We start from the raw sequence: 72,089 nt of genomic DNA on the forward strand, positions 1-72,089 counted from the left end.
AGTTGAGTAAATAATAATAGAATTTGTGTCAGTTAATCAACCAAAAAGTGAACATCATGCCTTAAATAAACTTGATTGTGAAAGTGTGTATAGACACAATTGACAATGTGATGCCCTGAAATTTCTTCCCGAATGACAACCCCTTAGTGACCCAAGTTCTTCAACCCATTAACTAACTCTCGGTCAAAACTGTAATTATCAATATGTGAGTTCAATAATAATTAACCATAAGATTAAGACTAAGTAAATTAACAATTCTTAATACAAATAATAATATCCATCAAGAGTAACATAAATAAAAATAATTATACTTAACGTACATTCTAAATTTTGACGAAATTTCAAACAATCACATAGAAATAGGAATGGATCAATGAGATGATCATAGTGTCATCAAATTGTTAAGAAACTACTATATACATTTCATAACAAACATCGAATGTATTTGAATTCAATATGGAGAAGATGAAGTGAGGGAAATAAAGTGGAATTAAAGGCCTTCCTCTATTTTTTTATTTTCTTTTTCTTTTTTCTCTTATGTAGGAATTAGGTGATGTGGAGGGAAATGGATCCTTTCCATTTCCTCTCACAATCTCTTTAAATAATAATTTCTCCTTTCACCCTCATTTTCCTTTATCTTTATACATAAATTTAGAACCGTTAGATGTTATCCAAATGCGATCCGAACCATTGATAGGAACTTGCCTCTCCATTTATTTTTAGGAAATGGAGAGAAATGGGATCGATGTGAAGGGGGTTTGATTTGTTGATGTGACATTAAAATAGATAGGTAGTTTGCTTTTTTTATTATTATATGTAGATGATAGAGTCAAATAGTGTCCGTCTAATTAGGTAATTTAAAGTGAATAAACTTGTCACAAAGCCGGTTTTGAGTGTTAATCGTTCTATTTACCGGCAAATCCACTTTAGTTGTAACTTGGGTCAATTGAACTTGTTTTTGGCATTTGCATCTCAAGGGTAGTTGAAGTGTTTCATGATGATAAGTTGAGGTGAAGAAATTATTTTTGTACAAGCCGAATTAATGGTCAAACCCGAGTCACGGTCAACCAAAGTGAAGAAGGGAGGGCCAAGAGTAAGCCAAGAGAATAAGTGCAAAGTCAAGAGAAGCAAACAAAAGGAAGATGAAGCATTGGAATGCGCAAACAAGAGCCAAAATGAAGAATTGAAAACTCGGTTTCACAAGGGTCAACTTCAAACGAGCATATCTCGCGTTCTAGACCTCGTATCGATGCAAGGCCAAGTGGAGGCTAAAGCTTGTGATTTTAGCTTTCCAACGGTAGGTCGCATGCCTTATTTGACCAAGAAACGAGAGAGATATGGCTTTCGCAAGATTGTGGTGCAGGCTGAAACCGGAGACTGCGGCCCACACCGAACTGCGGCCCCCACCGGAGCCTGCGGTTTTCCCCTGATCATTACGACGGGTTTTCCTTTTTCCTATTTCCGAAAGCCCATTTGTTTGTGACCTAAAAAGGAGGCTCAAGGGTATAAATACCCACATGTTTGGAGATCTAAGGAGGACCTCCTCACCATTAATATCTCATGCTTGGCTTTAATCTTGCAAGAATTAAAACTTAATATTTCCTTAGTTCATGTTAATCTTTCTTCATTTTATGGGTTGTAAGCAAACTATGGAAGGCTAATCTTTCTTTACTTGGTGTAATTTCTTTCAAAGTCATCAACTTTGGTATTGTAAGACTCTCTAATCTCTTTTAAAGTTATCTAATACTCTTTCCTTGGGTTTAATTCTTATGTTGAGTGAATAATTGTGTGGTTTGATCATCCTTGCATCTTATTTACTTGACTATTGCAAATTCTAGAGAAATGATTTAATTTATCTAGGATTGTTTGAAGCAACCTTGTTGTGTGTTGATTTGATTTAAAGGATTCATATAACAAGTAGGAAAGTTTATGTCTTTTTCTCATTTGTATGATTTAATCTTGTGAGAATTGATCCTAGCTTGAATATCTTGGTAAAGGTTCTTAATGCTCATGTGTAGTTGTCTTTCATGGTTTAATGAATGGTTGACTAAGCTTGAAGAGGATACATGGATGATTTAATTTGTGTATGCTAATATTGTAATACTCCGTATTTATATGTCTTGGGGTACTCTATCGAGTAGCCCTTACTCTGTCGAGTATGGGCAAGTTGCGAAATAAAATAGTTTCTGACCTGTTGGGCACTCGATCGAGTAGCTGGGGTACTCGATCGAGTAAAGTACTCGATCGAGTACCTTGGGTACTCGATCGAGTGTCCAGGTTTTTCTGCGGGGGAGTTTTCTCGGGTTTTGTTAATTATGCGATTAAGGTATTTAAACATATTCGTCATTGTTTTAATTCACTTTTACAAAACCTAAAACCCTGTTTAAGAGAGAAAGCAGCCACTTCATCTTCCTAATCGCATTCTTAGCAATTCCCGGAGTTCAGACGGTCGGTTTTTGTTGTTTTTCGTGTCGTTGGATTCCTTGCGTCGAGGGTAAGCTTTTAACATAATTTTTATAATGTTTTGTTGGGATTGATTAAACCCTAATTTAGAGATTGGGGGTTTTATGAGTAGTAAGTGATTGGTAGTCTTTATGTGTTATGTGTTAGGAGGAGGATTCGTAGAAGAGGCGTTTTGATACAGCTGTAGATACCGTCTGCGCTTGTTGTGCTTCGGGTAGGATTTCCTACTCGGTATTAGTCCCATAATGGGATATTGGTGATGTCTTTGTAATTAGTTGTTTGATATGATGATTGTGATTGTGATTGTGATGGTGATTGGTTGTCTATGGTTCTCGAGATGCGTTCTCGGCTGAGTGGGGTCACTTGCGGGAGTGACTTCACGCCCTAGTTTCGCCCTTCGTGGAACCCGCCACGGAAAGGGATGTGCACATTAATGGGACAGGGTTATCGCTCGTACGATGAGCGGGGCTTAGGTGGGAACGGCTGCGGTCCCCCAGCTGGCGGTGGTCCGGTGGACGCCAATCGATTGAGATGATGGGAGTTGGTGGTGTGTACTGTGTGTGTGTGTGAGTCAAATTGATTGTTATCTTATTGTTGTTATCTATGTTGATTGTGTGATTAGTACTGACCCCGGTGTTCTTTTGTAAACCTGCGGTGATCCATTCGGGGATGGTGAGCGCAGATATTGAGCGGTATTGAGATGAAATCTTGGGATAGGATGCCACGACATGATGATAGGAGTCTTCCGCTGTAGCCTTAGTTTATTTTACATCTCAGTTAGAACAGTCATTTGAGAATCTTGTATCGTACTTTGGTTTGGTTTTGAGGATTGTATTTATTCATTAAACTATTTATAATAAATGTTGTTTCTGTTTTGTCTATTTGATTATCATACCTCGGGCGACCGAGATGGTGATGTCTTCATACCTGAGTGGTCCTGGTAAGGCACTTGGAGTATGGGGGTGTCACAAATGGTATCAGAGCGACGATCCTGAAACCTGTAACCAATGAACTTAATGAACATAGGGAGTCAATTAAAATGAACCTGGGGTAAAAGTTGTAGGAGCTAGTGCAAAGGCTTGGGAGACGTCCTAAAGTCGCGGGGGTCGCCCTACAACTTTGAACCGGTCACATGGGAAAGTGTTTGTCGAGTCATATGTGTGCTTGGTTAACTTGTTAACAATGTGATGAAGTGTGTGATTGTTGGATGTTGAAGGAGAAGTTGAGAGTGTGAAAGAAAAGTAATATATGTGTAGACTTGATGTTGGAATAACATGTTGGATGTTTACAATGTGGCTTTAATAGCATGATGAATTGATCTTGTTGATAGCAGAATAGACGCGTAGCATATTTATTATGATATCATGTGGTTTTATAAAGTTTAGCATGTTAGTGTATGACGTAATATGCGGGTAGCTCTTACGTATTAGTGATACTCGATCGAGTGGGACTGACTCGATCGGGTGGGTTTTTGGCGATTTTGAGTCCAAAATCGAGTTTTGGGGCACTCGATCGAGTAACTAGGGGTACTCGATCGAGTAGGGGGTCACTCGATCGAGTAGCCTAGATACTCGATCGAGTAGGTAAGAGATCGGAAGGTCTGTTTGGTTCGGAGTTTGGGTACTCGATCGAGTACGTGGGGCACTCGATCGAGTAGCCCGTTACTCGATCGAGTGTGTTTGGGAACTCGATCGAGTGGGTTCGGGCATCGTGTTTTCGTGTTTTGAGGTTTAGTACGTGTGTTTATGTTTACCCTTTCTTATATAGCTTCAAGATGCCGCCCAAGAGAAGCGCTTTCGCGAGAGGCGAGCTTATGACCACGGATGACATCGTTAAGATGTTAGAGCACCAGGATGCTCTTCGAGACTACGAAGAGAGTGAATGAGGACAAGGATAAGAGTAAGGAGAAGGAGGTTGATCATTCGAAAATCAGCCTTTACATTGCGAGGTTTAACCCGAAAGAATACAAGGGAGTTGGGGAGCCTAATCTGTTGGATAGTTGGCTGAGAGAGATGGAGAACATCTTAGACTTGGTTCATTGCCCTGATGAGATGAGAGTGGAGCAGTGCGTTCTATACGAGGGAGGCGGCGGGCAAGTGGTGGGATTCGGTGAAGGTGAGTGCTAAGGAGATATACACCAACCAAGGCTTACCTGCTATACCTTGGGAGGAGTTTCGTAGGGCTGTGAGGAAGGAGTTCGTCCCGGAGCATGTGAGGAGTAAGTTGAGGGAAGAGTTTGATAAGTTTAAGATGACATTTGAGATGTCGGTGGTAGTCGAGTACTACAAACAGTTCAATGAGAAGTCCGGTATCGAGGATATGGGTTTGAGTGAGGAGAACACAGCGTTGAGGTTTGAGAGAGGGTTGACTACCACGATTATGGATAAGTTACCCGTGGGAATCCTTACCGATGTCAAGGAAGCTTATGAGAGGGTGGAAGAGGTGAGAGGTTGGTGGAGATGGCTCGGGAGAGGTCGGGTGGTGAGAAGAGGAAGTCGAGAGCGAGGGTGGTGGCCAATCGAATCACAAGAAAGGCAACCACAATCAGTCTAAGGGATTTTCTAAACGGGTCTGGGTTTAGTCTTTGGGGCTTCCTTTGGGCGTGGCGTGGGAGTGTGAGCAATAGTTGGGGAGTGACTGCTTTGGTTGTGGTGGCGTAGGCCACAAGAGACATGAGTGCACGAGTGCAGGGATCTTTCGAGACTGACTGTGAGCTTCGCGAGCAACGGACCGGCTGGATCATGGCCAAACCGGGAAGTCGAGTTACAGTGGAGGCAACGCACGGCGGTAATTCTTATCGAAGACACCGATGAACAACAACAACAACAATCAAGGGTCGGGTGCTAAGCCGACCGCATCGGCCAAGATCTTGTCCGGGGAGGTGGGCGGAAGACCGATGGCAAGTTATTCATAATGGAGAAGAAGGCGGTGAGGAAGATGCGCACGTTATCACCGGTACATTCCTTGTTAATGGTATTCCTACGTTTGTTTTGTTTGATTCGGGGCTTCTCGGTCGTTTGTGTCTTGAGTCATGTAAAACAGTTGGGTTTGAGAGTATATGAGGCTGTTAGGGAGCAAGTTTTCATACCTTCGGGTGAGTCTGTATCGTGTGGGAGGTTGTTTAGAGATGTATCTTTGATAGTTGGGCAAGTCGATTTCCCTGTAGACTTGCTAGAGTTTCCTTTTAATGGTTTTGAGATGATAGTTGGGATGGATTAGTTAGGAAAGTATAAGGCTAAGATAGACTGTCATCAAAAGAAAGTGTCCCTAAGAGGTCCTAAGGGTGTTAGTGTGTCTTATCGTGGGTTTCTAGTCAAACCCAAAGTTAAGTTGATTGCAGCTGTCACTTTGAAGTCGTATCTGAGGAAGGGACGTCCTTTGATCTTATGTCATGTGAGAGATGACCGGATAGAAAGTCCAGCAGTTGATGAGATACCAGTGGTGGGAGAGTTTGCAGATGTTTTCCCGGAGGAGATTCCGGGGTTGCCACCGAAGAGGGAGATAGATTTCACCGTTGAGTTGAAGCCAGGGACGGGGCCAATCTCTAAGGCACCGTACCGTATGGGTCCTAAGGAGATGGAGGAGCTTAGGAAGCAGTTGGATGATTTGATAGAGAAGGGATACATTAGACCAAGTGTATCGCCTGGGGAGCACCGAGTTCTTTTCGTGAAGAAGAAAGATGGGAGCTTGAGGTTGTGCATAGATTACCGGAGGCTGAACCGTGTGACGATAAAGAACAAGTATCCTTTGCCAAGGATAGATGACCTGTTTGATCAGTTGAGCGGCGCAATGAGTCTTTTCTAAGATTGATTTGAGGTCGGGGTACCATCGGTGAAGATTAGAGAGGTGGACATACCAAAGACGACTTTCACGTCAAGGTATGGCCATTATGAGTACGTGGTGATGCCGTTTGGGTTGTCTAATGCGCCGGCAGTGTTTATGGATTTGATGAATAGGATCTTCAGACAGTTCTTGGACCAGTTTGTAGTGGTGTTTATCGATGATATCTTAGTCTACTCTAAGACTAAGGAGGAGCATGAGGAGCATCTGAGGATCGTGTTGCAGACTTTGAGGGATCATGAGTTGTATGCTAAACTGTCCAAGTGTGAGTTCTGGTTAGAAAGTTGCTTTTAAGGGCATGTAATCTCTAAAGATGGGGTAGTTTGTGGATCCGGCGAAGATTGAGGCGATGACAAAGTGGCAAGCACCAAAGAATGTTCTTGAGGTTAGGAGTTTCTTGGGTTTATTTGGATACTACGAGACGGTTCGTGAAAGATTTCTCCAAGATAGCTAGACCGATGACAGCGTTGATGAGGAAAGAGAACAGGTTTCGTTGGGATGAGAGTTGTGAGACGGCGTTCCAAACATTAAAGGAGCGTTTGACCCACGGCTCTGTCCTAGCATTACTGAAGGAGCGAGAATTTCGAGGTTTATACGGATGCCTCGAAGAATGGGTTGGGATGTGTGTTGATGCAGAATGGTAAAGTGATTGCCTATGCTTCTAGGCAGTTGAAGCCTTATGAGGAGAACTACCCTACTCATGATCTGGAGTTTGGTGCAGTGGTGTTTGCTCTCAAGATTTGGAGACATTACCTTTATGGAGCAATCTTTAAGGTATTTTCTGATCACAAGAGTCTTAAGTATATCTTCACGCAGAAGGAGTTGAACATGAGACAGAGGAGGTGGATGGAGTTGATTGGCGATTACGACATGGAGATCATCTACCATGAAGGGAAGGCCAATGTTGTTGCTGATGCTTTGAGTAGAAAGAGTGTACATTCCCTGTGTACAGCTCTATCTTTGATGAGGTGAGGATGAGGTAGCAAGCTTTGGGATTCATATGATGCAGAAAGGAGATGCTATGGGTGATATGACAGTACATATGGAGTTTTATGATGACATTCGGGATAAGCAGGCTTTGGATCTTAAGATAGTGGAGTGGAGAGCTGGAGTAGAGAAAGGGACAGTGTCCCGGTTTTCCATTCATACAGATGGTAGTTTGAGGTTTGATGGTAGGTGGTGTGTTCCTAATGATAAGGAGTTGAAAAAGACGATCATGACGAAGCGCATTGCACACCATATTGATTCATCCGGTGGAGACAAGCTATACAAGGATTTGAAGAAAACGTTTTGGTGGCCAGGATGAAGAAAGATAGAGTGAGTTTGTGGCCCGTTGTTTGACATGCCAAAGAGTAAAAGGGGAACAGAGAAGACCACAAGGTAAGATTCAGTCTTTAGAGGTGCCTGAGTGGAAGTGGGAATCCATTTCCATGGATTTCATTATGGGTTTGCCTAAGAGTCAACAAGGTAACAACATGATTTGGGTGATAGTAGATCGTCGACCAAGTCACTCACTTTGTTCCAATGAAAGATACATGGACTAAGGCACAATTGGCTATGGCCTATCGAAAGAACGTGCTTAAGTTACATGGAGTCCCTAAGGACATAGTGTCTGACAGAGATGCGAGGTTTATATCAAGGTTTTGGAAAGAGTTGCAGGAATCGTTGGGAACAGCTTTGCGAGATGAGTACGACATTTCATCCTGCGACAGACGGGCAGATCGAGAGAACAATGAAGACTCTTGAGGATATGTTGCGAGCTTGTGTGATGGATTTTGGTGGTAGCTGGGAGCAAAGGTTGGATTTGATAGAGTTTTCTTACAACAACGGCTATCACACCGATATTGGTATGGCACCGTTTGAGGCTTTGTATGGGAGGAGATGCAGGAGTCCAATCTGTTGGGACGATAGTGCCGAGGCAGTGGTTTTAGGACCAGAGATGGTGCATGAGATGGTGGAATAGATTAAGATGATCAGGGAACGGATGAGAAGCGACCCAGGATCGATGAGAAGAGTTATGCGAGATCTACATCGTCGGGACATAGAGTTTCGAGGTTGGGGACAAGGTTCTTACGAAAGTGTCTCCGATGCGTGGAGTTATGAGATTTGGGAAGAAAGGCAAGCTAAGTCAGAAGTTTATAGGGCCTTATGAGATCTTAGAGCGAGTTGGGGAAGTTGCTTATAAACGGCTTTACCAGTTGCGTTAGAGAGTGCATAATGTGTTTCATGTATCGCGCTGCGGAAGTATGTGAGTGACCCGTCACATGTGTTGGAGGCAGAGAGCTTAGAGCTGGATGAGTCTTTATCATACCTTGAGGTGCCTAAGCAGATCCTAGACCGAAAGGTTAGAAAGACTAGGAGTGGTGAGACAGTTTTGCTTAAGATCCTTTGGTCTAACCACGAGGTCGAGGAAGCTACATGGGAGGCGGAGGATACCATGAAAGAGCGTTACCCTTTCCTTTTTGATCAGGTATGTATGGTTACGGGGACGTAACCTTGTTTCTTTTAGGGGGGTAGGAGATGATCGCGAGAGTTTTTAAGAGTTTTATACACCTTTTATATGTTGTGTCGGTATGTTTGTCGGGATAAGTTGGGGTTAGTATCATGTTTTACGTTGTGTTTTGTTTGACCTTTGAGTCGGGAGGCTTATGGGAGTACCTTTGTTTAGTAGTGGTTTGAACTTTGGGGACGAAGTTCCTTTTAAGGAGGGAAGACTGTAATACTCCGTATTTATATGTCTTGGGGTACTCTATCGAGTAGCCCTTACTCTGTCAAGTATGGGCAAGTTGCGAAATAAAATAGTTTCGACTGTTGGGCACTCGATCGAGTAGTGGGGTACTCGATCGAGTAAGGGGGTACTCGATTGAGTACCTTGGGTACTCGATCGAGTGTTCGGTTTTACGGGGAGTTTTCTCGGGTTTTGTTAATTATGCGATTAAGGTATTTAAACATATTCGTCATTGTTTTAATTCACTTTTACAAAACCTAAAACCCTGTTTAAGAGAGAAAGCAGCCACTTCATCTTCCTAATCGCATTCTTAGCAATTCCCGGAGTTCAGACGGTCGGTTTTTGTTGTTTTTCGTGTCGTTGGATTCCTTGCGTCGAGGGTAAGCTTTTAACATAATTTTTATAATGTTTTGTTGGGATTGATTAAACCCTAATTTAGAGATTGGGGGTTTTATGAGTAGTAAGTGATTGGTAGTCTTTATGTGTTATGTGTTAGGAGGAGGATTCGTAGAAGAGGCGTTTTGATACTGTTTGTAGATACCGTCTCGCTTGTTGTGCTTCCAGGTAGGATTTCCTACTCAGTATTAGTCCCATAATGGGATATTGGTGATGTGCTGTAATTAGTTGTTTGATATGATGATTGTGATGGTGATTGGTTGTCTATGGTTCTCGAGATGCGTTCTCGGCTGAGTGGGGTCACTTGCGGGAGTGACTTCACGCCCTAGTTTCGCCCTTCGTGAAACCCGCCACGGAAGGGGATGTGCACATTAATGGGACAGGGTTATCGCTCGTACGATGAGCGGGGCTTAGGTGGGAACGGCTGCGGTCCCCCACTGGCAGGGCTGGTCCAGTGGACAGTCAGTATTGAGATGATGGGAGTTGGTGGTGTGTGTGTGTGTGTGTGACAGTTCAGCTGACTGTTATCTTATTGTTGTTATCTATATTGATTGTGTGATTAGTACTGACCCCGGTGTTGTTTTGTAAACTGCGGTGATCCATTCGGGGATGGTGAGCAGATATTGAGCGGTATTGAGATGAATCTTGGGATATTTGGGATGCCACGACATGATGATAGGAGTCTTCCGCTGTAGCCTTAGTTTATTTTACATTTCAGTTAGAACAGTCATTTGAGAATCTTGTATCGTACTTTGGTTTGGTTTTGAGGATTATATTTATTCATTAAACTATTTATAATAAATATTGTTTCTGTTTTGTCTATTTGATTATCATACCTCGGGCGACCGAGATGGTGATGTCTTCATACCTGAGTGGTCCTGGTAAGGCACTTGGAGTATGGGGGTGTCACAAATATCTTGATATTGTAGTATTGGGTGGATAACCTTAGGAGAGTAAAAAGAGTTAAGCTTTGCCATTTGTTGGTGACTAAGAAGAGATTACATCAAGTTCTTTCTCATTATTACTTTGTGCCTATTAAGTGTTTGTTGTATTGCCACAATAGCAAAGTCTCCACTTTTACTCATTTTCATGTTGTTTCCAATCAAATGCCTTTCCCTTCTATGTTTCCTACTAGTTGAGCATTGTTAATACCCATTGTTTGTGATTAGTTCCTTTTGTTAAGTTTAAATTGTCATTAGGATCTTAATTAGTAGTAGAGTCTTCATTAGTATCCCAACTAGTTCACTAGTCAAGTTTTGGTTGTTAGACCTTCTCTTGGGTTCGACCCTTACTTATGCTATACTACTATTCTTAATTGCATAGTGTAGAGTTGAGTTTGGTTTTAGAAATTGTTAATTTGGTAGTCTAATTCTAGGATTTACGACACCTAGTATTTTGGCCTATCAAATTTTGGCGCCGTTGCCGGGGAAGGCAACATAGCTAAAGCTTGTTTTTGAACTATTGGTCTTTAATTAGTGTAGTTAGTCTTTGTAAATATAGGATTTCTTTACTTGCCTTAGTTTGTTTACTTCTTTGATTTGATGGCTACTCGTTATTGTCGCCAAACTCATGATGAACTATTTTACAAGTTTTTTAATAGAATGAAAGAGTTTAACTCTCTACGTGAATACCCTTATGAGATGAGAAAGCTTTGTAATGTGGTATATAATGGGTTGAATGAAGAAACTTTGTTCCTTACCGATAAATTGACTAATCAAGAATTTATTGGCAATACCTATAACTATGAAGAGAAGTGGAAATTTTTCCTTATGTTGGCTATTGCGAGTAAAGAATTGGAGTTGAGAAATTCACTCCCTAGTGTAGAATGTGAGGCTATTCATAGTGAGGAGCCTCAAAGTGAGGATGGCCGGTGCCCCGAGGGTAAGAGTTATAGTTGTGACTTGACTACTTCACCTCCCTTACAACCCACTTGTGTTTCTAGTGACTCTCCTTGTGATGATTCCCCGAGTCATAGTTATATGAGTGAGGATTCTACTCTTGAGGGATCGTTGAGTGAATTTGTTGAGGAAGTAGAACATGAAGAGGTTATTCACACTTTAGACAATGAGTGTTTTGATGATGGTTCCTATGATAAAGAGAATGATCTTGAGGTTGAAAACCCTCCTCCCCTTAATCTTGATACGAGCTACTCTTATAAAGAGTATTGTTTTTGGGATGATGAGAAGGATGCTTATATTTTCACCACACTTCCATGCCACTCCCCCGTTGTTCTATCTACCGACACCTTGTGCACTAGTGATGATGGTTCCTCGAGTAATAGTCATGTTGATGAGAACAACTCCTCGGTCCTTAGTGGCCTTGGTGAGGAGTTGTCTTGTGAAGAGTCATTGGGTCAAATTGTTGAAAAAGATGAACATGAGGGAAGTAAGGTTGAGGAAGAGGTTGTTTACACCTTTGACAACTCTTATTTTGAGGGTCTATTTGATGAGGGAGATGATATGTGTGACTTGAAACCTTCTTTGGCCTTACCATCCATTGAGATCCCTATTCACATTCCTTGTACCGAAGTTGATGCCTCACATCTTGGTAACAACTCCTTGGTTCGAAATAACTCTTATCCGAAATTGACCTTTAAAGAATCAAGGAGTGAGGTGTTTGAAAGGAATGAGGAAGGACCAATGATTTGTGAGGTGGTTGTGATAGAAAAAGAGAAGGTGGTAGCTCTTGAAGATGTTTGTGACCCTTCAAAAATCATGAAACTTACAAGTGTGGGGGTCAAGGAATATGCAAAAGAGGGAATGAAAAATGAGTTTGTAGAGGTTTACCCCCTCAAGGAGGAACCACCTCAAATTTGTTTTGAAAAACCATCAAGCTTATCACCCAAAGAAGCTCATGAGTCCCCTTATTCTTACTTGGTCTTCACCAAGTCCATTCCATCATTCAAAGAGCCTTATCGTGACAAGAAACCGTTCCTTGGGTATGAAAACTTGAGACACTTATCTTGTGTTTACTATTTCCTTACTTATGCTTGCTATGTGGGTGATCTATGCTATGGTCACGCCTCTTGTTTATGGACTAGTGTGTATGACAAGTTACTAAGGGCGATGCGTTGTTCCGCTCTTGATTCTTGAAGAAGAAAAATGTTGAAAAGGCGTCGAGCAAACGACGAAAACCAAAAGCGCTTTACGGGAAGCAACCCGTACTCCTTTCACATTTCTTTACTCTCCTTTGCATTTCTAGTACTCTCCTCCACATTGAGGACAATGTGGAAACTAAGTGTGGGGGAGGAGTTTAGTTGTAACATATGTAAGCTTTATTTCATGTTTTTGATGCATTATTTAAAAAACAAAACAAAACAAAAAAAAAAATTGAAAATTCCGGCTAGGTGAAAACCCACAAGGGTGGGCACCTAAGGCAAGATTGGGAAGGTGGCCGAGTACGGAATGAAAACCCGAAAGGGCGTTCCGGGCAAAATGAAAAATTGAGTTGCGAGCCACCATGAGAGGAAAGGAAAAGCTAAGGTGAAAACCCGAAAGGGCACCTTAGGCAAAATGAGGGATTTTCAACAAAAAAATCAAAAAATTGAAAAATGCACTACCAAAAAGATGGAGGGACAAGAAGGGAGTGATAAGGAGGGTTTTGGAAGGAGGTTAGGTCTAGAATTTAATTTCTTTTGAGTCACAAATACTTGTCCCAAATTGGTGGATTTTTGTTTTGGCTACTTTGGTTGTTGATTTGCATAGGAGTGTGGCCAACCAAGTAGCATGATCATACTTTGCTTGGAGTGATAAGGGGGTGATATAAGTGGTGTAATAGGATGATTTAGGAGTTGCTTAGGCCACTTTGCTTCCACCTTGGGATAAGGTGAGAGTGGCAACCTCTTGTTGGTGATATAAGAAGGGTGGAGTTGCGTAATGAGTCGGAGTTGGTGGTATGTCGTGTCTTGTGTGAAGGATGGTATAAGGAGGGTGAGTGAGAGAAGAGTTTGTGTCAACTTTGAGTCTAGATTTTCTATTTTATTGGTGGTTTGTCAAAAGGGAGATATAAGAAGGAAGAGGTTAGGGAAGAGTGATCATTTACACTCATGCTCGCTTGTAGACTTGTTCAATTGTTTGTCTTGGGTTTTGCTCGGGACGAGCAAAAGTCTAAGTGTGGAGGTATTTGATAGAGTCAAATAGTGCCCGTCTAATTAGGTAATTTAAAGTGAATAAACTTGTCACAAAGCCGGTTTTGAGTGTTAATCGTTCTATTTACCGGCAAATCCACTTTAGTTGTAACTTGGGTCAATTGAACTTGTTTTTGGCATTTGCATCTCAAGGGTAGTTGAAGTGTTTCATGATGATAAGTTGAGGTGAAGAAATTATTTTTGTACAAGCCGAATTAATGGTCAAACCCGAGTCACGGTCAACCAAAGTGAAGAAGGGAGGGCCAAGAGTAAGCCAAGAGAATAAGTGCAAAGTCAAGAGAAGCAAACAAAAGGAAGATGAAGCATTGGAATGCGCAAACAAGAGCCAAAATGAAGAATTGAAAACTCGGTTTCACAAGGGTCAACTTCAAACGAGCATATCTCGAGTTCTAGACCTCGTATCGATGCAAGGCCAAGTGGAGGCTAAAGCTTGTGATTTTAGCTTTCCAACGGTAGGTCGCATGCCTTATTTGACCAAGAAACGAGAGAGATATGGCTTTCGCAAGATTGTGGTGCAGGCTGAAACCGGAGCCTGCGGCCCACACCGGAGCCTCCGGCCCCCACCGGAGCCTGCGGTTTTCCCCTGATCATTACGACGGGTTTTCCTTTTTCCTATTTCCGAAAGCCCATTTGTTTGTGACCTAAAAAGGAGGCTCAAGGGTATAAATACCCACATGTTTGGAGATCTAAGGAGGACCTCCTCACCATTAATATCTCATGCTTGGCTTTAATCTTGCAAGAATTAAAACTTAATATTTCCTTAGTTCATGTTAATCTTTCTTCATTTTATGGGTTATAAGCAAACTATGGAAGGCTAATCTTTCTTTACTTGGTGTAATTTCTTTCAAAGTCATCAACTTTGGTATTGTAAGACTCTCTAATCTCTTTTAAAGTTATCTAATACTCTTTCCTTGGGTTTAATTCTTATGTTGAGTGAATAATTGTGTGGTTTGATCATCCTTGCATCTTATTTACTTGACTATTGCAAATTCTAGAGAAATGATTTAATTTATCTAGGATTGTTTGAAGCAACCTTGTTGTGTGTTGATTTGATTTAAAGGATTCATATAACAAGTAGGAAAGTTTATGTCTTTTTCTCATTTGTATGATTTAATCTTGTGAGAATTGATCCTAGCTTGAATATCTTGGTAAAGGTTCTTAATGCTCATGTGTAGTTGTCTTTCATGGTTTAATGAATGGTTGACTAAGCTTGAAGAGGATACATGGATGATTTAATTTGTGTATGCTAATATCTTGATATTGTAGTATTGGGTGGATAACCTTAGGAGAGTAAAAAGAGTTAAGCTTTGCCATTTGTTGGTGACTAAGAAGAGATTACATCAAGTTCTTTCTCATTATTACTTTGTGCCTATTAAGTGTTTGTTGTATTGCCACAATAGCAAAGTCTCCACTTTTACTCATTTTCATGTTGTTTCCAATCAAATGCCTTTCCCTTCTATGTTTCCTACTAGTTGAGCATTGTTAATACCCATTGTTTGTGATTAGTTCCTTTTGTTAAGTTTAAATTGTCATTAAGATCTTAATTAGTAGTAGAGTCTTCATTAGTATCCCAACTAGTTCACTAGTCAAGTTTTGGTTGTTAGACCTTCTCTTGGGTTCAACCCTTACTTATGCTATACTACTATTCTTAATTGCATAGTGTAGAGTTGAGTTTGGTTTTAGAAATTGTTAATTTGGTAGTCTAATTCTAGGATTTACGACACCTAGTATTTTGGCCTATCAGTAGATTTATTCAAAATCAATCCTAAGATAAAAGTTAAACAAATCTCCACTCTCTTTGATAAAGATTATACTCAAAGGTGGCAATTATAGACACGACCTGAAAACACGACACGAACCTGACATGAAGTTAGTGGGTTAGGGTTAAGACGTTGTGACCCATTTAAGTAATTGGGTTGACACGAACACAACATGAAACTAAAATAGGTCAGGTTAGGGTTGGAACTCTTTTGACACGAACTCACACGAATAACCCATTTATTTAGATGTGTCAATAACAAATTTGGGTTGAATCAATAATCCATCCAAACAACTTAAAAATAAACATTTTCATTCTTCATTTTGAGATAATAGGGCTATAAAGCTTAGTTTATTTAATAATTTATTGGGTTAAACAGGTTAAGTGGGTTAAAAATGACCTGTTAAAAGATAAATGGGTTAAACAGATCAGATTTGGGATATAGAAAAATTCAATGAGATGGGTTAGGGTTGAGACAAATGACCCGTTTATGTAATTGGATCGGGTTAGGGTTGGGGTAGTGGTGGGTCGTTTAAAGTTAACTCGAACACGAACACGAACACTGATCTGTTTGCCAGCTCTAAATTTATACTCTATTACTCTGTAGTATAATGACCCGATCCGACCCGACTCGAGGCAACCGCGAACCCAAACCCAATATACATACGACAAGGACGGAGTGGCGGGAAAAATAGAAATGTATTGACGACCCCTAAAAACTGTGAACATCTTTGCGCCTATCTCTTCCTCTCTCCTCACTTCTTCTCATACTCAAATCCACAAAAATGTCGGAATTCGAAATCTCAGGAATTCTTGATGAGATTCAAGCTCTCGTATCTGATCACCTTCAAGTGGTAATTTCTATCTCTCTTTATTTTGCCCTAATTTTGTACTCGTATTTCATTATCCTGGATTTACCCCTTTTTCCCTAATTTGCTCATGTTGCATGATATTGTTTTTTTCTCTTTTCATTGTTGTTACTTTAATGGGTTTTAGAAATTTGGTACTGGGTTTTTGTTGAAATGATTGTTGATTTTCAAAGTTCCTCGCTTTTCTCGTTATAGCCTTGGATTATTAGTGTTATGGTATGATTATGCGATTTGTTTGATTAATTGATGTTCTAAATCTAGAGTAGAGATTTTCGGTGTGAGAGGATTCCGTGGCGCTAACGTATTTTGCTCTTGGGTAGGTGGAAGGATTTTGTTTGGGTTTTTAAAGAAGTTAAAAGGGAAATTAGTTAAGTAGTTGAGTTCATTTAGCCATTTAGGGTCCGTTTGGATTGAAGGAATTGGAGAGAAGGGGAGGGGAGGGAAAGGGAGGGATTTAATTTCCTTTGTTTGGATAGCAAATATGGGAGAAAGGAAATGGAAGGGGAAAGAAATGAGAGGACTTATTTTCCCTCCTATAGAACAAATTATAATCTTTCCAAGGGTGGCAAGATTTGGAAAGAAAACATTATTTGGACTCTAAATATACCACCACCATCCTTCAATCCTCCATCCATTCTTCATCTCCCTCCTTCCTCCCCTTTCATTTCCCTTCATAATTTTTGTTATCCAAACACCCACATTCCATTTGCCCTCCCCTTCTCTCCCCTCCCTTCACCTCCCCTCACTCCCCCTCCCCTCCCTTTCCCTCCTAAAATTGTATCCAAACGGACCCTTAGAGTCAAGTTAAGAACTTATATTTAGTTTATAACTTATGATTAATTTGTCGCTTGATATCGTTAGAGATGACGTGGAAGGAAGTTGACGAAATGTAGAAGCTATTTTAATATCTCCGATTTTTTTTTTTGTGGATTTATGTAGAAAGTGGTGTTAGTTGGATTGATTCAGTTGCTTAAATCTCTCAATCAAAGGACACCACTTTATGAGAAAGCTCTGCTCTTTTACTTAGAGATATTCTGGCAGGCTTTTTAGTGAATTTCAGTAACACCACAATCAGAAATTGATTTGGGTATTTGGGCAACGTTTTGTATATAGAGCTTTGTTGCATTGACAACTACTCCGTAACTCTTGATTGACAAAGTTGGAACAATAACAGAAGGCATTACAGTGTGATGCCATTGGTAGCATAAAGAAGTTCCTGTAAGATGTTAAGATCTGAGTCATCTTATGTTATACTTCATACTTCTTATGCTATAAAAGTTCTCACTGGATAGCATTGTTACAGGGCCGTCTAACAGGTGATAAATTTGGTTAAGAGAAGAGGACCCTAGAGTCTGGGGTCGTAATGATCTGTGTGTATCATTATAGTTATCTTTTGTATGTGAGAATCAAATATTTCATTATAGTATATAATGGTGAAGACCATTGTACATTTTAATGAGCAGTGGTGTAGGTTTGAATTCTCTACTTATTTATTAATTGACCATCAAAGCTATGTGAAGGGCCTAAATTTTAACTTTTGCACATGCCCTCCTTCAGTGAGACCATCCTGTATTGTTGTTATTCGTTTGAGCTTATTTTGGGTCAAATTGCGTTACCTTTTGCATTGAGTATGGCTGACCAAGTTACTTCTCTCTTGGCAGGTTTCATACAAGTGGCTTAGTCGCAAATTTCTGGTGTCATCAAATGCGGCTAAGCGGTGAGACTAGACTTCCACAAATTTGTCCAAAATGTGTTTTTTTCTTATATAGACACTTATGTCTTGATTTCGTCTAGGTTACTTCAGGACTTAGTGGAAAAACATGAAGATGAATTAGAAGTCATATACTCTGTGGCAGGTTGGTTAAAAGGCTCTACAACGTTCCAGTCAAAACTTGTTCCTAAACCCAAACTTGAAGGTGAAGCTTCTAATTAGTTTTTAGTCTGTCTTATGCTTTTACCGTTTTCACTAGATGTGAATAATTGCTTAGTTGATGCAGACCTGCGGTGTGCATAGAGCGTCCTTTTGATTTTTTCTGATGCAGTTCACTTTCTGATATCAAAAGAGATCTCATTTGTCATATCTCATTTGTCACATCTCGTTCACTTTCTGATATCAAACCAATCCCAAGTTCATCGATAGTCCATTTACTTTCTGGCTAACTTATATATATAGAAGCACCAATCATTTCTTTTCATTTGTCTACCTGCATTTTGTCTATGATTTCAGTTTTGATGAATCACAAAATACAATAATTTTCATATAAAAAAATCTAATTCTAGTTCTACACTTCTTCTAGAAAAGCTAAAAAAAGGAGTTATGCATGACTAAAATAGAGAATTAGATCGTGTATGAAACATTTAGGGCTTGCTTGGAATGGGAGTAATAATTAAGGGAGTAATAGAGCTAAAATGAACTAAAAAATGGAGGGAAGGAATGGAGGTTGGAGATAGAAATGGATAAAAATGGGGAAATATAGTATAATAGTCCCTTCATTAAGGGTGTGTTTGGATAGCAAAAGTGGGGGGAAAGGGAGGGGAGGGGAGGGGGAAGGAGGGAAGGGAAAGGGAGAGAAGGGAAGGGGAGGGGGAATGGGGTGTGGGTGTTTGGATACAATTTCCTTCCAAATCTTGCCTATTGTGGAGAGATTTTGATTAGGCTTGGAGGAAGGAAATTGAATCCCTTCAAATCTCTCCCCCTCAATTTCTCCTTATCCTCATTTGCTATCCAAACAAGGGATTCTATTTCCCCTACTCTCCCTCCCTTTCTTTTCCCTCCAAATCTCTCAATCCAAACACACCCTAAGGGAGTAATTGTTACTCCCCTCCCCCCTCAAGTAATGCATTACCTCCTTGTGGAGGTAATAATTCCTCCCTCACCTCCTCTTTCCACCCTCCACAACCACCACTAACCACCAATCTCCTCCCATTTCTTATTTTAGCTCTCATTACTCTCTTAATAATTACTCTCATTCCATGCAAGCCCTTGGTGGGAGTTTGGTTCCGAATGGGGAAAGGGAATAAGAAAGGGAAACAAGGGGAAAGAAATTGAATTCCCTTTGATTAAAAGGCTTATTTGGTTTGGAACATAATGGGAAATGTTCAACCACCATGGAAACCCAACAACCACCATTCAAATACTATTAAAACACACCACTACCCATAACCACCGCCACCAACCGCGGCCCTTCAGCGCTCCAATCGCCAACTTGCGGCTCATCTGCCCCACAGTCGCCGGGGCTCCGCTTCCCCTCATCAGGCCACCTTCATTGAAATTCTAGCCCCATCGCCGACCACCATGACCCCCACTTTATAAATCCCATGGTGTTTTTGGAGGTGGGGAAAAAGGTTTCCGGGGTGGAGATATTGTTTTTACGGTGAGGAATGTGATGGTCGACGGTGGGGCTAGGGTTTCGACACAGATGCTGAAGAGGTGAATCGCCAGCGAGGAGGGGAGGCGGGGAGGTGCTGACAGCTGTAGTGGTTGTAGTTGGGGAGACGGTGGGAAAGAATGAAGAGGGGAAACGGTCGAAAAAAAGTAGTGAAACAAACTACCACAAAAGGAATAGGAGAGTATGATTCCCATCCCCTTTCTTGTAGACCCCCAACTAAACCCCCCCTTGGGATAATTTTAATGATTGAAGCTTTATTGATTGAACATCTATCTATTTAACTTTAAAAAAAAAAAAAAAAACTCTACAAAAATTTCAAACCTATTGATATATTTTGCTTTATAGATCTATCTCTGCAACTATATCCTTAATTTTAAATCAGAGTCCTCGTGTTTGAAATTTTGAGTCTTGCCAAGTCTGGCACTTCGATACTTACCCAAGTCGATGAGTCATAGGTTAACTCCACACTTTTGTTTAGGGAAAGGATTCTTTTATCGGCTCTCTTACCCTCCCTTGTTTATAAATGCTGTTTCTTGTAGGCTCATGATGGTCCATGGAATGAGATTTGATTAGCTTTTATAACACAGTTTAGAAAATACTGATTTGTATGTTTAGGCTTGCATATAATTACACCTAATAAAACAAAATTCTGTTGACTATTTCCAGAGGCCAAGCATGATTTTGATGGTAATTGCTCAGTCCAAGTTTACAGTGTTCAAAGTTGTATTCCAAATGACGTAGCAGCTATATGGAACGCGGAGTTTATTCAAACAGAGGAGCTCTCCAAGCAGGCTTTAACAGAAGTTAATTGTCTCAGCAATAATAGGTAAAGGTGTAAAGCTAAATCAGCTTACTTATATATACACTTCCAATACTTTGTATAAATGTGTTGGTACTGTATTTCACCTAAGCATTGTTAAGTGTGGTCTGCTCATATCGCCCTATGAATGTGGCTTGATGTACTTCTTGGTCCTTTTTGGTTCAGGTTCAGTGGGGTTTCAAATGTGTCTGTTAAGCGTAATGCTGATGGTGTAGATTCTTTACCAGTGACAGCTACGAAGGCTAAAGGGGCCGATGCTTCTGGTCAGGCTATAGGTAGTTTGGCCAACCAAATTAGTTCTATTCCACAGCCTCAGAAAAAGCTGCTACATTCAAGCCCAAATTTGGGTCTGCAGTCCTCCAACACGACCTCTACGAAAAATGTAACTGATAAGCCTGCTGCGCGTGATCTCCAGAAGGAGGTAGCTAAAGATAAACTTCCTGTCCCTCTGTCTAAACAGAGAGGTCATAGTGACAAGAGTCCAACAGGAGGTTCTTTGGCAAATTTATGGGGTCGTGCATCTTCAAAATCAAACTCCTCTAAAGAAGACAAAGATGCTGCTCAAAACAATGGTGAGTCCATTTTCAGAATTTTTTTGTTGAGCAATAGACAACTTATTTTGTTGTTGTTAAGAGTCACAAGGCAGTTTTGATGTTTACGGGTTTCGAACTCAAGAGTACCTTCACATCTGCGTAAAAATATTTTAGACATCTGTTGACTATGAAATGCATCCTGTAGAGCTACTCTGTACCAGACTAGATGTCACTTCCTCCTTGCCATTCATATGTATACCGTATACCTATTCCAATTTGGGTATTTCCAGTTAACTGTATACATTTCCTTATTTAGTACTCCCTCCATTCATATCCAAACACACCATTCATCGTTTTGACTTTTGACACTATTCACAAGGCAAGATAACTTTCGATATTACTTGCAATATATAAAGAAAAAATATAGTCATGTGGGATCTTGTTTGATTCGCCTTTGTAAATACAATAAGAACATCAAACTTTTATATTTTTTCACAATGTCAAATTAAAGATATTTACGTTACAATTTGCGCATTGGCAAACCTGTAAATGGGAAGTGGTGTGTTTGGATTTGAATGGAGGGAGCAAGTCTTAACTCTTTGAAGTTACAATTTTACCCTCAACCCATAACCCTTGCCACCTTCTCTTCGCTTCCACCAATACATCAACCACACCATTCATTCATTCACAACCAACCGCTCAACCACGAACACTTAATTACGACCCGGGAGCAGTTCTGGCTGTGGTGGTGGAGGTTGAAGGGGTCGACAGTGGACGTCGGTAGGACGAGGGACGACATCTGGGCTCGAGCTGGTGGTTTTTGGTAAATATGTCGTTGAGTGTGAAGGTTAGTTATTTCTGGGCTTCGAATGGTGGTCCGACAGTGGCTGGGTGATGCGTGAGTGCTAAGGTTAAGTGTCTTAGGTCAGGCTGTGTTGTCAACAGTGAGCAGATCGGGGATGATGGCAACTATTGATGTCAGTGGTGGGTTAAGGTGGGTGTGGGGCGTTGGTTTGGGCTGGGGTGGTGATGGCAGACTGGTTTGGTGATGGGTAGTTGGGAGCCCTGGAGGTGAGGGATTATATTTGGGGGAAAATTTTGATATTTGAATATACTAATAAATTTCCTAAAATGTTGTGCGAGACAAATGAGTGGACCATGGACGGAGGGACAGAGGGACTATTAACACATGGTTTTAAGAATTTAGAGATCCAGTTTCGTTTCCTTGCATTATTTTCTAACTGATGTCTAAATTAATTGCGGAACATAACTCATTTGATTCGTATAAAAGTTACAACAAGTCCCTGTTACATATTAACATGGATATAAAAAGTCTAATGACATCTTGGTGATAGAATTGAGTGGTAACGGTAAATACAAGAAGATTAGCACCGGGTTTGACTAGGGCAAAATAGAAACTTGGGTGATATTTTCTTTTATTTGTTCGAAATTTGTTTACTTAAGATGTACTCCGTATATTGTTACAGGTGTTCCTGATAGTGCAGATGCTCAAATTTGCGCCATTGAAAACTTAGAGGCTGGCAGCAGTGATGACAATGAACCAGATGTCAATTTCCGAAGAGCTTCAAATGGTAATGGCGGTAAGAAGAGAAGGGTAGTACTTGATGATTCTGATGAAGAAGATTTTGAGAATGCAGTAAATTTAGGATCACCTGATCCTCCAAAAGAAAAATTGGTTTCAGAATTAAAACAAAAGAACAAAACAATTTTATTTGAGGATAACATATTGAACAATGAGCAGAAAGAAACTATACTAATAATAAAAGATGAGAAAGTGACATCTTCTGAAGCAAACAATCCCTTTAAGAAGGATTTTGCAGCTCTCGACCAAGGCAAGAAAGTGAGTTTGGTCTCTGCAGAAGAAAAAGAGGTTCCTCGGAGAGCAGCTGTCAGTACTAGTAATAAGAACAATACTACAGATCGTGCTCCAGGTTCACCTAAAAGAAGGAAAGTGTTGAAAACCCGAATTGATGAACGTGGAAGAGAAGGTATATTATTTTCTTATCGATATTTTTCTTGGGCCTGGAATGTTGTCCAATGTTTCTTGTGCTTTCCCTTGTCTTCGTTGTAAATACTTTGTTTTGATCAGTACAAAGTTCATCTGTCATATACCTAAAAAAAAAGTTCATTTGTTGTATGTATTTGGAATACTAACTGGTACTGGTACTCACTCCAATCCAGTCAATTCTATATATTTGATTAAAATATAACTCACATGTATTCCACAAATGTTTAAAAATGATTGAATGGAGAGAGTTATCTGTTTTGCTTTATGAGAATCTATATTATTTTGCCAGGATATATTGTAGATAATTGATCCTACTAATTTTGCTATTTCTGCCTGTCAGAACAAAGAAAGTTATCTCTTTTGCTTTATGAGTAAGTTGCTGGTCTGTCAGATCAAGTTTAGCATACGATTTTAGATTTGAATTATATGAAAACGTTTTTGATCAATTTAGGCTGTGATAATGTGTTTTGGATCGGGTTTGGATTGGGATTGATGATCCAATAAGAAGGTGGATCGGTTTCAATCATGCGACCCAATCTGAATCTAATCTCTTGTCATCCTACTTTTGTCTTTGAAGCCCGTCATCCAAGTGATATTTTGTCATGTTCCTTTTATACTTGTAGTGACTGAGGTGGTATGGGAAGGCAAAGAGGAGGATATGAATCCCAGTAATGCAGGGAAGAATTCTAATGGCCAAACTGTGAAGACTGAAGACAATGCAGTTGTTGCTCCTGTTCAGAGGTACATTATGCGGTGGTGTTTTTTGTATATGTATTGCTTTTGTTTATATCCATTATACAGTCTTTTTACTCCCTTCAATTCTTTAAAACTCTCCACATTATTTCCCTGATGTTTATATGGGCTACTTCTTTTAAAAAAAATCAAAATATTTGTCCACTACAGCTCGAGGATGATCAGCATGACAGAAAGGAAAAATAGGCATTATTGTACCCATTATTTTTTTTAGTTGTGTTTTGAAAGATTTGCATGGAAAGCTTTCTCAGAGTCTGAAGGAGTATAATTTTGCAACTTCTTGCTAGAATGTCTTATTTTTCCATTAACGGTCTTTCAGGGCGGCCACGACTAAAAAGTCTCCAGCTACCGGAAACACTGTGCCAGCCCATGCAGCAGGAAAAGCTGGTGGTAAGAAAGGAGCAAATACTAAGGATCCTAAGCAAGGTAATATAATGTCGTTCTTCAAGAAGAAAGTTTGAACACGTTATCATTCGTCGTCTTCATTGTCTGTCTCTTTGTTTCTTCTACATCATTTTCTTCTTAGTGCATTTGTATCTTGTAATGTGCCAGCCTGAGTAGAATAGAGATAGTTTTGTCAGTAGACTCAAGTAATGTAGTTGGTGTTTGTACTATAACCTTTCCTTGTTCAAAGGTTAATTGCATCTATTGAAACTTGAAAGCCTTGTGCATGAAATGATAGTCTATATGTTAAGTTCATATATTAGTAGTTTAGTACTACAGGTTTGTATGATTGACAACTACAGTTGCAACTCGTGAACAAGCTCAACAGCGATTCTTCGATTATGGATGATAATTTGTATTGTACTACAGGTTTTTAATTTGTTAATTTCATAACTATGAATCAGATTAATTATTTTCTTTCAATTTGTAAGACTTTTATTTGATTTAGAGTTTATTTTAATTACAGATTATTGTTTATAGGTTGTTTGGTAATGGTGGCCCTGGTGGGATGGCGGCATGGGTGGCGGTCAGTAGGGGATGTAGAAGTGTAGGCGACATAGGTAGGTGTAGATGTTGAGGCGAGAAAAGGGGCGTCGTGGGTTATTGTTATAATAGACACGAAAAAGACAAATAAATAACAATAAAGAAAGCAACATACATATTTACGTGGTTCACTAACAGTGTGTTATATTGAGGAGTTTTACCGGTTTTAGATTCAAATTCAAAAAGTTATGATATGCATAACTGTTAGGATATAGCTTAAAGAGTGTATATAAATACACTCTAAGACCAGTACAAAAAGACCTAGAAGGCCCAAAACAAGAAACCCTAGCCCATTCAGATAACGGATATCGTTTAGGTTTTGGGGGAGTTGTGAGACCCCTGTCACAACCGTTCGAGGTGGCAACTAACCGATTCAAGACACAAATCAAAAGTTATGGGAGGGGGAGGGAAAGGGACGTCGTCGGTGAGCAAAGTGAGAACTTGTTTATATTGTTTATTTTGTTAAAAATATGGAATTGTTTCAAAATGATGGAATTTGCCCCATTCTCCAAGGAACACCCTTAAGAATATTATCCACCTCATTTTGAGTAGAAAATCTTTAAACAATTGTACTGTTTGACATAGGAATAACAATTGTTTTCCAACTCATAGCAACAAAATCATTCATTTGCTTAACTGATGATCGATTATGAGGATCGTATTAATTTAAGACAATCTTAAATAAATAAAAATTAAGTATATTAGTTGGGCACATCATATTATGGTGCATATTCGGATTAGATAATCTGACATTGTTTTTAGCTAAAAATATAAAGAGCTTTCCACAAATTTTGTTGTGGAGTTAATAACATGGGCAAAGTCCCTTATAATTGAATTCCAATAATAGTGAATTGAACCTTGAAATGCACATTCCTTTTCCTTGTAGACACAAATATTTATTGATGGCATAGAACGGAGCAATATACTTTTCAATAATGTGCAATTGTGCACACATGCATAATGAGTAATGACATCCACAAAAGACGCCAATTTTACGGCATCAATAGTAATACAGTAGAGGAGAATTAATGTCTACCATTTGAGCTTGCAAAAGATAACATTACACATGGTCTCATTATCATTTGCATCTCCCAAATGCTCCAGAAATTCTAAAAATGGTTAAAAAAAATATGGATCACCATTATCCATATGGCTGGCTAGTTTATTTACCATTACAATCTATATAGGCATTTATTATATACAAACACCCCCCTCTCGAAATTAACTAAAAAGACTTAAAACTCGTCAATAACCAACATTCTTAGAATTTGTCGTCGTTAAACCTATACCAAAACTCAATAACCTTTGACACTAGTATATTTCAAACGCCAGCTTTTAGTTTTGTCCCCGACTCCTTGCGACATGATAATTAATTTCGTGGTTGAAGCTTGTTAGTGTTGTCCAATTCAAACATAGGATCATCTATCAAGAGGAGAATAACAACCATATTTGAGCTTCTCCTCGAGACAATTGCTCTTAACTTCGGGTGGAGGGATAAAGCAGTCCATAGAGAGGCCTTGCACATTAAAGGCAACATCGTCAATGACCCAAGCCTCTTCCATTCGTAGGATCGTGGGACCCGACTTGAAATTATCCCCAAAACGGGTAATGATGGCATGTGTTTGACCAGAATGGGCGATCATAACTCCTTCCAATGTCCGATAGTCCTCAATTTTCGAGCCCATTGTGGTCTCCCAGTACTGTGGGCAAGTACCAGGGGACTGAATTCGGGTCAAGTAGGAGTCTTCTAAGTAAACTAGCAAGCCACTCTTTTGGCTGAAGTAACCAAAGGTTACATGCTTGATTGTCTCGGCCGTGTTATCGCAACGATCAGCAAGGTCATTTTGATCAGCACATAGTTTCAGCACAAAGCAATCTATGCCCATTATCTCCTTCTCTCCCATGTACTGAGCTACCGAGAATGCATCTGATATTGCCATGGGATCTAGACCCTATAAAAAATGTTCATTATAATTACCAAACTGTTGTTTAAATGGGAGAATACATAAGCAATTGTACAAAATTCAATGATAGCAATATCAGTGCATAAAGCATAAGGAGGCTGTAAATCACATTGTTATAAATGATTGAAATGATCGCGTAACACAATCAGTAATCCATGTTACTATGATTTATCACACAAATTATTAGGAAATTGAAAGAATAATTTCATCAGTGAAGGAAAAACGAATCAGAACCTTAGCACATTTAGGTATGTGAATAGAAGTCCCAAGCAACACAGCTAACAACCAAGAAAACAGACTAATCCAAGTAATGTCTTCTCAATATTAAACTTGGTATGTTTCTTCAACTCATGTGTACGCCTATAATTTGGTGGATTGCCTTTAGATGTAAGAAGGACGGTCCTCCCAAATGACACAAGAATTTCTCGTAGTACTAAACCATGCCTAAAAAGGTGAATTAAGATAATAAGATAGGGTGTCCTTGAGAAATACTAGAAAAGAAAAAGTGATCTATAATCCCATGTTACAACTTGACTAGTTCAGAAATCCCACTGATGAGTACACTCCTTTTGTTTAGAGGGTGAGGAACAGCTAAGATCTTAAAATATTAGGGGAGAGTCCTTCAGATTCTCTTTCACATCTGAATCTGACATATATTTCTTTTGGATACCATGATCATTTTGTTAAAAATATTCAATTATTATTTATTCCCCTCCAAATTACAGCAAAATCTTAATAAATTCCCACTTAAAGCTAAAGCTAGACCTTGTAAACGGGTCAATCGGGTCGGGTCAATTCCAGTTAGGTCATTTTAGTTTTGCAAAGACTCTGGTGGGGTCATTTTCGGGTGTATTGTTATCGAGTTATTTAGGGATAATATGTGACAAACATTAGTGTCGGATCAGATGGAATAAGATCAATTCAGGTTGGAGTCAAATTCGGGTCATCTTTCGGATTTGGATTAGGTTAGTTTTGTCGGGTCTATAATAGTGTGTTACATAAGACTAGCTAGTTGCTATTACAACGAACTCCCAAAAGGACACCTTAGCAGAAAGAAGTCAAGCATTTACAAGTGAACATCAAGGTTTGTTGGCCCATCATCATGCTTCGGTGTGTTTATGCAATATACAACGGGACCAATACAAAGACAACTCTCTCAAATCATCAATCACCTTTTTTTTACAACATTTTTAGTGCGTTTTTTTCAGCTCAACATGCTTGGAATCAATAGCAGGTACACAGGAGCTTTCATACAGAGGTCAGCATGTGAGATAACATTTCAAAACAAATTTCTATTGCGTCATAATAAACAAAGGAAACCGCTTTTTTATAAAAAAAATGTACCATAATAAACATATAGTTATCTTAGAAAAAAGACGTGACAATACGATTTGAGATTGAAATTCTTTCGCCTCCCTAACTGCAAATCTTAAGTCCGCCACTGTGAGTGTGGCTAATGGCTAACTTCCGAATTAGTATTAGCCACGGTTATTGACTTTTAGAGAACAAGGAGGCACGATGATTGATATCACGATCGTAACCAAATATTGAACATTTACTACTATTGTATGGACTATGGACCATAAATTGGATGTTTCACCCGGATAATAAGGCAGATTGTTACATAGGAAGGCAATATTAGAAAACATGTGAACAAAATTTATATACATATTGATAATTGAAGTATACTCTCTGTGTCCCAGTCATTTGTTGTCCTTTTCCATTTTTGGTGTATCGATCAATTGTTGTCCTTTCTATTTTAAGAATGAACTTGATAAACAATTTGATCATTCACGCTCAATTTGTTCCACTTGTCATTTAGTAATTGGCTCTCTCCTATTTCCTTGATCTTTGTGCCAAATCTAAAGGACAGCAATTAACCGAGATAGAGAGAGTATATAAGAGCAAAAGAAGAGAGCATTTAGTAGCTAATAAACACAATCAACAACCACATTGACTTGAGTGGACAGTCCGTTGTCAAAAATTAAACACAATTGATCACTGAAATTGATTTATTGTACGTGTAGTACAGTGCATTCTTCAGGTCCAAGTAATAAGTGTGTAGGACAAAATCATCAAAATAACTAGTCAAACAAACTTACAATGCATCTGCTTAGGAGAGTAACAACTAACAAGATCCGGATTGCTAGTGTCCATTTGTTAGGTAAGAAATCTTTATCACACAAATTTGGAATTAAATGTCTCACCTACTAACACTACATTTATTTTCCATTTATGCTTGTTCATTTAGCCCTAATCACATCACATCAAATATTGAAAAACATTTGCTTGTGTCATACAATTTTTTAATTTGCAAAACAAGGTTATTGATCTAGTATAGTTGTAATGGAAGAAGTATGTGTCGTATTGTGAAGACGGTTTCAACTTTTAACCATAGAGAGATGTCACACGTGAATGTCCCAAATCGACACAATTATGATTACTTCTATTTCCACTTGAATTTAAAACAGGATTTCAGTGAGCTTATAAAATGGATTCTCCCTCTTTTCAATGGAGCGGGTTAAACCCATACATAGACCTGGCAAACAGGTCCAGCGGGTCGGGTTTAGGTCGGATCGGATCGGGTTCGGGTCATTTTCGGGACAACTATTATATTATCAAGTTATTTGTGGATAATAATCAGCTTGCAACAATAAAAATTCGGGTCGGATTATACTGTGTGGGGTCAATTCGGGTTCGAGTCGGGACAATTTTGCCAGGTTTACCCATACATATATTTAAATGAAGCTATCAATTTGGCAAATTAAAATTCTTTTTACTTAGCCAAAACATGAGTATGAGCTTATATTGTTTATTTGTTAAAATTAAAATTCTTTTTACTTACCCATGGTTTTGACATGTTAACTAAAGCCTTAGCTTCAAGGAAAGCTTATTTTGTTTATTTGTTAAAATATTAGACAAAAGGAAAGAGTTATCTTACATGTTCAAATGTGGAATGATTTCAACTTTTAGCACATGAAATGTGTAGGACCTAATTGGAGTATAAGGGATGCGAATGTTGGTATGACAACCTATTTGGTATAGACCTAGAGGGTAGAGGGTTCAATCTTTAATCTTTATTAAGATCCCAACCCTTCACCTCTTCTTACTATAATCCTAGAAATGCCAAGCACATGCTACCATATAGGCGTGAGAACTAGACATCCAATAACCCATAATTGTCAATGTGAATGCCCATCATTTGCACAAACATCTATTCCTACTAATTAATTCCACCACCAAATATTACCACTCATTTAAGAATCAACTCTATGAAAAGTCTTAATTCATCTACCTAATGTGATCTACTTCTCTAGTGTGTCCTATATTTGTAGTATATGTCTTGTTTAAAAATGTGAAATTCCAAATAAGAGTCGGAAAGTGTTCACTTTATAAACTCGAAAGATTTCCGTTTAAAATTAAGTGACAATATGGCAAATTGATCGATCAGTAATCTCATTTTTAGTCGAGGAGTGACATTCACACGTGACGTATAAGTTTTAGTAAACCTACCCATCAATGAGTCTTGTTTAAGATGATAGTATATTAGACACCAAACCATTAACTTTGTGTCACTATTACACATTATAGGTGATAGAAACATTGAAAATTGCAGTCACCCAAAGTGGAGGGTAAATTTCAATCTCAAAGGGTGAAAATCATCTCCCAAACTAGAAAAGAGATGCAAACGCTAACCACTATCAATTGTATATCATGTATTCGTAACTAACATACAACTAGATGCAAACACTAACCACTATCAATTTGTTTAACTTTGGTAAAATACGTTTTTTTTTTTTAAAAAAAAAAGTAAAGTAATTGTTTGGGACAAAGGGTGTAATAAAACAAACAAGAATTTAAGAGGAACCTGGAGTACACGGCGAAGAGGGCGAAGGCGGCCTTTAGCGGCATGTGAGCCAAGCCAGGGGGTGTAGCGCCAAGCCACATTACCATCACTACCAGCTAGAACTTTACGTCCATCAACAACAAGCTCAATAGACCATTTGTTAGGAAGCATCTGCCACATGACAAAGCAACCCTTGTGAGACGCTCCAGCAGCCACGACAGCGGCTGGTGAGCCGCTTGAGCCGGGTTCCTCAAGCATGGTCATGCTCACTTTCCCTGTTGCAAACACATTCTTGACTACCATTTTTTCCAGCCTTTTGCACCCTGTTGCTGCCCTGAAGTGCTCTATTATGTATTGGGCTGATGACGACACCTGCTTTACACGTATTAATCAAATTTACTCATACTTTAATCCAATCCAATCCAATCCAATCCAATCCAATGGCTTTTTTTGCCATTGGTGATCAGATTACACAGCCTCCCTCCGTATAAATTGAATTTACCAAACTCGTATTATATATTAAATAATAAGAGGAAGGGTAGACAATTTAATTTAATTCACGTGTTTGCGTTACACTTACTAACCAAAATATGATTACTCCCTTAATTGGTGTGGGTCAAGCCACATTTACTGTAATCAACACCATTAACCAACCATGCATATTTCCCAAGATATTTTGAAAATACTCATTTTTCCTTGCAAAACAATGCGTGATACCAAGGATGATGATACACATACTACCTCCGTCACAATCATTTTCACCGGGACGGAGAGAATAAATATGAGTACGACTTGTATGATCTCGTACCCAAGAGCCCAAGACCCAACAATTCATTGAAAGTTTGAAACAAACCCAAAACATACTCCCTACTGTGACTTAAATAATAAAATAAAATAAAGAGAAGGAAGAAACCTGGAGGAGAGAGTGAGGAGGAAGGAGAGAAGTGGGAAAAAGAGGGCAGGCAAGAACACTTAAGAGAAGCTTAAGATCAGATTTTTTATGAAAGAATAAATTCTTAACCCAATTCTTCAATGCACAACTCTTCTTTGAAAGCTTTTTAATTTCATCTTCATTGAAGGGTTCTTCTGATAATGGTGCTAGTCTATTCATTTACTCCAATTTCCAATTTCCAATTTCCAATACAAGGGGAAGGAGAGAAACTAGAGAGAGTGTAGGTGGGTGTGAAATTGTGAATGTCAGTTGTGAAATGAAATGAGCAACATATTATACTCCTTCCGTCTTTAGTACGGAGTACTAGATTATTGAGGTGGTAAACGGGTCACCCGATTGGGTTTTTGAGGGATCTATTTAAGTTGGGTTATTTTTGCCTTGTCGGTTGCTACACATTTTGTTTAGGCTCGGGTCAGGTTATAGATCAATTTCGGATGTTAAAGTGTCAGGTTGTTTCGTGTTGGGCCTAGCTTGGGTTGGGTCAGTTTCGGGTAGGTCTGGGCAACTTTAGGTCCGGATCGAGCCATTTGGTCTGAATCCAAACCGGGCCGAATTCTTTTACATTCAGTCCTCGGTCCACATTTTTTTAGGTTTAAAGTTATTTTTTATAATTTTTATGAAATAGTTTTACTAATTTACCTTCAAAAAACATTACAAACTCAATATTAACGATTATTTAAATCAAATGATAGTTTGATTTGGAAAAATTTAATTTAATTAGTGCATGTGGCAACTGACAAATCACAATTTTCGGTCCAATTAGGTGTAAGACTGAAGCGGACCTAATATATCGGGTTTGGTCCGGTCCAAGATCAAAACTTTTATATTCGGTCTTCGATTTGGTTCAGTCTGGTCGTAGACCGATGCTCACCGCTAGTTTTGGGCGGCCAATAGTCAAAACTCTTTAATCAATTCCAATTTAATTAACAAAAGCGGTTCACAAAGTTAATTTTTTTTATTATGAATCATTTAAACCAATAAATCCTTTATTTTGATATATATAATAACAATATTAATAAGAGTATATGACTTAATACTAGTAATTTCGGATAATATGGAGTCATTTGAAATCATTTATTATCGGATCAATTTCGAGTGGAGTCGTTTCGGGTTGAATCACCTCGAATTGGGTCGGTGGATCAAGGTTTGGGTCGGGTCGGGTAAATTCGGATTTCGGGTCACAATCGGGTGTATTAATTTCAAGTCACTTTCGGGCCTTAGGCCAGCTTTATTGTGTCAGATCATTTAGGGTGAGTTAGCTTTGCCAGGTCAACTCCTTACGCTCTAATTGCGAATTACGGAGTATTTCTTCATTTTTTTTTTTTTTTTTTTTTTTTTTTTTTTTTATGTGTAGGGTATTTTAATCGAGGATTAACAAATTATTTGAGGGGAAAAAATGCTCTTTTTGTTTCAGTTATTTATTTATTTTTGACATAAATACCTGGGTAAGAAAAATAACCATTTGTAACTATTATTAAAATACTAGTCTAAATCCCGCACAATGAATGCGCGATATATAAAATTTTTTTACTTTTTACAGTATTACTTCTCTAGATTTTAGATTAATATTTCCTTAATTTTAATGTTTCACTCATTGTTAATATAAAGTTAATCAAGAGAATATAAATTTTTTTCGTCACAAAATTAATAATAACAATTTATGATTATGTATAATTTATAGTTTTATACCAATTTTAATTTATTTTAGTTAAAAGATTATATTTTAAAGTTTAATGATGAAAGATTATTTTTTAAATGAAGGATTAGTTTAATTAAAGAAAATCTAACTTGTTTCCATATTTAAGTTAGAGCATTTGGAGGGAAAATTTGTTGAGAATCCTTATTCTCTTAATAGATAAGGAGATATGTACATAAAAATGATATGGATGATCGAACTTACTTATAAACGTATTTTAAAAATAAAACAAAAAACAGATAAGCAAAACCCTCAAAAAAAACTAAACAAATTAAGAAATAACTCCGTAATTAAGTCCAAGGGGCTGAACTTCTCTCAATGTTTATTCGCTCGTTTGTTCTGCTATTTGGCTTTTACCTTCCTTCACTCCTCATCTTCCACGCGTGTCCTCTACTGTTTTTCTTTTCTTGTCTATAGTAATCGTTTGGTTCATCAAGGAATTGGATTGACACTGGAAAATCCAAATCATGTGTTGTTATATACAAATTCACATGAATTCAGGAAAACTCGTATAGTTGCGGATGTAGGAGTTGAATTTCACAAAAGTTGGTAACCACCTATGGGGGAGTTTTAGCCTAGGCATTTAAAACTCCTAGAAATATTGAATGCTTATATTTTACCAAAAAAGTAGCAAACAAGCACCCTCCCTTTTTTTATAATTCATGGAATTTTAAATTTCTCATGATTAATCAGGCATTCAAACGAGGTTAATTTTTTTTTTTTTTTTTTTTTTTTTTTTTTTTTTTAGTTTTGACAATCCTTTATCTTTCTTTTTGTTTTCCCTTTATCACGCTAAGGGTAACTTAGGATGGAGTAATTATTATCGAATTAATATAGGCTTAAAAAAAGAAGTAGATAAGATTGGCGGTTAATGGTGATTTTGGAGGATGGAAGAGGAGGTGAAACAGGAATTACACCTCCATATAGAGATGAGAGAGGATTATTACACTATCTTCCACCATATTTCCATCACTTTCCTCCATTTTTTAGTTTATTTACACTATTACCAAAGTACTTTCTTTGTCATGGTCAATAGTTTGCACTTTTTCTTTTTTTAGTGTTTCAGTCATTAATTTACACTTTTTCTTTCTAGTAAATAAACCAAATCATGTGGGTGAGGACCTTTATATTTCCTCCTAATTTCAAGTTGCTTTTAACGTTTTAATAATTGTAAACTCACTAGTATTGGTGCCCGACTTTGCCCAGGCTACCTCTAATTAGCATTAAAATTTATTTTCAATTAAATAAAACTACTTTAAAGTTGCATAACTCATAATTTATCATAATATATTTTTCTATGACATATCTTAAAATTACGATGAAATAAATTATGAGACAAATTCACTACTCTCGCTATTAATATTTTATTTAAATCAATTGGTTAGCTAATTGTTCATATATACTTTCTTTTGTTGTTAGTATTGTTACTTTTATTACATTCGTTATTACTACTGTTACTTCCACTACTCCCGCTATAATTATTGTTACTTTCACTACTGTTGCATTAATATTGTTAATTTCACTACTCTCATTGTTGCTTCTATTACTTTCACTACCCCCCGCTAATATAGTTACTTTGACTATTCAAATGAGTGATTACTAACATATTATTATATCCAATGTTAGTAGTGAGATGTTAATACAATTATTTTCACTATTAACATAATTACTTTTACTATTTAGCCATACAATTTTAAGGGGTTATATATTTATATAAATATATTACATATATGCATTAAATCAAATCGAAATAATTATAGAATATTATATCTTTTGGAAATCTAGGTTGATTTTTTTAGCTTTTAATAGTTTTCAAAATATAACCTACTTATATTATATTTGTGTATGTTAAATAATTGTATAATTATATTATAACTAGTTTAGATCCCGTGCAAATGCACGGTATTTTAGATTGTAATATATAGAGAAATGAGCATTATTAATAATTACACTGTAAATTTACTGTTAAGGTCTATAATATTGATCTGTTCTATTAATTATTAAGATAGAAAAAGGAAAACTTGAGGACAATTTTACATAGAAAAATCAAAATATCATTACATTTACTAATTTTAATAAATATTGTATATTTGGTGTTGTATTTTAGGGAGATTTTCGTATTTTATAAAATCACACTATTTAGTATTTCGGCGATGTATTTTTCAAATAAGAGATCGAAGATATTTGTAATGGAGAAAATTCTTTAATATAACAATTTAAATATATTTATGGTTAAAATGTGATAATAATTATATGAGTAAAATATATAGTAATCTTGCAAACTGACATATATATGGTAGTCTAAAGTATTTAAGTGTAATATATTTCTCCACAAATATTGAGAAATAAGAATTATAAAGTAGGCCAACATTTGTATAGAATAAAAAAAATTTTAAGCCCAATATTTGAGAACAACCAAACCTATTTACTATTAAGGCCCAATTTGTAGTTGAGGGTGATTTGAGCGGAAAAATTCCTAATTTCACCTATTCATTTAGTAAATAGAGGATTATATGATGATACTAATTAATAACGTAAGTGGGGCATGCTTATTTTAAGGAAAATCACCATATTTTGTTATTCTCTAAATTTATACTTCAACCAAAACTATATAATATTTACATTGAAGTCCCTTGGTCGGGTCCATCACATAGTGCTATCGTTTAAAAACTATATAGTATAATTAAGTTGTATAGATTTATTTAATTACATTGAATTTCAATGATTTCTAATATATATATATATATATATATATATATATATATATATATATATATATATATATATATATATATATATATATATATATATATATATAATTGATTTGTCTATCCTTACCTTAATAATCATGTATAAAACAATGGTAAACTATCTACTAGGACGGAGGGAGTAATAATTATCTCCATTCCAAACAAACCCCAAGTCTCATATGTAAAAGTAGACCACGGTAATTGGGTCACTTGAATTAACTCGAGTCGTCATATTGTGTATATCAAATATACATATAGACTTAATAAAGTTTTCTTGGTTTCAATGACCCGATCAAATATGACGACCCGAATATTTATTGTTGCACAATATTCCTTAATAATTCGATAATAACAGACCTGTAAATAATCTGAACTAAAAATGACACGACCTGAACTTACTTGCCCTTACCCAACTCAGTTAATTGGTTTGCAGGGTTTACATTCAGGTCATGTACGCATGGGCCGGTTCATTTTGGGCTTTGGATCATCTCAAATCGGGTTATTTTCGAATCACTGGTTGGGAGAGTTCTCATTTGTTAATGCCAAAAAACCATTTTGGAGAATTGCCTATTTATAAATTAAAATAACCTTGCACCCATCAGGCCATCACCCTTCAGGGCTCCCAAAACAACCTCGATTTACCAATTTTAAAATTTAGTATCAAATTTATACAAACCCTACAAATCTAATCCATTATCTATAATTAGTGATATTTTATTTCAATGTGAATCTAAAACTATTAAAAATAATGGTCTAAATTCGATTTTATTGATTAAAGACCAGATCCGATCAAACCCTTCTAGGAAACACAAATTCTCATTTAAGATGGGTATATCCGTCTTAAGTTTAGGACGGGTCAAGTAGTTAGAGTAAAACAAAAAAAGTAGAATGCATAGGAACAACTAGTAAGCAACATATTTGTCTTGTTTTATATATACATGTGAAATGATACTTGATTTGTTTTAATGTTAAGAAGGATATATTCATTTTAAGAGAGACTCATTAGTAAGGAAAATAGAATCAAAATCCACAGTAGAGTAGCATCAAATACGAATCTCAATATATGATGATCCCTACTCATAGCTCCAAAGTAGCTACTTGTTTGCTAGTTGCTCAAGGCTCAATTCATCACTAGTAAACCTTACAGTAGTAAATTTAGTTGGATAAGATGAGGATTGAGGACTTTAAAGCAAGGCAACAACAACAACAACAAAATAAAGAGTGTAAATGTTACTCCTAGTAACCTAGTGTGTTACATCAAACCTTGGTATTTTGTTGTTTATAATTAGGCTCTCCTTTTTTTATGTGGTTGGCACACGTCTATCGTGTATCAAATTTGGATGGCAAATGCCGAATGTCTCCGATTGATACAAAAAAACTTCTCAACAACATTTGTCAACTATTGTTATATTATTACCTTTTATAGTAAAAGGACATATTAATATCTCATCTATTCTATTTCCTCACATGTCATCTACACTTTAATGGAGGTCTATGTCATACATTTGTTCTTGTCTTGATGGTCGTTTCTGTTTAGACTATTAGGGGTTTCAAATCGCAGAACGACCGATCTATGTGGTTAAGTATAATTCTTGTTTGATTTTGATCCTTTAACTTATATATAATTGAATTAAATTATGTTAAAATTAAAATGGTATTGTGAGAGGACTTAATTTAAAAACGTCTTAAACAAGAGATACTGATTTTTTTATGGTGTATAATCATTGTTGTTAAACTCCTGATCCGGATGGTAGGATCTTACAATTCAAAAAGTGGTGACCGATCCCAATCTTAATTTTGTAGAATCTTACGATTCAACTTGTCTCAAATTTGTTTAAAGTAGAATCTTAACCCGATCCTACGATTATACGACTCGATCCTACATTATTAACATATCAATTTTTTTAGTTACCAAAATTTTATATATGACTCTTAATATATAAATTTACTATAAACGGGAATAATTTATGCGCACATGCTAAGATAATGATGTTTTGAGATTTAAACACGAGATTTTAACATATTTTGATAACACAATTATGTATTTTAATTAATTTGTAGGATCTTCCGATCCTATAATTCGATCCTCTAAACTCATCGATCCAAAGTAGAACCCCAATCCTAACAACATTGTGTATAATAATAACTAAATATGACAACAAAGGTTATTGCTTTTTATTTATACTATCTCATTGTTTAATTTACATCAAGAGAGATTTTATACTTTTCTTTTCAGCTTACTAGGGAGAACTGTGCTTCGCACTTTAAATTTGTAAATGTTATTTATATATTTTAGAAAATTATTGATTTCTTTATTTGAGAAAATATTAACAAAAATTAATGATTTAGAATTTGTCATAGATTTTAATATGTGTAGTTAATATTCTAATTTGTATTTAAGTAATACATGTTACATGACTACTTGATCTACAGTGTTTATACCCGATACCTGCAGTCCGAGTTCTCTCCATTTCCTTAACAGAAATGGACCTGCATTTATTATAAATGGGCCGGATTAAATCTTGTGACGATCTAATGGTTGTTATCGTTTTATAAAGTAATGTTATAATGAATGAAGCGATAACATATATTAAAATATGAGTATATTAGAGAGAAAATAGAGAGAAAAAAATAGAGAGGATTCAAATTGTGATACCTGATATTAACTAATAATAAAAAAATATTATGTTAGTTATATATAACGATGGCTTGAATTTGAAAAATAATTAAACATTTAAAGTATTTATAAATTTTGTGCATTTAATATTAATACATGATACATTGCATATTTTCACTATTTTTAATTAAGTATTCATTGGTTATTGTGCATGCAACATGTATGCATTTGTTTTTTCGTAATAGAAATTTCAGTATGTAGATTATATTACCAGTTGTATTGGTTGTATAGAAAAGAATTTGAGCTTTATAATGACTAGTTTAGACCCCGTTTATTATATGCACGGTACTTAAAATTTAATATTTTTATAAAATTACTTATATTATATTGGTACCTTATAATTGTTTATATTTCTCAACATTGTATTTTACTTTGATAAATGAAAGCTAGAACTGAAAATTAGTTAAGAGAATTGAGTAATGAGTTGAAATATATTTTAATGAAAATAATTTTTATAGAATAAAGCTAATGAGTTTGAATATTATTTTTTTCAATTTTTTTTGTCACAAATGTAATAACAACGATTTTTAGTTTTTGTTTTATGCAGAATATGGGTCAAATCATCCTCTAATAATAGGATTAATAAAAGATTTAGCAATTTATAATTTTATATCAATTTTATTTTATTTTAATTAAAATATTATAGTTTAGAGTTTAGAGTTTAGGGAAAATAATATAATTTGATGAAAAGATTAATTTTAATGAAAATATAATAGATGAATTAAATTTTAATTCTTAGTTTCCTTATTTAGTGAATAAACATAATTATCATTAGTTTCCTTTTTTGAGAATATTCTTTTTGGCGGGAAAATGATTGAAATCACCTATTCTTTTAGTAGATACGGGATTATTTGAACTTATAGTTATACATTACAAGCTTTATTTGAATGAATCCGAGATCCATTATAAAATTATTGATTTTAAAAAATTATAATGAAACTCGAGAATAATAATATATATATATATATATATATATATATATATATATATATATATATATATATATATATATATATATATATAAATTAGGTTCAAATGAAAGTCTTTTACTTACATGTGAGTTATAAGTCTAATCTTTTTCAGATTTCAACAAGTCAAGATTAAATTTAAAAATAAAAAGACTATATAAAACACAACAAAACCTAACTTTTATTCATTTCACAGCCTCTCACTTCTCTCTCTTCCTCCATTTTTCTCTCTGCACCTCTCTCATCCCCCACTCACCAACCCACCCTAATTACTGCTTAATGACTCTACCACCACCACAACCCCTCCGTCCTCCGCCGACAACAACAACATGCAGATAGCGCCCTTCGTCCGTCCTCCATCGGCGTTGTCGTCCCTCCTCTCCTCAACCGTCGCAATCAGACCCGCCTCTTTCCTTTTTTTTTTTTTTTTTTTTTTTTTTTTTTTTTAGATCTGAAATCGTGTGTTGGTGGTGGTAGTTGGAGTTGCGGTGGGTAATGGTGTGGCGGTACTACTGCCGCCTTTTCCCTTCTCCTTTGTCTTTCTCTTATTTTTTTTTTCAGATCTAAGCAAAATAGTGGTTGTTGATGGTGGGTCTTTGGTGGGGCGGGTGGTGCGTGGTGGTGATTGTGGGTGTTCGTGGTGTGGTGTTTGGTACTCGTTTTTTTTTCAGTTTTTTATCTATTTGCGGCGGTGGCGTGGAGGCTGTGGGGTGGTTGTGGGTGTTCGTGGTGTGGGACTGGTGGTGCGTGGTACTCGTTTTTGTTTTCAGTTTTTTTTTTTTTTTTTTTTTTTTTTTTTTTTTTTGTTCTCAATTTATGGCGGTGGCGTGAAGTCGTGTATGGTGCTGGGTCAAGCGCAGGTGTTGGTGGTGGTGGTTACGGTGTTGACGACTTATTTCTTCAACTATTTAAATTACATAATCACTCGACCATTAAAGTTTCACTCTCGATTATCAAAGTTTCACTTGCATACCGTTAAAGTTTCACTCCTAGACCATTAAAGTTGCAATCGTAATTGACAGAAAATACAATTTTTATATTGTTACGTAAATTCAAACTAAAGTTTCACTCAAAACCATTAAAGTTTCACTCCCAGACCATTAAAGTTACAATTGTAAATTAGAGAAAGTACAAATTTGTACAATATTACGTAAATTCAAAATTTGATATTGAAATGGACTAAAAACACTAAAGTGAAATTTTAGTTAAATTAAATAAATATTAGTCCCAAGTACATTATTTCATAAAAACAAATTTTTATATTAAAAAATGGTCTAAAAAAATTAAAATTACACATTTTAAAGATTAAAGTTTGATCGTGAAACATTAAAGTTATATTCAAAAAAATGACAATTTAAAAAATTATAAAAAGTAAAATTAACTAAATTCAAATTTTTATATTTTATATTGTCTAAAAAATTAAAGTTTCAATTTTTAGCATTAAAGTTTCATTAAGTAAAACATTAAAGTTATATTTATAAATCAGTAAAAATAAATAAATTTAAAGTTTAAAATTAAAAATTAGTTAAAAAAATTAAAGTTTCAATTTTAAGATTAAAGTTTCATTCGTAAAACATTAAAGTTATATTTATAAATCAGTAAAAATAAATAAATTCAAAGTTTAATATTAAAAATTAGTTAAAAAAATTAAAGTTTCAATTTTTAGCATTAAAGTTTCATTCGTAAAACATTAAAGTTACATTTATAAATCTGTAAAATTAAATAAATTCAAATTTTAATATTAGAAATTGGCCAAAAAAATTAAAGTTTTAACTTTTAGCATTAAAATTTCATTCATAAAAGTTAAACTTATAATTGTAAAGAATTAAAGTTAAACTAATAAATTAAAGTTTGGTTATAAAACATTAAAGTTTTCATCTTAATTGTAAAATCTCAACCATCAATTTTAGAGATCAAATGGCTAAGATTAGACTTAAGTGGACTCACCATTTTAGGTGACTCATTAACTTTTCTATATATATATATATATATATATATATATATATGGTTAAGATCCCATGAGAACCCCCTTCCCACGAGAACCATGAGAACCCCCTTCCCACGAGAACCATGAGAACCAATCCCCACCATTGGATAAAGAAGATCAATGTATCAGATTGACGCGCGCCATCCCCCTAACTAATTATAAACATATTACAAAACTAGTCTGTGCTCTTAGTCTTACAAACCCCTTTCCGAACCCCTGTTTTCCCAATTATACTTGGTAAAGAAAAAAAAAATGTGAGAACCAATCTAAAGAATTGAGGAAACTGACAATTCATCCATCTAAACAAAGATCATCAAATTAATCGCTAGGAAATCATCAATTACAAAGAAATCAAATAATTTAATTATATTGCAAGTAAACAATTTATTTGAAAGAAAATATTATGTTTACTTCATCTGTAAATTTCATTTATTCGAATATTTTGTATTGAAGTGTAAGTAACTTGACGGCATGTTTACACGTTTTAGGTTGTAATTCTTGGTGTTTCTTATTCTATAATTCATGTTAGAGTTTACGAAACAAATAATTAGGAATATGTGTATGCTTTTTTTTATTGTAGCTTGAGTAGTTATAAAATGTACTTAAGGTTGTTTTATATTGTATGGTTTAATTTCTCAAGTTTGATTTTGATGAACAGTTGGAGGTATTCTACACCATACATAGTCTTAATGATAGGTATTGAAAGAAATTTCGTTTATACCAATGGTTCAAAAACACATGTACCATAGGTTCATAAAAAATGCATCGTATGTTCAGAACAACATTTGATAGATTACAATATTGAGTAGCCCGTACTTAATTCATGTAAGAGTTTATTTTCATGTTTTGTAGTTTGTTGTCTCATGTTGTTTTGATATGTTATTAGGAGTTACTTGAGTTACATTAGTGAGATGCAGTGAATAACAAGGTCAATATACAAAAGGTTCAGAATAAATATAGCATAGGTTCAGAATACTTGTACCATAGGTTCAATAAAATAAGAGAATTACTATCTATCTTCTCTTTTCTACCTTCTCTTCGACCTTATCCTCACACTACCGATAAATTTTTCTTCATTCACTTGTCTTCTTACCCTACACGATATATAATAAACTATTCAATTGTGAGACAGTAAGGGAGAAGGTGGAAGAGAAGGTTGGAGGGAGAAAGTGCATAGCACCCTCAATATTACGATATATATATATTATGTCTGATCTTATCCTTGTCTTCAAACTGTAACTTTTTGTGTCTTATAATTTAGGATTCATTGTATGGTTTGAAAAATAATTAATTAATAATATACGCTTAGCTATTTTGTATTGTACCTCAAGTAGTTACTGAATTTTCTTAAAGTTGTTTAATATTGTATGATATATTTTCTCATATGGTTTCGACAAATTATTAGTTGGTGCGTGTCATAGGATTATATAGTATGTACTGGCGTACCGCAGGTTCAGAACAACATTTGATAGAGATTATAAGAGTGGGTATTCCATACGTTACGAGTCATGTAAGGGTTTGCGGAAACAAGTAGTTAGTAATGTATAATTAACTATTTTGTATTGTAACTATTTTTTTTTTATGTTTTATAGTTTATTGTCTGATGTAGTTTGACAAATTATTAAAAGTTGCTTTAACGATAAGTAGTGAATTATTATATGTCCTATATGATAAAGGCTCAAAGGAACATTTATTCTACAATTTTTATCTTGTACTTGTCTTTAAACTATATTAACTTCTCCTCTGTACTTAATTGTTTTGGATAAAGTTATAACTTTAGTATTAAATTTATTCTTTTGAATTTTATATATAGATTACAAATGAAATCAAATCTTGAAATTAGAGCATCTATTTCTACATTGTCCATATCTACATGAAATATTGGTCTTTATCTACATGAAATATTGGACTTAAAAGAACTCAAGAGTACTTTCCACCGTGATGACAAGAAGACCAAACTTGGTCATATATACAATAGCTTAAACGAATAATTGTGTTTTACAAAAATATGTATAGACTAGATTTAGTGCACCAATAAGACCAAGAGCATCTTCCTTTACTTGGTTAATTCATCAGCTTCATTACCACAATTTGCAATTCCTTTATGCGGCCATTGTTGATTAGATGGAAGGACGACGCTGTATATCAAGAATTCTAAAGATAATATATGAGTTGCTTGAGTTGTAATTGCAAGATCATGAAAATATTCCTACAACAAAATGGTAAACGAAAGCGGCAATAAATTAAGCTTAGAAAACATAGGTACAAAAAATATGTGTCATAGGTTCACAACACATATATCATATGTACATAACATTTAAGCTATACATAGAATTATGTTCATAGTGATGTTGTGCCTAAACGCATGTTGGAAAAACTGATTGGTTTAGGCAAATCTGGACATAATGAATAACTTTCTAATATTAAATCATCTACTAAAAATTTCCAAAGTGTAATGATTTCATCTGCTTATCTTTTGTTACGTTGAGGAGCAGTGGTCCAACCCTTAGGGTTCGTTTGAATAGGGGGATTTGGAGGGAAAGGGAGGGGAGAGATTTAAAGAGATGAAAAATACATTGCTTGGTTGGCAAAATGGATGCATAGGAATTTAGAGGGGAGGGATAATGGATCCCTCCATTCCCCTCCTCCAAGCCATAATGTTTCCCCTCCAAAATAGAAAAGATTTGGAGGAAAAACTCACATCCACCATTACCACTCTCCTTCCATTCCCTTCCCTCCTTCCTCCTCCCCTCCCTTTCCCTCTGTTTTGGTATCCAAACAAGGCCTTAAGGGTAAAATAGTTTCATTTAATTACTCTATGTTTGTGAATAAATAGGTCAACGTAAAACAATTGAAACATAAAAATATAGACATTAAACATGTGCCAGAGCAACATGCAAAACAGAATAAACAGTGCACTAAAAAAGAGATGAACGTGTATACGATTAGAAACAACAAAGGACCCTCAACATAGTTCCTTGTATCCAAACTTTGTTTGCAATTTTTCAAACTATCTACAATAAACACATACAAATCAGAAGATAACCCATTAAAATCAATGAGAAACGCAACGGAAGCATAAATTGACATAGATATACTTAAGAATCAGACTGAGATATAAAACTTACAAAGTTGTATGTAATGTACATGCAAGGGTGGTTTAATGTACATATATGTGTAGAAAGATGAACTTGGAAGCTAATTGGGTTGAAATCTTCAAGAAAAAACACAAACCACAAAAAACCATGAAATGTTGAAGATAAACAGCTCAACCAAAATATAGCTTTACAAATCGACAAGAACAAGTGACCTTGCTATGAAATTAGATCATCATTGATGTAATTAACAATCAAATCAATAGATCGAAACATAAACCCTAAGAAATGAGGCAAAACCAATTGAGAACAATATTATAAAATTACATTGTAAATACAATAGAATTGAACGCTAATAAGTAGAAACAAGCACATAAACATGAGAAATTTACAAAAACAAGCATGAAATCAACTATAAATCCTTGAAATATTGAACATAAAGATAACAGTATAAGGAGTAGACAACGATTCGTGCATTAAAAAGAAATAAACAACAAATTGAATGATTCTTACCTAAGCGATAAGAAAAAAAGGAGAGAAATTGAAGAGAGAATGGACATGGAATTGCATAAAATTACCTTTAGCAAAATGAGGAAGATGAACAGAGAAGTAAGGGACGAAAGAGTTAGTAACGAGGGAAAGACAAAAATACCCTTTACTTAGAATAGCTACGACGCGCTTCAGATCTGGGACGTCATATTATTTGATCTAACGGTTGACAGAGGTTCTCATGGTTCTCATGGGAAGAGAGTTCTCATAGGATCCTAAATCTATATATATATATATATATATATATATATATATATATATATAGTCAAGATCCGGTGAGAACGATCACTCGGTGAGAATGGTGAGAACACACATGGTCCATAGGATCAAAACAATCTAATGGTCTTTATTAAAGCAAAAATCTCCCCCTGCTCAACATAATGTCACCACTCATCCTCTCTAAGACCTTACCACCACACTCACTGTCGGTGGCCCCACCACCAACCTCACTCTCGACGGCCCCACCATAATACCGGCGACACCACGGACTAAGGCTGCATCATCGATGCACCGATGACACCTTCTATTCGTCCCCCTTAATCCCTAACCTCCCTCCCATCAACTCTTATCCCAACTCATTTCACCTGTTGCCGGAATAACTCAGGGTGACCACCGTAGATTATGGTGGATCATCGACGACCAACCTCAACTCTCAACGGTCATCAATATATCTTATCGCCTTTTCACTTTCTCCCTCCCTGTTGCTTTTCATTACTCCGATCACGACCGTCGGTGGTTGCTGGTTCTAGTAGATCTGGGCGTGTGGATGATGACGGTTGCCGGTGGACCCGTCGGTGGTTGCTGACGCTAGTCTATCCTGATTTACTTGAGTAGCTAGTAATAGACCTGATAATTAAATGTTAAAGTCGAATTTGGTGTGCTTATTCACGTGAATAAGGATGTTGCGCGCTAATTAAAGCTGGTTCTAATTGATTAGTGATTACTTTGATTAGTCAAGATTCATGTTTATTCCACACTCTTAATTATTTTACTATGCAATATACTCCGTAGTCCGTACTATATGTTTGTGTATAACAATATGTACGAAAAAGTGTAACTGGATGAAAAAAACTGTATCTGCACGGTTTTAAATTGTATCTAGAAATTTATGTAAAAAGCGTACCTATAATAATATAAAGTGTATCTAAGATATATTTAAATATATCTAGGAGATAAGTAGCACGGACACTCATTTTAACTAGTTGTCACGTGTCTGACACTGACACTCGTCGGACACGCCTAAATGTGTCGGATATTAATAAATGAGGAATGAAAGGTCGAAAGATCGAAAAAGATTGATTAGAAAATGAGTTTGAGTGGAAAATGAGGAAAAATTATATTTAAAGTTAAATTTTACCTTTAATTATTTAAATTTAGTATCAAAAACATTTACAAAAAAAAATGGTACGTTAATTGTTATAACTATAAAATATATATTATATTAAATTTAAATAATGTTCCCGTGTCCTAAATTTCATGGGGTGTCGTGTCCGTATTCGTATCCGTTTTAGTACTACCTAGTCTAGGAGTTGTACGAGTATACAAAAAAATGGAAAAATAATGTATCTTAATTGTTATAAAATGTATCTAGAACTCCTATAAAAGTATACAATTGTTAAGTACACTTTGGTACACTTTGAATTTTAGATACGTTTTATACCAATGCAGATACAGTTTTTTTCATTGTAGGTACACTTTCTCCAACACATGATTAATGTATCTAATAATATAATTAAGGTATCTAATAGTATATTTTATGATTCAAAAGACAAAATACATTCTAATTATATTTATATATAAAAAACACTTGATACTACTGTACTACTTCCAAGTTCCAATAAATACCCTAAATACAAAGTGAGATACACATCCTGAAAAAAAGAGTGAAAAAAAAAATACATGTACGTCCTTGGAATAGTCTACTCAATCATGTTGCACATATTTTATATGTTCAAACATTTGCAGACGATCTATCCATAGATTCAGCAGCTTCATTCTTCCATTTTTCACAAGCACCCACCGACCACCACAATCATCCCCAGTTCACCACACCACCCACCATCACCACCACCTCACCGATAAACACCACGCCAAACGACACAGGGACAGTTTTCAGCTCCCCACGCTCCCGTTCAACACCACCTGTCTGTCTCCTCGCCATCAACGCCAACGTCATGTCGCCACCATCGAAACCACCATTCTACAATCAGCCGAAACGATATTTTAGGACTAAGAATCCTCCGATTAGGCTAATATTACGATTTAATATTCGCAATTTATTGTTTTTTCGCAATTGATTGATCTAAAAAAGAAGAGGTGAGAACTTGATAACGACGACACAGGAAATGACGAGCTGGAGGGAGGTGGTTTCTGATCGGAAAATCGCGCCAAATAGGTTTACTGCGGTTGTGATGGTGGTGGGGTAGGCGTCGCTGTGCAGGGTAGGTCGTTGTTGACGGCGTTGTTAGCGGTGGTCGGTGACATCGTTGGTGACATATGGGGCGGTTGGTGATGTGGTCGGCATTGGTCGTGGTGGCTGTCGGCAATACTGGTTGTGATTATGGTGTTAGGCAGTGTTAGTGTGTTGATGAAGATGAGAGAAGTGGTGTGAGTTGTGTGTGATCCCAGCTTTTTATCTCGTTCTCACCGTTCTCACCGTTCTCACCGAATGTTCGTTCTCATCGGATCCTAAATCTATATATATATATATATATATATATATATATATATATATATATATATATATATATATATATATATATATATATATATATATAGATAGAGAGAGAGAGAGAGAGAGAGAGAGAGAGAGAGAGAGATAGAGAGAGAGAGAGAGAGAGAGAGAGAGAGAGAGAAGAGATCAACTAAAGCCATTATATCATATTAAGTCCATAAGTCCTAATGTGGGCTGTTGGATCAAGCAAACCAATGGCCAAGATTGAGCAGTAAAACCCCACTCAACTAATGCTTTAGATTTACCTCTCTCCTCTTACCACTAACCCATGCATGCTATAGTGTAATGTCCATCAGTCTGTCATAATTTCCCTCCTCAATTTCCACGTTATTCAAAACAACTTGCGGTTTTTTTCCCTCTATTTCCTGTCATTTCGTCTTCCTTTTCTTTCTTCACATTGCTGATAAACTCCATTTTCCACTACCAATTAATCCCAGCTCAACCGACCCCATTTTTCATCACTACCAATTAATTCCAACTCAACAGACGCCATTTTCATCATTACCAATTAATTCCAAGTTGCCTGCAAACTCGTCTGTCTCCATTTTTTTATAAGGTATTTTTTCAATTCCTTATTTAGTGATTTGTACTTTGTTTTTTTGTTAATTATTGCCTTTGTTAAACTATCATAAAAAGAGTTCATTTGATTTTTCAATTTTCAATTATGGGTTTGCTGATGTTGATTTGTTCAATTGTTAATTATGGTTGTGCAGATCAAATACGAGTTCATTTGATAATTAACAATGGTTTTTGCCAAAAAAAATGCCAAGAAAACTTCCAAGAAATCTGAATCAAAGGTAAAAAATCTCGTCTTGTTGGTATAACTCTTATAGAATGATGTATAACTTCAATTAAATATATGCATAATTCTAATCCCAATTGTTTTGTCATCTACAGATGGATGTTGTAGAAAGTATTGACAAGGGACTTGATATCCAGGTTAAAAGTTTCGATTTTTATTTAGATGTTACTAGTTGTATAACTCTGGTTACTAGATGTATAACTTTATTACTCAATATGTATAACTCTTGTTAGTAGATGTATAACTCTGGTTACTAGATGTATAGCTCTTCTGAGTCTGTGACCAACTCTTCTTTCATAATGTCAAACTCTAATTGTTATATGTATAACTCTACTTCTAATTAGTTTCTATGCCTAGAGTTATACAATATATGCCTAGAGTTATACATTTTATACCTGGATTTATACAATATATAGCTAGAGTTATACAGTATATGACTAGAGTTATACAATATATACTTTGGAGTTATACATTAAATGCCTGGAGTTATACCTAGAGTTTTACCTGGAGTTATTCCTGGAGTTATACATTACAGTATATAGCTAGAGTTATACAGTATATGACTAGAGTTATACAATATATACTTTGGAGTTATACATTAAATGCCTGGAGTTATACCTAGAGTTTTACCTGGAGTTATTCCTGGAGTTATACATTATACTGTATATGCTTACAGTTATACATTTTATGGCCAGAGTTATACATTCTATGGCTAGAGTTATACATTATATGACTTTAGTTTTCAGAATGTCTAACTTTTGTTATTATATGTATAACTGTACTGTTATTCTGTATAGCTAACTTTCCTGATTATCTCTTCTTTTGAATGGTTAAGAGTTATACATTATATGGACTTTTAAAAGTTTGACTTTTTGTTATAACTGAAGTCATTTGTTGTATAACTCTGATTACATGTTGAATAACTTCTGCTGTCATAATGTATAACTGGAGTTATACAATATATGCCTAAAGTTGTACATTTTATTCCTGGAGTTATACAATATATGCCTAGAGTATACAGAATATGCCTAGAGTTATACAGTATATACTTGAACATTTTATTAATAGAGTTATACATTCATGGCTAGAGTTACACATTATATAACTTTAGTTTCAGATTGTCTAACTTTTGTTATTATATGTATAACTCTCTTTGTATTTCGTATAACTCTCCCGATTATCTCTTCTTTTGAATGGTGAAAAGAATTTTGGATTTTATAGAAATTTGATTTAATGAATTTTGGTTACACATAATCTGAATCCCTATTTGTTTGTCACCTATGGATGGATGATGTACCAAGTCCGAGAAGGAGCCGATTCCAGGTTCAAAGTTTGACTTGTTTATAACTGTTGTCATTTATTGTATAACTCTGATTACATTTTGAATAACTTCTGCTGTCAAAATGTATAACTCTTGATATTTTCTGATTAACTCTATTATTAGAATGTATAACTTTACTTATATTTTGTATAACTCTGACTATCTATTGTATAATTTTAATTCACAGTATGTCTATTTCTTTGTTGCAAATATCTCTAATTGCAACTACAGTATGTCTAATTTTGTGTGTTGTCCTTGCTTTTCCCCAGATGGTTGAGGCCAAGCCAAGGGTAAAGAGGGTGCATGAAATCACGGTTTCGTGTCGACCTCAAAGGCTTGTCTCTCTCATTGAAAAGCTTAATGAGGATCAGGTGTACGCTGTTAAGAAAATTGGGTTTGGTGGCCTTTTGGAGCTTAAGATTAGCAGCTTCCCACTTGCACACGTTCGCCTATTCTTGGAGTCCTTCTCTGATGGGTCATATGTGTTCAGGGCTTCTCGGAAGAAGGAGTTTATGATCAGTAAGCATGATGTGCATGACTGTTTCTTGATACCTTTTGGACCCAACCGTCTCCCGTTGGTACCTACTGGTTCGCAGAAGGGGTCCAGCGATCCCGAAAATGAGGAGCTGAAGGACAAATGGCGACAAGCTTACGGGGTGGGCAAAGCAAATAGTTCAATAAGTTTAGGGAAAGTTCACAAGCAACTTATGGAGTACGAGGAGGCGGGCGATCATTTTTGTCGGCTATTTGTTTTGTTCTCTATGTCTTTATTCCTCGCACCCACCCCAAACAACGGGATAGATTTGAAGCTGTTAAGGGCTGTAGAAGATCCTAAAGCCATTCCGCATTTTGACTGGTGCTCTTATATTTTGGAAATGATGGTGAAAGCGGGGACAGACTGTAAAAAGGCGGTAACGATGTTGGGTGGCTGTATCCCCTTCCTCATGATAAGCTACTTTCAGCGATATGATTACAAGGGCAGGTGTGCCTCCAGGATCTACCTTTGATTGAGCATTGGGATGAATCTTCGCTTGTAGATAGGGTAAAATTTGAGGTGGCTCAAGGGGGATTGGGTACTTTAACTTTGTCTAAGACCAGGTATCCGAGGTGCCTTCAAGATCCCTCTTATAGAAGGAGTTTGGACAGTACCAGCCTCAGTGACCCGCGTGAACCAAAACTACTGTTGCTATCAGGACCCCCACCCCCTCTCTCCTGCTCAACTTCTGAGAAGAAGTTCATTCAGATCGAACTACCAGCAGGTGTCGAGGATGACCAGGAATTGAAAGCTAGGGCGGTCGATGTAAGTTCAAACTATTATATATTTTTGCAGATTGATTCTGTTTCAGCAGAACGTACCCATGTATTATAATATAACCAACTTACTGTACTTCTTCAATGCAGCGTACTCACGAGCTTTATCTACAGATGCAAAGGAACGCCATTGTGTTCTATTCATGGTATGCAGATGCAACCGCAAGGATCAAAGCTGTAACTAGTGATCCGACGGGCCTAAATCCTAGTCAGGCCTCTCAAGAATTCTTTGAGGGTGAAAAGATTCAAAAGTACGTCGCCAAGGAGCAGTTGCGAGAAAGGTCAAGGTTTCTGTTGGTAACGCTCCTGCATTTGGAGAGGTAGTTAGTGAGCACCCCAAAAAATATGATGGAATCGATGCATCTACGCGTCAAATAAGTGAAGTTCTGTCTAGTCTCGCCAATGATGGGGGTGGCAGGGGTGGTAACCCTCGTGTTGAGCCGCGTCGAGAGTCGGTCAAAGCCGACACGCCAACGAAATCAGTTGCAGTTTCATGGTCAAAGATTATGGAGGAAGTGGGAGGTGATACAGTAGTTGATAATCTGTTGTCAGAGGCTAGCCCAGGGTTAGAGGATCAAGTTGCGTGCACCCCCGTCCAAACTGTCAGAGAGCTATTGTTGGAGGCGAATTACACCGAGGAGGAAATTGAGCAAGCTTACGACCGTTCAGAGGATGCTGAAACTCGGCTCGGGGTAGGTCATGAGGTGCATGAGCATGTTCATGGGGAGGAATTGAAAGAAAATGTTGTAAATGTTGAAAGATTGTCAGAAATTGTTCATGAAAGATTGTCAGACATTGTAGACCAAGCTGACGGACGGTCAGAGGATGCTGAAACTCAGCTTGGGGTAGGTGATGAGGTGCATGAGCAAGTTCATGGGGAGGTATTGGAAGAAAATGTTGAAAGATTGCCAGACAAACAACCGTCAGATAAGGAGATGGAAAAATCTACGGTCCCATCATTGCCAATGGATACACAAGAATTGATGGAGTGTATGTTTTCTACTGCTGAAATCAAGGAAGCTTTATGTGGACTTCCAGCGTACGGGAGTGGTCCTGGTGGCGAGCTAAGTTTGTTAATTTGTGCTAAATACTTGTTATACATTCGTTGTTTTTTTAATTGGTCGTGTATAACTCTAAGTTGATAAAGTATAACTTTGTTGAAACTTATGATGAGGCCTTAGAATCGTAGTGCCTATTTGTATAACTTTATCTTTCAATGCAAATGCAAACGCAAACTGCCGTTTGGTACAACTCTTAACCATATGTGTATAACTCTAACTCAAATATGTATAACTCTTATAGCATATTTTTAATACTTCACACATGTGTATAACTCTTGCCCTTCTATGTATAACTGTAATTCATTGAGTCTCAGAATCGTGACCTCTTTGTATCACTTTTAGAGTTATACCTGTAACTTTTTTGATACAAAAGCATGGTGTTTAATTTCATTATTTTTCATTCAGGCCACTGTTCAAAAGGATGTAATTGAGAATGTTGAACAACATTCTAACAACGGCGGTGAAATTGTAGTTGTTGTCGAGGGTGCGGAGGTCACCCCGGGGGATCCTTCAACGGAATGGAGTGGAAATCAAATCCCTCTGACTTTCATGAGCACGACAGATGTGAATGAGGCATTTGCCGGGGTTGATGAGCGAACGATTAGTGCGGCCAAAGAAGGTGTGGTAGTTGAAATCGCTGGTACTAGGGTTGAGCCGGTTGCACCACCCCCACCCCCTATTTATGTGCCGCGATGTGAGATGATCCACCATCCTTTCTTACTCCATTCAACTGCCCCCTTCCGTGTATGGACATTGTACCTAAGAACCTAGGTTGTTCTCAGGATTGCGGGGCACCCGAACCTGACCAGCACGTATGCTCACAGTTGATGCGATTTAACAAGGAACTCTTCAGGACGGTGTTCAGGGTTAGGAAGGATGTAATGGATTATGTCTTTGATCAATTCCACGTCCATAATAAAGAGTAAGTAAAAGATAAGTTTTACCTATATTTCAATACGACAGTGAAACAGGCCATGAATCTTTTCCCTTGCTGCGTGTCTGATTTTGCTAATACTTTGTAGGGAACAATTGGTCACATATGCCTGTCCAAACTGCATAACGCGTATTGATCTCCAGACGTTGATGTCCGGGTCTCAGATTATGGCCAACGTCATCGACAGTTGGTCTGTACTACTCAATCAGCTTACGCACGCGAACACCGCAACTGTTGCAAGTTCGCGTTGTTTCTTTGGCCTAGGTCACACTGTAAGTGTGCTCGAACTCTGCAAGTTATTTTGTGACAAAATGTACGTAACTTGTGATATAAGCTGCCAACCCCCGTCTATCATTTTTATAGGACCTAGCAATTGCAATTTGGCAAGGCAGGAAAAAAAACTTGGTTGTTGATCATTCTGAAGCCTTTTGTGCCTCGTGGGACATGTGGCAAGAGTCGTGTTCTAGTCCATTCCAACTGGACTCTGATATGGTGAGCTCAGATATCAATATAGAGACATTTCCATACTAGAATTATAAATTATTTGCCTAGAGTTTTACAGTATATGCTTAGAGTTGTACAGTATATGCTTAGAGTTGTACAATATATGCTTTGGAATTATACATTAGAGGCCTGGAGTTATACCTGGAGTTATACATTACAGTATATGCTTAGAGTTGTACAATATATGCTTTGGAGTTATACATTAGAGACCTGGAGTTATACCTAGAGTAATACCTGGAGTTACACACTATACTGTATATGCTTACAGTTATACATTTTATGGCTAGAGTTATACATTCTATGGCTAGAATTATACATTATAACTTTAGCTTTCAGAATGACTAGAGTTATACATTCTAGGGCTGAAGTTATACATTATTTGCCTAGAGTTATTGTGACACCCTCATTTATTGCGGAAACGTAAACACATAATTCTAGATAAAAACTGCATGGATATGTTTGTAATAGGTTCATTTGGGTAAAAACCTGTAAATTTTAAAACCTGAACCTGTTATAAAAATATCCAAATGGGATGGTGTCAAACATGCAAGGTCTAAAATAAATCTCATGAATAAAACATCGCTAAAGTCGCGAAACAAAGTTATACAACCCAAATATGAAAAAGGGAGACATATGTCCCTAAAACGTATATGACATAAAAAGTGTTTAAGGGTCACAATAAAATAAAGCCAATCTAGGTCCCAAGGTTACTTTGCTCGCTAGCTCGTCCATGTACCCCATATATGCATCACCTACCTGTCAATCGCATTTTATACAAATACGAAAGCCACAGTCAGTGGGGAGTAACTCCGAGTTCTCCCAGCCACGAAATGTCATAATTAATATAACATGTAAACATAAGAATATGAATATGAATAACACATAGCCTCAGCATATAGATGCTAGACAATCATGCTTATCATGTGAACAACAATATAACAACACATAGTCCTAGCATGTGAATACTAGACCGACTCATACTACACTATCATGTGAATCACATAACATCCAGGAATCCAAACTCTATCAACCATAGCCGACTTGCATCTCACCTTCTATGATTCATAGAATCATCAAACAAGAAAGGACAATATATCTAGAGACAGACATAAGTTCTTAGGACAGTCAATAGTCACTCTGTAACTCGAGTCTATACCACGAGATAAGGTAAACACCCTAGTCCTAAACCTGCGCAGACCTAGCGACATGCGGAAAATACCGCATCCAAGACCCATGATCACACACATGAGTACCCCTAAGGAGTCCACCAAAGGGTTGTCTAGTACTTAAGCTGACCACATACTTCTACGAGTACGTCAGGAGGTCATGCCCTAACTTGGATATAAACCCACCAAGCTAAGACACAAAGGCTATTAAGCTGTGAACATACACTCGTCAAAGACTATAATGGCCTATCTATGGCGAAGGCCGAAATACTCACCTAGGACCTAGTCCCAGCTTGAATACTTTAGCCCACACCACACAAGACAAGTAGGACACCCAATTAACCATAAGATGGGCAAAGAGTCCAAACTTGCACACACAAATGATCATACACACCCTAGCATATGAAAGGCTACGCAAGAGCATATTCAGCTGACAATCCAACAATATCTCCAATATCAATAATAATCCAAATTCCAGCTAACCAACAGTACCATAATCCATGAGAACAAGCTAAAATGGCAAAGAGGCAACAAGACTCAAGCATAAGGCATCCAAAGCATCCAACAACAAACATGTGAAATGATAATTACAAATATCAAGGCATAACATAAAACATCCAATAACAACCAATCTCACCTCAAAGACAAACCCTCGACCCGAGACGGGTCATCGGTCAAATCGAGGCTGACCGGTTTAAACCTAGTTTGACCAAACTCGTTCGGTCAATCTGGCCCATCTCAGAGTCTTGGCCGACTTTGGCCCAAATCACAAAATTCATCACAATATCATTCTCATGCCATTTCTAATTTCTATCATGTGAAAGACTATCAACATAAGAAAATATATTCCAACTTACAAAATAACTAATTCCACAAAATTCTCGCATAATAAAATAGCATAAATAACCGTCTCACACAAGGGTAAACTTTTCTATAAATTTTAATCGATAAAACGACGCCATTTACTCATACGGACTCCGAATTGAGTGATTCAAGTGGCTAAACACTACTACAAATCCAGGCAACTACAATGCCCCTTTAACAACATTTATGCACGAAAATCACAATAGACGTTGTAGAATGTATGGCGCGATTTTTACTAAACTTAATTACAACGGGTATGGTTATATAACCGTTGTTATACATTTTAACAACGGGTTAAATTTGCACAACCGTTGTTAATAATTTGGCGCAAAATTGGCGCAAAGTTAGTGAAAAGTAATCACAACGGGTATTTTTAAACCCGTTGTTAATACTTATTTGACAACGGTTGTGATTTACAACCGTTGTTAAAACTTATTTAACAACGGTTGTTGTTGAACAACCGTTGTCAATACTTTCAATACTATAAACCACACAAACACAGATCGCCCTCTGACCACAAAACACATGCATAACCTAACACAAACACAAACACAGACAAACACAAACACAAACACAGCAAACACACTTTCTCATCGTCTCTTTCTCTCTTTCTCTCTTTCTCATCGTCGCTTTATCATCTCGCCGTCACTGTTGGTTTCATCGTCTCTTACTTTCTCTAATTATCAGGTAAATCTCGCCGTCACTGTTGGTTTCATCGTCTTTCATCGTCATTGTTTTCTTTTTTTAATTATTTCATTTTCATGTATATATGATGGGTTTTTATCGATCATTATTATGTTATTATTCGCTTAATTAGCTCGTAAAACAAATTAAATAAAAAAAACAAAGAAGAAGCAAGATGATAGAGAGGAATGCATGATAAACTTAATTAATAATTCATTAATATATATATATATATATATATATATATATATATATATATATATATATATATATATAAATACATAAATTAAAAAAGAATTACATTTCTAAAAATCCAATTCTTATATTTTCATAGAGAGTCTTATTCTCTTCTATGATATCCCTCCTCTCCTCCTTAGCTATTTGGAGGTTTCGTTCAGCAGTTGCTATATCGTCATATAGTCAGAATAACCGCCGCTCTGTCAAGCCATTTCTTTTGACGTCCTTGAGTGCGGCTTGAGCATCCACAAGATAGCTCCTAAAACTGTCCTCGATGTGGAGCAACCGGCGGATGAAGCTGTTGTTGTTCTCGGTCATAGTAAGAGTTTTAAGGATGTAATCGTTCATTTTGTTGATGAACTTTGGAGTTGTTAGTTTGAAAGATTAATTAAGGGTTGGAGATTGTTTTAACAGTTAGGGTTTGAAGATAGTGAGATAATGGAATGGTGGTTGAGATAATGTATGTTATTATACTAAGTAATGTGTCCTTTGAGTTGTTTTTTAATTAATATAATATATGCATGTTTAGGAAGTTGTGCCATAATCATCATATCTCCCTGCTTCAAATCTAATGTAAACCCTTCTCATTCCATATATTGTCCATTCATATGCACAGTACAGGGATGACAGTAATAATGCATGCATCGGAATTATAACGGGCCCCGTAATTATGCATACATCTAGTAATATTTAATTTTTTTTTTATTTTGTAAAAACAAACAACAACGGTTATGTAGATACAACCCGTTGTCTTTAGTTATAACGACGGTTCCTTGTAAATTAACCGTTGTTATAACTTTCCCACCAAAATTGAGTCACACTTTCAACAACGGGTTTTGATACTTAAAACCGTTGTTAATAGTTTTAACAACGGGTTGCTTAAGAAAACCAACCGTTGTTAAAACCTTTTACAACGGACGCTTTAACAACGTCCGCTATTTTATATAACAACGGTTTTTAGCCGTTGTTATAGCCTGTATCTGTAGTAGTGAAACCACCTAATTTTTAGATGCCGTTCAATCTGTCATATTTTTGGAAACATTGGAAACCGTCTCGGTCCGGTACTGACGCGTTCCAGCCAAAACACGGACTTGTCACAACACATAATTCCTCATCCAAATTTGTTCCAAACAATAATATACAAATGGGTAACATAAACTAAACATAAGCATACTCATCTTACTCCATTCATTCATTTATCAACAAGATCGTCTCAAATAACAACAAACAACAACAAACAACAACAAACGACAACAAACAACAACAAACAACAAATACAACTACTAATGTGACATTAATTCGTCGAGTAACTCGGAATAGTTACCTTAAGCTAGCAAAGAGACAAGTAATAACTTGAGAAAGCTTCTAAAACCCAAAATTACTCTTCATCTTCAACCACATATGAATCACCTAACTCATCTTCAAATTCTTCACCTATAAGAACAACAAAAACACAATTATTAAGCTTAAATTCGAAAACCCTAAAAAAAGTGTCTTAAACAAAAATTGGGGGAAATGAAAATAAAGCTTACTAGTAGATGAGGATTGAAGAGAGGATTCCAAATATATAATTTTTATGAGATTTGGTGGAGAAATGAAGGATTTATGGTGGATTTAGGGATTGTAAGGAGGATTTTTGAGATGAATTTGGTGTTTGATGAAAGGAAGAGAGAGAATGAGAATTGAGGAAATGAAAGATGAAGAGGAGACCCATGGAGGATGGAGGGTGCATGGTATTGGGGTAGGGTGTTTGGGTGAGTTTCAATTGTTTACGTTTTGGTTCGTTTCGACGGAAATTAGAAATATTCGCCAAACGCGATTTCCGAGAATATTAAAGTTCTTAAACACGATTTTACTAAAAGATTAAGTACTCATATGCCCAATATCCAAACTCGTTTACCCAACGACCGTAAGAAATGGGAAAATCCCAATTTTACGACTTTTATCCGAAATCTATTTTATTAAAGGAAAAGGTTTAAATATAGTTTAAATCACTTTTAAACATTTCTAAACTATCAAAAATAATTAAATTTCTTCAAAATAAAATAAGATTATATTTTTATCAAATAAATTTTATTTCAAATAAATTAATATTAAATTAAAATAGATTAAAATAGATTATCAAATAGATTAAAATAATACAGGTCTTCAAAATTACGGGGTGTTACAGTTATACAGTATATGCTTAGAGTTTTGATGAGTGGCTAACTTCACTGCATAACTCTAGGCATAGAATGTATAACTTTAACCATAGAATGTATAACTCTATGCACATAATGTACAACTGCAAGAATATACTGTATAACTCTAGAAATTGAATGCACAACTCTAGACATATAATGTATAACTCTATCCATAGAATGTATAATTCCAATTATACACAATATTTATGCCTCTAATCTGCTAATTATGTTTTATAACTCTTAGACTTTTGGTGCATGTTTGTAGGTTTTCGTCCCGGTAAGCACTGGCGATCAAGATCATTACTCTTGCATTTGCATAAATTTCCTCTCTGAGCAGATTGAGTACCTTGATAATCGTTCTTACGAGGACGATCTTCTGAAATTACCATATGGAGGGATTGCGCGTATTACTGTAAGTCTTATAAAACTGGTGACTAGATTAATTTTCAGCTCCATTGTTTTGTTAACTGGTCTTGCCCTTTTAAACGCCTTGCCTAACTTCTGTCAAGCTGATGCAATGGGAAAGTATATGGCCTACAAAGGGCTCGACAAAGGGAAGAAAGTTTAAGGGTTTCCTTTTGTCAACATTAAATTCAACTGGCAGGGATCAGGGTATACTGACAATGACTGTGGTCTTTACGTCATGGTTCATATGTTGCTGTACCGTGGAGAGCCATTCGAGTGTACCATAGGGACAAAGGACAACAATGACCTCATGCGAGCGGAAGTTGCTGCCACCCTTGTCCTCAGTGACATTAACGTGGATAGGGAAGCTGTGTTATCTAAGGTAACATCTTTTAAGGAGCTTAAAGACCGGGAAATGGAGGAGCTGCGTCAGGCACAGAGGTTAGCCGGCAACACAAGTGGAAGGAAGAGAGGTGTTGGAATTGCCGGAGAGAACAGTTCTGCTAAACGCCCTTGCTCTAAAGTCAGTTCAACCTATCAGACCCCACCTTCCAAAGTAGCCCTAGGCCGGACGCCGTCTAGTCGGGCCCTCTCAGCTGTTAATAGCCGCTCCCGGGGTAAGGGCGATGGCCTTGGTTGCACCACATATTGCGGGGAACCAGACGCCGACCTTACAGTTGTCGCCAAGATGCTGAAGTTGAACAAGGCATTAATTAGGGATATCCCGGTGTATCGCAAACAAGTGGCTGATTACGTTTTCCTTGATGACTACAAATTTCCAAATGCGTAAGCTGCCTAAAATCCTAATGTTTTATCATATTAAGTTTTATCAATATAGAGACATTTCCATACTGGAATTGTACATTATTTGCCTAGAGTTTTGCAATATATGCTTAGAGTTGTACAATATATACTTTGGGGTTATACATTAGAGGCCTGGAGTTATACATTAGAGGCCTGGAGTTATACCTAGAGTAATACCTGGAGTTATATGTTCCATCACTGAAGTTATACATATCGTTAATGGAGTTACACTGTCCTAATCTGCAGTTATGACTTTCATCACCGAAGTTATGCAGTCATATTAATTGAAATTATCTTCCCATTTAGTAGACGTTATAGCCTGACTAACACCTGCTGTCTGAACCACAGTGAACTACTTGTGAACTATTCCCGGCACGCAACAATTAATAGGTTGCAAATGTTGTCCATGCTCCCTGAGACGCCAATGGATGATTCAGTGATTGAGTGTTGGTCCTTGTTGCTTAATCGTTTAGAGGCAGAGAAGTGCGCGATTTTCCGTTCGTCTTTCTTCGGTATCCGTCATATGGTATGGTCGTAATCAATCCTTTAATATGCTATAAGAGTTTCACATACCCTCTTTTAGAGTTATACTTTGAGGGTATGATATTTAAAACTTTCACAGAGGAAAATAAGACTAAAGTTATACATACCCTCTATGGACTTACACATTTTGTTTTGAGAAGTTATTAATGTACCACTATGAACTTAGGCATACTTCAATATGCTATAAGAGTTACTGTGCAACTCCAATGCACAAGCCCTATAACTCCTCTGGTATCCTCACACATATACTTCTACTTGAACAGGAAATAATCTTGAGCCTTGTACGAAACCCGGTCCAACAAACACCGGACACCGAAAGGTTGTACAATATGTGGGACGTCTTCAGAATAGACAGTGGCAAAGATTTCAGTTTGAAGGCTGATTTAATCTTCGTACCCATTAAGATTGAAGCCCATTATGCATGTGCGTGTATCAACTTTAATTCTAGGACGATTGATCTTCTTGACAATAAGTACTACTCAAGTCCGGGCCAGTCGGAGATATGCAAAGCGTGTCACGTAATTGTAGGTGGAATTAAATTGTAATTACGTTCAACTCAAAGTGTAGTCACCGCTTTACAATTTCACTTTATGACGTTTTTGACTTTGTGCCAGGCGAGCCTCATGAGCGACTATCTGGAGTCTAGGGACGAGGACAAGGAGAGAGGGAAAAACCTACAGGAGTTCCAGTTTCGCCAGGTCTAGTTTGCTTGGCATAAGCAAACAATCAACGACACTGAGTCTGGCCTATTCACCATGATGCACATGTTAATGTACGAGGGTGATAGTTTTGGTCACGTTGATCTTGAGAGGAAGGTGAACCGTCGATATTTGGTAATCCAGCTGGCAGCGACGCTTGTCCTAGCTGATATGAACATCATCGGGCAAGGAGTTCTGACCAAGGTCAACGGTTTCATTGGCGAGAAAGACCAGATCCTGAAGCAAGTATAAGCCGATTTAAAAGCAAGCGGAGAGAGATAAAAAACTGCGAAAAAATAGAATGTATTTCCTTTGATTTTGTATTCTCTGTTTTTGCAACTCTAGTATGTTGTCAAGAAACTACTTAACAACTTAGACAACTTTTTGGAATAGATTGTTATTATATCATCTTGGTCAGTCATAATTAAAATCCAAGTTTTACAGATAAGAATTAGAGTTATACACTCTGTGAAGTAAAGTTATACAAATTATGTACAAGAGTTATACAACACATGACTGCAGTTATGAAAAAAAGGCAAAATTTATGAGACAGCTATGAGTTATACAAAAAATATCAAGAGTTATACAAATTATGTAAAAGAGTTATACAACACATGACTGCAGTTATGAAAAAGGCAAAATTTATTAGACAGTTATGAGTTTTGCAAAAAATAACAAGAGTTATACAAATTGTGTACAAGAGTTATACACTTTGTAAAGTACAGTTATCCATATATGGGTAAGAGTTTTACTTAAACCCACTGAAGTCATCATTCGTTCTTTATCCAACTTTTAAATATTGGATTTTTTGCCATGAACAGAAGTCATCAAAATTGTGTAAAGAGTTATACAACAATAGCTTGAAATTTCACACTCATATTACTGAAGTTATACAATCTGGAAGGTGAAATCCCCATTCAAAATAGACAAAAGCTAGCTACTGAATACCCCTTCTGTCTCACCAGATTTTTTACCTTTTAAAGAAAAAAAGATTGTAAATAATTTGTTGAGACGGAGGTATTTTTCTACTGCCTACTACTACAGCATGTTAAGTTTCTTTCTTCTTCTTCTTCTTCTTCTTCTTCTTCTTCTTCTTCTTCTTCTTCTTCTTCTTCTTCTTCTTCTTCTTCTTCTTCTTCTTCTTCTTCTTCTTCTTCTTCTTCTTCTTCTTCTTCTTCTTCTTCTTCTTCTTCTACTCCTTCAGATTCTGGTGAAGACGGTGGATGCTCAGAGAATGGGTTAGGGCAGTTCCGTTTATCGTGGTGTGCCATTTTTTTACAGTTATTACACATGCGCTTTGGCTTACAAGCCAAGGCAATGGCTTTAGCCTTAGCTGACACCCTTCTTTTACCGCTGCCTTTGTTTTTGGATTGTTTTGGTGGAAGTATTGTTACCTCGTCACTGGCAGGGCAACCAAGGATTTGCTCGAACTCCTGCTACTTAGTTAAATCTTTCTTGTATGGTAAAAGTTTCTCCTTGAACTCTCTAATTAAGGAGCTTAAGTTCACAACTTCAGTCACACTCGTGCCACGAAGTAAACCAATTGTTGCATGAACTTCTGACCACAACTTCACCATCGCAACTTCTTTTCCATCAGCGCTACTATTTGAATCCGTTTGTTCACCATCACATTCTGATAATCTGAATTGCAATGCATCTTTTCTCCATCTTGTAGAAACGTAATCATCTGGAATTGTCTTCTTGCCGTTAGCCGACAAAATCCATACTATATGTCGACATTTAAATCCCATCCTTTCAAACATCATACAACCGCACGTAGCCAGCCGTGTCCCCGTAATCAAATTAAATTATGCCGTTAGTAGTCTTATACATATAATAATAAGAGTTAAACATTATCAAGGTAGAGTTATACATATGGCAACAAGAGTCATACGACGAAAGCTAAAGTTATTCAAAATGTAATCGAGTTATACTACAAATAATCGATTCAGTTGAAAAATTGAATAACTTCTAATGTTATTCTGAAAGTAGAGTTATACATATGGCAACAAGAGTTATACATTCTGCAAGTAGAGTTATACATATAATAAGAAGAGTTATACATTCAGAAAACTTAAGTTATTCAAAATGTTGTCAGATTTATACAATGACAGATAATCTAGATTCGATGCTGAACAATCGTATAACTTCTATGTTCAGACAATGTAATTTTGGCACTATATCTAGCAACTTCAGGCAACTACCACATAAAGTTTATGCCAAAATGGTGTTACCTGGGTTGTACTCTACTTTGAAACTTTTCTCTCTGATTGAATCCTTAACGACAGTCACTTCAAGTCCATCGACTCAGCATAGCCCCCGGTCTTACATGTATCGATTGAGCAAATGACCTCTAGTTGGAATTCCTTGAAAACCTCACGGGTATAAACATTTGACGCATATTCCTCTATGGGTAAATGCGTCCCCCTTGCTGGTGTTGAGTGTCGGTTTTCATGGTCAAGTCTCTTCTGCGTATGCCGTTGAAGGTCCATAGCGCTTTCAAAACGCATCCAAAACTCCACTAACGTACCTGACTTCTGCTTGAACTTCTTAAAAAAACTATTAATGCTCTCTGATCTCTGGGTTGTCCTCATTACACCACCCATGTTCAAGTCCCTGCAATGCGCCATCACCCATTGGCTCCTTTTATCGTACGCTTCTGTAAACCACTCTTCGTTCACAAGACCATGCGCTTCCATTATCTCTGCCCACCTATAGTCAAAGTCGTCTGCTTCTAGGTTGTCGTCCCATATAATGTTGTTCAATTTCTCAAGGAACTCCTTATAATCCTCCATTGTCACCCCGAACTTCGATGGCACCTTGTTCATTATATGCCACATGCAAAATCGGTGGCGTGCAGTCTTGAAAGCAAGGGGTACGGCCTTAATAATGCCCGCATCCTGATCTGTGATAATGTACTTGGGTTCCTTTCCACCCATAGCATTCAAAAACCTGTTGAAAACCCATTGGAAGGATTCATGGTCTTCATGGGCAATCAATGCCCCACAGAATGTCACTGATCGCTTATGGTGTTCTATGCAGTGAATGGCGTGAAAATCATATCGTACTTGTTTGTTGAGTACGTTGGGTCGTACGACACTGCATCTCCAAAAACGGAGTAGTTCCTTCTAGCGGTTCTGTCAGCCCATATTGCCCTTCGATGGCTGTTATCCTTGTCAACTTCATAATCAAAATAAAACCCCTGCCTATTTTGTGCCATATTCTTGAACCGGTCTATGAACAATTAACCGTCCCGTTTATGAATGAAGCACTTCACATCTCGGTGGAAGTTCTTAAAATCAGTTAAGGATGCACCAATGTTCTCGAACCCGTTTACGAGTTCCTTACACATGTTGTACGTCCTAGTTGCTCCTATCCTCAACTGCAGTGGACAACAAATCCTGATCAGTGCTGATTAATAATCAAGGATTTCTCAACTATAACTCTTTCACCTTTTCATATAACTTCATGAAACATATGCATAACTCTATTGATTGATTGTGCAACTTCTTATTATTTATAACTCTTACATATGCGAATATATATAACTCTAACAACTTTCTATATAACTCTAAGGCTGTTAAAATTTTTTCTAGAATTTTAAAAAATATTCAGAAGTTTCACAATCAATTACTCGAGGTTTACATAACTCTATCATCTCGGTATATAACTTTAGAAGTTTGTCATTCAATTAGTAGAGGTTTGATTAATAGTAAACTAACCCTTGAGTTGTACATTATCAAGTACTTGTGAAAATCTTCTATGTTCCGCGACATCTTTTGAAACTGACGATCCTCACTGGATACAAGCTCGTGATTATGCCCCATGTGGAATCGGTCAATTACTAATACTCCATTCTTCATAAATAGCCTGACATGTGCTTTACACCCTACCCTCTTGACTGTATATTTCCTCTGTTTCGCAGTTCTTATTCCCCATTGAATTTCTTCCTCCCTAATCCCGGTCTCATTTTTTTTAATTATTGCCTCTCCTTTTGGGACATATGTGAACCCCTCTTTGTTGCAAACCAGCAACTTCGACTTGATTTCACCGTCGCGCCATTTTTTCGTCGAGTACTTCCGAACATCAAACCCGGACGCCAATGCATAAATTTTCTAGAATGTCACTGCCTCATCGATTTCAAAAAATTGTTGCCCTACACAAGGTGTAAACTCCGCTGCCAAATGCTTACAATACTCAGTTTCCGCTTCCTTACGACCATCTGAGCAGAATCAAACATCCATGAAATGATTAAGACTGTATAACTGTAGGCACAGACTGTATAACTCTGGGCACAGACAGTATAACTCTGGCCACATACTGTATAACTGTTGGCATATAATATATAACTCTTACCATATAATGTATAACTATAGTCACAGTCTGTATAACTCTAGTACTATAATGTATAACTCTAGGCTGATACTGTATAACTCTATCATACAATGTATAACTCTGGTCATAGTCTGTATAACACTAGTTATACAATGTATAACTCTAGGTACAGACTTTATAACTCTAGTCACAGTTTGTATAACTCTAGTCATACAATGTATAACTCTAGGCACAGACTGTATAACTCTAGTCACAGTTTGTATAACTCTAGTCATACAATGTATAACTCTAGTCACAGTCTGTATAACTCTAGTCATACAATGTATAACTCTAGGTACAGTCTGTATAACTCTAGCATACAATTTATAACTCTAGGCAGATACTGTATAACTCTAGTCATACAATGTATAACTATAGTCACAGTCTGTATAACTCTAGTCATACAATGTATAACTCTAGGTACAGACTGTATAACTCTAGCATACAATGTATAACTCTAGGCAGATACTGTATAACTCTAGCATACAATGTATAACTCTGGTCACAGTCTGTATAACTCTAGTTATACAATGTATAACTCTAGGCACAGACTGTATAACTCTAGTCACAGTTTGTATAACTCTAGTCATACAATGTATAACTCTAGGCACAGACTGTATAACTCTAGTCACAGTCTGTATAACTCTAGTCATACATTGTATAACTCTAGTCACAGACTGTATAACTCTAATCATACAATGTATAACTCTAGGCATATAATGTATAACTCTTACCATATAATGTATAACTCTAGACACAGTCTGTATATGCTAAGAGTTATACATTATATATCTAGAGTTATACATTGTAGACTGTATTACTCTAGGTTCAGTATGTATAACTCTAGTCATACAATGTATAACTCTTACCCATATATGGATAACTGTACTTCACAGAGTGTATAACTCTTTATATTTTTTGTATAACTCCTAGCCGTCTAATAATTTTTGCCTTTTTTCATAACTGCAGTCATGTGTTGTATAACTCCTGTACCAAATTTGTATAACTCTAGTCATAAAATGTATAACTTTAGGCATATAATGTATAACTCAAGACACAGTCTGTATAACTCTAGTCATACAATGTATAACTCTAGGCACGGACTGTATAACTCTAGGCATATAATTTACAACCCTCCACATCCTATAACTTCACTTAATGAATGTATAACTTAAGCTATAACATGAATAACTATATCAAAATTGGTTGCTTAGTAAGAGTTTTTATGCAAAATTTAGGGTTAGAATTACTCTGTTACCTGAAGCTGCAGGAAATTGTCAAAGAGTTTTACAAAAAACCAGTGGAGTTATAACACGATGAATATAAGAACTGCATGAGTACACTGTTGTAGATACCCGTATCCGTCGATATTGGAATTTATAGAGAACCCGACAAACACCCGATGATGATAGGACACATGTATTCTTTAGTTGTCATTGTCATTATTTGGGCTCGTTTTACGATGTAGAATGAGCGTTGTTGACGAAGTATTTTATTAATTTAAATGATATTTAAATTAAATGTTTTTTTTAAAAAAAGTGAATTCATTTTATTGTTTTAATTTGAATTTATTTTCTTAAATTTATTTCATTGAAAATAAAATATATATTTGATTTGAAAAATCATTCATTTTAATGTGTTATTTGATTTGAAAAATCGAATTTGAAAATTGAAAACTCGTTTTAATCACACGTTTTGGAGCTCGATTATAGCTCGGTTTTTGAGCCCGTTTTCTTTACGAGTTGGCACGAATCTCGAGTACACTAACCAACCTAGGCTTCTACCCATCCAACCCCAGTTCGAACCCTCATACCCACGTCCCAAATCACGACCAAAACAGCCCAAACACCACCCTCGCTGCTCTGTTTTGGACAGCACCAAACCCGACTTTCCAAGCCCGAAACCCGCTCCAAACTATTAGAAAACCCGTGCCCATGACCACCCATCCACACCTGACTATCCTAACCATATTACCATGCCTTTCCCACCAAGAAAACACACCCTAAACCCTCGAAATAGCTGCTGGACAGCAGCTATGCGAAACAGACACAAGCTGTTGTTCACCCTTCGAAACCCTACTTTAACTCCTTATAAATACCTCCCCTCTGCCATAAATTCAATCCTCTAAGTTCTCCCCACATCATACTGCAAATAAACACCATCAATCGTCCAAAAAAACCCTAAACTAAAGCCGTGACAGCCGCTCGAAAACAGGGACACAAATCTTGTTTTCGAGTTTCTGTCGTGGTCTTTGGCCTTGATTCTCGTGCACAAATCCTATTAAAACTTCTGGTTTATTTACATATTCAGAAAATTAAGTCTTTCTAGTTTCCAAAACATCTTTCGGTTTGAAAAATCGTTGAGAAACGAAGTCGTGGCGAGTGATTGAAAATCATTTGCTCAAGTCCGCCTTTTGAACGTGTTTGTTTCGTGATTTCAAAATTCAATTTCAATTGTCTTCGTCGACGACGGCCCCTCCAGATAAAATCTACGATCGATTACGACCCAAGACGGTGTCAACGATACATGTAGGTTGAGGGTGCATCAAATCCTCCTTCTTTCCCTTTTTATTTCGTTTTATTTTTATTTGTTTTTCTATCGCTTATTTTATGTATTATACATCGTCTAACATCGTTAACTATGAAACATTAGTATAGTATGAGTATGAGTTAAAGTGCCATTCCGAATACAAGAGTATGAAATGGAAGAATTCCGTAGCTGAAAGCAAATGATGAAAGCGGCGGCAACCTCCTTGGAAAGTCCCGTCCCATTCGGACAAGCGCCAGCAGATGATAAATTTTGGGCAAATGTCAGCAGATGATGAATTTTGGACATACGCCAGCAGATGATAAACTTTGGGCATGTGTCAGCAATTGCCGAACTACGACGCAGGTTTGATTCCGTCAGAAACGGATACGTAGGCGCCCGAGGATAAGGCTCAACCCACCATATATGCAATTTATGGGTCGACGACCAATGATGACAATTCGACGCAACAAAAGCAAGAGTTAATCTCCGACGAAGTTTCAGGTATGATCTCTTCTTATGGCTGGCGAGCTTATATACGCAAGTCTAATGGACTATAAACGACCCGCGGAATCCTCAGGTCGAAAGGGACCTGGGGTATACTTTGACTTTTGCCTTGTCCAAGCCTCAGTCAAAGTGGAGGCTCTGTAGATACCCGTATCCGTCGATATTGGAATTTATAGAGAACCCGACAAACACCCGATGATGATAGGACACATGTATTCTTTAGTTGTCATTGTCATTATTTGGGCTCATTTTACGATGTAGAATGAGCGTTGTTGACGAAGTATTTTGATAATTTAAATGATATTTAAATTAAATGTTTTTTTAAAAAAAAGTGAATTCATTTTATTGTTTTAATTTGAATTTATTTTCTTAAATTTATTTCATTGAAAATAAAATATATATTTGATTTGAAAAATCATTCATTTTAATGTGTTATTTGATTTGAAAAATCGAATTTGAAAATTGAAAACTCGTTTTAATCACACGTTTTGGAGCTCGATTATAGCTCGGTTTTTGAGCCCGTTTTCTTTACGAGTTGGCACGAATCTCGAGTACACTAACCAACCTAGGCTTATACCCATCCAACCCCAGTTCGAACCCTCATACCCACGTCCCAAATCACGACCAAAACAGCCCAAACACCACCCTCATTCGCTCTGTTTTGGACAGCACCAAACCCGACTTTCCAAGCCCGAAACCCGCTCCAAACTATTAGAAAACCCGTGCCCATGACCACCCATCCACACCTGACTATCCTAACCATATTACCATGCCTTTCCCACCAAGAAAACACACCCTAAACCCTCGAAATAGCTGCTGGACAGCAGCTATGCGAAACAGACACAAGCTGTTGTTCACCCTTCGAAACCCTACTTTAACTCCTTATAAATACCTCTCCTCTGCCATACATTCAATCCTCTAAGTTCTCCCCACATCATACTACAAATAACAACCATCAATCGTCCAAAAAAACCCTAAACTAAAGCCGTGACAGCCGCTCGAAAACAGGGACACAAATCTTGTTTTCGAGTTTATGTCGTGGTCTTTGGCCTTGATTCTCGTGCACAAATCCTATTAACACTTCTTGTTTATTTACATATTCAGAAAATTAAGTCTTTCTAGTTTCCAAAACATCTTTCGGTTTGAAAAATCGTTGAGAAACGAAGTCGTGGTGAGTGATTGAAAATCGCTGCTCAAGTCTGCCTTTTGAACGTGTTTGTTTCGTGATTTCAAAATTCAATTTCAATTGTCTTCGTCGACGACGGCCCCTCCAGATAAAATCTACGATCGATTACGACCCAAGACGGTGTCAACGATACATGTAGGTTGAGGGTGCATCAAATCCTCCTTCTTTCCCTTTTTATTTCGTTTTATTTTTATTTGTTTTTCTATCGCTTATTTTATGTATTATACATCGTCTAACATCGTTAACTATGAAACATTAGTATAGTATGAGTATGAGTTAAAGTGCCATTCCGAATACAAGAGTATGAAATGGAAGAATTCCGTAGCTGAAAGCAAATGATGAAAGCGGCGGCAACCTCCTTGGAAAGTCCCGTCCCATTCGGACAAGCGCCAGCAGATGATAAATTTTGGGCAAATGTCAGCAGATGATGAATTTTGGACATACGCCAGCAGATGATAAACTTTGGGCATGTGTCAGCAATTGCCGAACTACGACGCGGGTTTGATTCCGTCAGAAACGGATACGTAGGCGCCCGAGGATAAGGCTCAACCCACCATATATGCAATTTATGGGTCGACGACCAATGATGACAATTCGACGCAACAAAAGCAAGAGTTAATCCCCGACGAAGTTTCAGGTATGATCTCTTCTTATGGCTGGCGAGCTTATATACGCAAGTCTAATGGACTATAAACGACCCGCGGAATCCTCAGGTCGAAAGGGACCTGGGGTATACTTTGACTTTTGCCTTGTCCAAGCCTCAGTCAAAGTGGAGGCTCTGTAGATACCCGTATCCGTCGATATTGGAATTTATAGAGAACCCGACAAACACCCGATGATGATAGGACACATGTATTCTTTAGTTGTCATTGTCATTATTTGGGCTCATTTTACGATGTAGAATGAGCGTTGTTGACGAAGTATTTTGATAATTTAAATGATATTTAAATTAAATGTTTTTTTTAAAAAAAGTGAATTCATTTTATTGTTTTAATTTGAATTTATTTTCTTAAATTTATTTCATTGAAAATAAAATATATATTTGATTTGAAAAATCATTCATTTTAATGTGTTATTTGATTTGAAAAATCGAATTTGAAAATTGAAAACTCGTTTTAATCACACGTTTTGGAGCTCGATTATAGCTCGGTTTTTGAGCCCGTTTTCTTTACGAGTTGGCACGAATCTCGAGTACACTAACCAACCTAGGCTTATACCCATCCAACCCCAGTTCGAACCCTCATACCCACGTCCCAAATCACGACCAAAACAGCCCAAACACCACCCTCGCTCCTGTTTTGACAGCACCAAACCCGAATTTCCAAGCCCGAAACCCGCTCCAAACTATTAGAAAACCCGTGCCCATGACCACCCATCAACACCTGACTATCCTAACCATATTACCATGCCTTTCTCACCAAGAAAACACACCCTAAACCCTCGAAATAGCTGCTGGACAGCAGCTATGCGAAACAGACACAAGCTGTTGTTCACCCTTCGAAACCCTACTTTAACTCCTTATAAATACCTCCCCTCTGCCATACATTCAATCCTCTAAGTTCTCCCCACATCATACTACAAATAACAACCATCAATCGTCCAAAAAAACCCTAAACTAAAGCCGTGACAGCCGCTCGAAAACAGGGACACAAATCTTGTTTTCGAGTTTATGTCGTGGTCTTTGGCCTTGATTCTCGTGCACAAATCCTATTAACACTTCTTGTTTATTTACATATTCAGAAAATTAAGTCTTTCTAGTTTCCAAAACATCTTTCGGTTTGAAAAATCGTTGAGAAACGAAGTCGTGGTGAGTGATTGAAAATCGCTGCTCAAGTCTGCCTTTTGAACGTGTTTGTTTCGTGATTTCAAAATTCAATTTCAATTGTCTTCGTCGACGACGGCCCCTCCAGATAAAATCTACGATCGATTACGACCCAAGACGGTGTCAACGATACATGTAGGTTGAGGGTGCATCAAATCCTCCTTCTTTCCCTTTTTATTTCGTTTTATTTTTATTTGTTTTTCTATCGCTTATTTTATGTATTAT

The 72,089-nt window shown here is 36.8% G+C and overlaps 2 protein-coding genes across 2 annotated transcripts; one reads left to right on the plus strand and one right to left on the minus strand.

Annotated features, from left to right (window-relative positions):
• The first annotated feature begins 16,025 nt into the window (after positions 1–16,025).
• LOC141616924 (uncharacterized) lies at positions 16,026–24,425 on the plus strand. The gene is made up of 8 exons (XM_074434086.1): positions 16,026–16,187; positions 17,864–17,919; positions 17,997–18,118; positions 20,258–20,417; positions 20,577–20,983; positions 22,432–22,953; positions 23,597–23,714; positions 24,046–24,425. The coding sequence occupies exons 1-8, from the start codon at positions 16,119–16,121 to the stop codon at positions 24,185–24,187; spliced, it is 1,596 nt and encodes a 531-aa protein (XP_074290187.1). The 5' UTR covers positions 16,026–16,118; the 3' UTR covers positions 24,188–24,425.
• Positions 24,426–25,728: 1,303 nt separating this feature from the next.
• LOC141616926 (uncharacterized) lies at positions 25,729–31,737 on the minus strand. The gene is made up of 3 exons (XM_074434087.1): positions 31,438–31,737; positions 30,546–30,896; positions 25,729–26,665 (listed from the first exon to the last, which is right to left on the minus strand). Exons 1-3 carry the CDS (start codon positions 31,633–31,635, stop codon positions 26,132–26,134), a joined length of 1,083 nt encoding a protein of 360 aa, XP_074290188.1. The 5' UTR covers positions 31,636–31,737; the 3' UTR covers positions 25,729–26,131.
• Positions 31,738–72,089: the final 40,352 nt, after the last annotated feature.

Source organism: Silene latifolia, chromosome X (genome assembly GCF_048544455.1).
Source record: "Silene latifolia isolate original U9 population chromosome X, ASM4854445v1, whole genome shotgun sequence".
NCBI classification, from domain to species: Eukaryota; Viridiplantae; Streptophyta; class Magnoliopsida; order Caryophyllales; family Caryophyllaceae; genus Silene; species Silene latifolia.

Excerpts from the sequence above, each read along its gene's own strand:
- LOC141616926 (XM_074434087.1), bottom strand. The coding sequence starts at position 31,635 with ATGAATAGACTAGCACCATTATCAGAAGAACCCTTCAATGAAGATGAA. Across the intron at positions 30,897-31,437 it reads CTCCTCACTCTCTCCTCCAG|GTGTCGTCATCAGCCCAATA; the intron begins GTTTCTTCCTTC and ends CGTGTAAAGCAG. Across the intron at positions 26,666-30,545 it reads CTCTTCGCCGTGTACTCCAG|GGTCTAGATCCCATGGCAAT; the intron begins GTTCCTCTTAAA and ends CATTTTTTATAG.
- LOC141616924 (XM_074434086.1), top strand. The coding sequence starts at position 16,119 with ATGTCGGAATTCGAAATCTCAGGAATTCTTGATGAGATTCAAGCTCTC. Across the intron at positions 17,920-17,996 it reads TCATCAAATGCGGCTAAGCG|GTTACTTCAGGACTTAGTGG; the intron begins GTGAGACTAGAC and ends GATTTCGTCTAG. Across the intron at positions 18,119-20,257 it reads TCCTAAACCCAAACTTGAAG|AGGCCAAGCATGATTTTGAT; the intron begins GTGAAGCTTCTA and ends GACTATTTCCAG.